This window comes from Triticum urartu, chromosome 5 (genome assembly GCF_003073215.2).
Source record: "Triticum urartu cultivar G1812 chromosome 5, Tu2.1, whole genome shotgun sequence".
Taxonomy (NCBI): Eukaryota; Viridiplantae; Streptophyta; class Magnoliopsida; order Poales; family Poaceae; genus Triticum; species Triticum urartu.
Genome location: NC_053026.1, coordinates 461,880,150 through 461,952,238, shown reverse-complemented (window position 1 = coordinate 461,952,238; position 72,089 = coordinate 461,880,150). Strand labels below are relative to the sequence as shown.

The window sequence follows — 72,089 nt, the reverse complement described above, 5'->3', positions numbered from 1 at the left end:
CATCCATTTGCCAAATTTCATAATCATAAAATGCGGCAATTGCTAACATGATTCGGACAGACTTAAGCATCGCTACAGGTGAGAAGGTCTCATCGTAGTCAATCCCTTGAACTTGTCGAAAACCTTTCGCAACAAGTCAAGCTTTGTAGACAGTAACATTACCGTCAGCGTCAGTCTTGTTCTTGAAGATCCATTTATTCTCAATTGCTTGCCGATCAACGGGAAAGTCAACCAAAGTCCACACTTTGTTCTCATACATGGATCCCATCTCAGATTTCATGGCTTCTAGCCATTTTGCAAAATCTGGGCTCACCATCGCTTCTTCATAGTTCGTAGGTTCATCATGATCTAGTAGCATGACTTTCAGAACAGGATTACCATACCACTCTGGTGCGGATCTTACTCTGGTTGATCTACGAGGTTCGGTAGTAACTTGATATGAAGTTTCATGATCATTATCATTAGCTTCCTCACTAATTGGTGTAGGTGTCACAGAAACCGGTTTCTGTGATGTACTAGTTTCCAAATAGGGAGCAGGTACAGTTACCTCATCAAGTTCTACTTTTCTCCCACTCACTTCTTTCGAGAGAAACTCCTTCTCTAGAAAAACTCCGAATTTAGCAACAAAAGTCTTGCCTTCGGATCTGTGATAGAAGGTGTACCCAACAGTCTCCTTTGGGTATTCTATGAAGACACATTTCTCCGATTTGGGTTCGATCTTATCATGTTGAAGCTTTTTCACATAAGCATCACAGCCCCAAACTTTCAGAAATGACAACTTTGGTTTCTTGCCAAACCACAGTTCATAAGGCGTCGTCTCAACGGATTTCGATGGTGTCCTATTTAACGTGAATGCAGCCATCTCTAAAGCATAACCCAAAACGATAGCAGTAAATCAGTATGAGACAACATAGATCGCACCATATCTAATAAAGTACGATTACGACGTTCGGACACACCATTACGCTGTGGTGTTCTGGGTGGCGTGAGTTGCGAAACTATTCCGCATTGTTTCAAATGTAGATCAAACTCGTAACTCAAATATTCTCTTCCACGATCAGATCGTAGAAACTTTATTTTCTTGTTACGATGATTTTCAACTTCACTCTGAAATTCTTTGAACTTTTCAAATGTTTCAGACTTATGTTTCATTAAGTAGATATACCCATATCTGCTAAAATCATCTGTGAAGGTGAGAAAATAACGATATCCGCCACGAGCCTCAACATTCATTGGACCACATACATCTGTATGTATGATTCACAACAAATCCGTTGCTCTCTCCATAGTACCAGAGAATGGTGTTTTAGTCATCTTACCCATGAGGCACGGTTCGCGAGTACCAAGTGATTCATAATCAAGTGGTTCCAAAAGTCCATCAGTATGGAGTTTCTTCATGCGCTTTACACCGATATGTCCTAAACGGCAGTGCCACAAATAAGTTGCACTATCACTATCAACTCTGCATCTTTTGATTTCAACATTATGAATATGTATATCGCTACTATCGAGATTCATTAAAAATAGACCACTCTTCAAGGGTGCATGACCATAAAAGATATTACTCATATAAATAGAACAACCATTATTCTCTTATTTAAATGAATAACCGTCTCGCATCAAACAAGATCCAGATATAATGTTCATGCTCAACACTGGCACCAAATAACAATTATTTAGGTATAATACTAATCCCGAAGTTAGATGTAGAGGTAGCGTGCCGACCGCGATCACATCGACTTTGGAACCATTTCCCACGTGCATCGCCACCTCGTCCTTAGCCAATCTTTGCTTAATCCGTAGCCCCTGTTTCGAGTTGCAAATGTTAGCAACAGAACCAGTATCAAATACCCAGGTGCTACTGCGAGCATCAGTAAGGTACACATCAATAACATGTATATCACATATACCTTTGTTCACTTTGCCATCCTTCTTATCTGCCAAATACTTGGGGCAGTTCCGCTTCCAGTGACCAGCCTGCTTGTAGTAGAAGCACTCAGTCTCAGGCTTAGGTCCAGACTTGGGTTTCTTCTCCTAAGCAGCAACTTGTTTGCTGTTCTTCTTGAAGTTCCCTTTCTTCTTCCCTTTGCCCTTTTTCTTGAAACTGGTGGTCTTATTAACCATCAACACTTGATGCTCCTTCTTGATTTCTACCTCCGCGGCTTTTAGCATCGCGAAGAGCTCAGGAATAGTCTTATTCATCCCTTGCATATTATAGTTCATCACGAAGCTTTTGTAGCTTGGTGGCAGTGATTGAAGAACTTTGTCAGTGACACTATGAACAGGAAGATTAACCCCCAGTTGAGTCAAGTGATTATGATACCCAGACATTTTGAGTATATGTTCACTGACAGAACTATTCTCCTCCATCTTGCAACTATATAACTTATTGGAGAATTCATATCTCTCAATCCGGGAATTTGCTTGAAATATTAACTTCAACTCCTGGAACATCTCATATGCTCCATGACGTTCAAAACGTCGTTGAAGACCCGGTTCTAAGCCGTAAAGCATGGCGCACTGAACTATCGAGTAGTCATCAGCTTTGCTCTGCCAGACGTTCATAACATCTGGTGTTGCTCCTGCAGCAGGCTTGGCACTTAGCGGTGCTTCCGGGATGTAATTCTTCTGTGCAGCAATCAGGATAATCCTCAAGTTACGGACCCAGTCCGTGTAATTGCTACCATCATCTTTCAACTTTGCTTTCTCAAGGAACGCATTAAAATTCAACGGAACAACAGCACGAGCCATCTATCTACAATCAAACATAGACAAGCAAGATACTATCAGGTACTAAGTTCATGATAAATTTAAGTTCAATTAATCATATTACTTAAGAACTCCCACTTAGAAGGATATCCCTCTAATCCTCTAAGTGATCACGTGATCCAAATCAACTAAACCATGTCCGATCATCACGTGAGATGGAGTAGTATCAATGGTGAACATCAATATGTTGATCATATCTACTATATGATTCACGCTCGACCTTTCGGTCTCCGTGTTCCGAGGCCATATCTGTTATATGCTAGGCTCGTCAAGTTTAACCTGAGTATTCCGCGTGTGCAACTGTTTTGCACCCGTTGTATTTGAACGTAGAGCCTATCACACCCGATCATCACGTGGTGTCTCAGCACGAAGAACTTTCACAACGGTGCATACTCAGGGAGAACACTTATACTTTGATAATTTAGTGAGGGATCATCTTATAATGCTACCGTCAATCAAAGCAAGATAAGATGCATAAAAGATAAACATCACATGCAATCAATATAAGTGATATGATATGGCCATCATCATCTTGTACTTGTGATCTCCATCTCCGAAGTACCGTCATGATCACCATCGTCACTGGCGCGACACCTTGATCTCCATCGTAGCATCGTTGTCATCTCGCCAATCTTATGCTTCCACGACTATCGCTACCGCTTAGTGATAAAGTAAAGCATTACAGCGCGATTGTATTGCATACAATAAAGCGACAACCATATGGCTCCTGCCAGTTGCCGATAACTCGGTTACAAAACATGATCATCTCATACAATAAAATTTAGCATCATGTCTTGACCATATCACATCACAACATGCCCTGCAAAAACAATTCAGACGTCCTCTACTTTGTTGTTGCAAGTTTTACGTGGCTGCTACGGGCTTAGCAAGAACCGTTCTTACCTACGCATCAAAACCACAACGATAGTTTGTCAAGTTGGTGTTGTTTTAACCTTTGCAAGGACCGGGCGTTGCCACACTTGGTTCAACTAAAGTTGGAGAAACTGACACCCGCCAGCCACCTCTGTGCAAAGCACGTTGGTAGAACCAGTCTCGCGTAAGCGTACGCGTAATGTCGGTCCGGGCCGCTTCATCCAACAATACCGCCGAACCAAAGTATGACATGCTGGTAAGCAGTATGACTTATATCGCCCAAAACTCACTTGTGTTCTACTCGTGCACAACATCAATGCATAAAACCTAGGCTCGGATGCCACTGTTGGGGAACGTAGTAATTTCAAAATTTTCCTACGCACACGCAAGATCATGGTGATGCATTGCAACGAGAGAGGAGAGTGTTGTCTACGTACCCTCGTAGACCGGCAATGGAAGCATTGACACAACGTAGAGGAAGTAGTCGTACGTCTACCCGATCCGACCGATCCAAGTACCGAACGTACGGCACCTCCGAGTTCTGCACACGTTCAACTCGGTGACGTCCCTCGAGATCCGATCCAGCAAAGTGTTGATGGAGAGTTTCATCAGCACGACGGCGTGATGACGGTGATGATGTTCTACCGACGCAGGGCTTCGCCTAAGCACCGCTACGATATGACCGAGGTGGAATATGGTGGAAGGGGGCACCGCACACGGCTAAGGAACGATCACGAAGATCAACTTGTGTGTCATGGGGTGCCCCCTTGCCCCCGTATATAAAGAAGGGAGTGGGGGAGGTGCGGCCGGCCCAAGGGGTGCGCCTGGAGGAGTCCTACTCCCACCAGGAGTAGGACTCCCCCCTCTTGCCTTGTTGGAAAAGGAAGGGGGAAGGGAGAAAGAGGGAAGGGGGCGCCCCCCCCCTTCATTGTCCTATTCGTACTAGGGGGAGGGGGCACGCGGCCTGCCCTGGCCGGCCCTCCTCTTCTCCCTTAGGGCCCATGTAGGCCCAATAACCCCCGGGGGGTTCCGGTAACCCCCCGGTACTCCGGTAAAATCCCGATTTCACCCGGAACGTTTCCGATATCCAAATATAGGCTTCCAATATATCAATATTTATGTCTCGACCATTTTGAGACTCCTCGTCATGTCCATGATCACATTCGGGACAACGAACAACCTTCGGTACATCAAAACACAAAAACCCTAATTACGATCGTCACCGAACTTTAAGCGTGCGCACCCTACGGGTTCGAGAACTATGTAGACATGACCGAGACACGTCTCCGGTCAATAACCAATAGCGGAACCTGGATGCTCATATTGGCTCCTACATATTCTACGAAGATCTTTATCGGTCAGACCGCATAACAATATACGTTGTTCCCTTTGTCATCGGTATGTTACTTGCCCGAGATTCGATCGTCGGTATCTCAATACCTAGTTCAATCTCGTTACCGACAAGTCTCTTTACTCATTCCGTAATACATAATCCCGCAACTAACTTATTAGTTGCAATGCTTGCAAGGCTTGAGTGATGTGCATTACCGAGAGGGCCCAGAGGTACCTCTCCGACAATCGGAGTGACAAATCCTAATCTCGAAATACGCCAACCCAACAAATACCTTCGGAGACACCTGTAGGGCACCTTTATAATCACCCACTTACGTTGTGACGTTTGGTAGCACACAAAGTGTTCCTCCGGTAAACGGGAGTTGCATAATATCATAGTCATAGGAACATATATAAGTTATGAAGAAAGCAATAGCAACAAACTAAACGATCAAGTGCTAAGCTAATGGAATGGGTCAAGTCAATCACATCATTCTCCTAATGATGTGATCCCGTTAACCAAATAACAACTCATGTCTATGGTTAGGAAACATAACCATCTTTGATCAACGAGCTAGTCAAGTAGAGGCATACTAGTGACACTCTGTTTGTCTATGTATTCACACATGTATTATGTTTCCGGTTAATACAATTCTAGCATGAATAATAAACATTTATCATGATACAAGGAAATAAATAATAACTTTATTATTGCCTCTAGTGCATATTTCCTTCAGATATATCTATGCATGGAAAGTACTGGGAACTCTAAGTCGTTTTCGTTGGTGGGCTGGATACACCTCTCAAAATGTTTTTATCTCTAAGTTTTTCGCTTTGAGCTCTGGCACCTTTACAAATCCCTACTTCCCTCTGCGAAGGGCCTTTCTTTTACTTTATGCAATTTTTATTTTTGAATTTGAGTCTCCATCTTCTCTTATAAAAGCACCAACTAGGAGGCAATATGATCGTACTTAAGTATTGGGTGTAGCTAATATTCAAGTGTGTTTCATGAATGGATCAATGTTTGAGCATGATGGGCTAGGGATAGCTTATTTTAGCGTTGATATTTTGAAAGACATGGTTGCTTGTTGATATGCTTGAGTATCTAAATTGTCATGTCAAAACTAGACTATTGCTTTGAACAACTAAAATTCCAATTGTCCATGTTATAAAGAAAGAAATATGATATGACATGATAGGCAGCATTCCACATAAAAAATTCTGTTTTTATCACTTACCTACTCGAGGACGAGTAGGAGTTAAGCTTGGGGATGCTAATACGTCTCCAACGTATCTATAATTTTAGATTGTTCCATGTTGTTATATTATCAATCTTGGATGTTTTATAATCATTTTATAGTCATTTTATATCATTTTTTGGTACTAACCTATAGACATAGTGCCAAGTGCCGGTTCCTGTTTTTTTCGTGTTTTTACATCGTAGAAAATCAATATCAAATGGAGTCCAAATGCCACAAAACTTTACGGAGATTTTTTATGGACCAGAAGGAACATGTTGGGCCCTGGTTGCACCTGAGGGGAGTCCCGAGGAGGGGACAACCCACCAGGGCGTGCCAGGAGGCCCAGGCGCGCCCTGGTGGGTTGTGCCCACCTCGGGTGCCCCCCGGACCGCCTCTTTGCTCTATAAATACCCCAATATTTCCAGAACCCTAGGGGAGTCGACGAAATATTCATCCAGCCGCCGCAGAGTCCAGAACCACCAGATCCAATCTAGACACCATCTCGGATGGGGTTCACCACCTCCATTGGTGCCTCTCCGATGATGTGTGAGTAGTACTTTGTAGACCTTTGGGTCCATAGTTAGTAGCTAAATGGCTTCATCTCTCTCTCTCTTTATTCTCAATATAATGGTCTCTTGGATATCCATATGATGTAACTCTTTTGCGGTGTGTTTGTTGGGATCCGATGAACTTCGAGTTTATGATCAAATCTATCTTTTTATATCCATGAAAGTATTTGAGTTTCTTTGATCTCTTTTATGCATGATTGCTTATAGCTTCATATTTCTTCTCCAATATTTGGGTTTTGTTTGCTCATCTTGATCTATTTATCTTGCAATGGGAAGAGGTGCTTTGTAATGGGTTCGATCTTACGGTGCTTGATCCCAGTGACAGAAGGGGAACCGACACGTATGTATCATTGCTACTAAGGATAAAATGATGGGGTCTATCTCTACATAGATAGATCTTGTCTACATCATGTCATCGTTCTTATTGCATTATTCCGTTTCTCCATGAACTTAATACACTAGATGCATGCTGGATAGCGGTCGATGTGTGGTGTAATAGTAGTAGATGCAGGCAGGAGTAGGTCTACTAATCTTGGACGTGATGCCTATATAATGATCATTGCCTGGATATCATAATTATTTGAAGTTATATCAATTGCCCAACAGTAATTTGTTCACCCACCGCTTTGCTATTTTTCTCAAGAGAAGCCACTAGTGAAACCTACGACCCCCAGGTCTCTTTCTCATATTATTTGCCTTCGCGATATATTTTATTTGCTTTTATTTTCAGATCTATTAAACCAAAATTCCAAAAATACCTTGCTGCAATTTATTTTATTTGGCCTTCGATCTATCAATATTTACAACTCTCTCACATTCATTTACCAATTTCTGGCACCGTTACCCGAAAGGGATTGACAACCCCTTTAACACGTCGTGTTGCGAGGATTTGTTATCTGTGTGCAGGGGCTGTTTACTTTGTGTTGCTTGGTTCTCCTACTGGTTCGATAACCTTGGTTTCATATTTGAGGGAAATACCCACTGCCGCTGTGATGCATCATCCCTTCCTCTTTGGGGAAATACCGACGTAGCTTCAAGCGACATCAGCAGAGCGTCGTGGTGTGATCTACGTGTGAAGCGGAGTACATAGCTGCTTCAGAAGCAGCAAATGAAGGAGTCTGGATGAAGGAGTTCATATCCGATCTAGGTGTAATACCTAGTGCATCGGGTCCAATGAAAATCTTTTGTGACAATACTAGAGCAATTGCCTTGGCGAAGGAATCCAGATTTCACAAGAGAACCAAACACATCAAGAGACGCTTCAATTCCATCCGCGATAAAGTCAAGGAGGGAGACATAGAGATTTGCAAGATACATACGGATCTGAATGTTGCAGACCCGTTGACTAAGCCTCTTCCACGAGCAAAACATGATCAACACCAAGACTCCATGGGTGTTAGAATCATTACTATGTAATCTAGATTATTGACTCTAGTGCAAGTGGGAGACTGAAGGAAATATGCCCTAGAGGCAATAATAAAGTTGTTATTTATATTTCCTTATATCATGATAAATGTTTATTATTCATGCTAGAATTGTAAGTGCATCTAGTGCCACCCCTAGTTGGTTTTGGAGTATTGACGACAAACCTAGTTGAGGGACTAATGTGTTTGTGAGAATTTGTAGGAAAACACAGGTAGAAGTCCCTCATTGATTTGGTTTTACTACCAGAGATGACCCCTAAAAATGTATGAAGACATTGAAGACAAAGGTGGTATATGAAGATATTCACATTGAAGACTATGACAAAAGAAGACACGTTATGAAGCCTATGGAGCTCGAAGACTTAGATCTTTCGTAGTTCTTTCTATTTTGTGTTGAGTCATAGGAACCACCGTACTGTTAAGTGGGGTCCAGGAGAACCAGTCAGAATGACTGAAGTGATGCCTAAATCAAAAACCTATGTCTTCGAGTGAAGACAATGAGAGCGAATCTTGTCCAGAGCCGGACAAGTCAGCTTTGCTTGTAGCCCAAGTAAAGTTGCCATGAGAGTTCGAAATCTGACCGTTGAGACACCTGTCAGTTCCTTAGTGACCCAGGGTCATTTCGGACAAATCAGGTCGGGTTGCCAAGTGGCTATAAATAGCCTACCCCCACAACCATAAACGGTTGGCTGCTCGGAATTCAGTGCACGGCTTTTGTCGTTTGAGAGCAACCCACCTCGAAGCCTTTGAGAGAAAATTCCTAGTGAGGAGAAAAGCCCTAACCACCCAGAGCCAGAGTAAATTGGGCATCACTTTAGTCTTCTTGTCTGTGTGATCTGAAGACTTATTACACTTGAGGACTGTGAATCCTCCAGACGGTTAGGCGTCGCGTTCAGAGCATCCAAGAGACATTGTGGATTGCCAGTGAACGAAGTCTGTGAAGGTTTGGGAGTCTACCTTGAAGACTTACCAGAGTGATTGGGCGAGGACTAAGTGACCTTAGCTCAAGGAGAATACAGTGAGGACTTGGTGTCCTGAACTGTGTGTTCAGGACTGGGTGTCCGGGACTGTGTGTCCTAAGGTTTAAATACCTAGCCGCTCCAACCAGACGTACAGTTGTCACAGCAACTGGAACTGGTCCAACATATCATTGTCTTCAACGAGTCACTGGTTTCATCTTCACTTACTCTTCTTATTGTCACACATTGTGAAGCCATTGCATGCTTGCTTTATCTTTAGTCTTCAGAACGTGAATGTATGAACTGTTTGGCTTCATAACTTCTTCCTACCTGATCCTTATTACACTGTAGTTGTTTGTCATTGTTCTTTCACTCTATTGAATATATGACCATGGCTGGCCTAGTGTAATCTAACTTCCGCTGCATAGTAATAGGCATAATCTTCGCTGTTTGTCTTCATAACTCTCATGTATTGAAGACTTTCGTAAAAATCGCCTATTCACCCCCCCTCTAGTCGATATAACGCACTTTCAATTGGTATCAGAGCAAGGTGCTCCCTTGTTCTGTGTGATTCGGTTTAACCACCTGGAGTTTTAGCTATGTCGACTGCAGGGATAATCAAAGTCTCCGCTGCGTGCCCCGTCTTCGATGGAACTGAATATCCCTACTGGAAGAATAAGATGCGAATGCATCTTGAAGCCATTGACGTCGACCTATGGTATGTCGTCGAGAACGGCGTTCCCAAGGCTGGAGAAGGTGTCACTGCTGCTGATGTCAAGAAGTTCACTCAACTGGACTCTACTGCCAAAAATATCATCTGTGGTCATCTGACAAAAGGATAGTATGGCCGTGTGAGTGCCTTGAAGACATCCAAGCTGGTCTGGGACTGGCTCTCCAAGGTCAATGAAGGCGTCTCAACCCAGAGAGATCAAAGAATCAGTGTTCTTCGCAACCTCTTCAACCGCTTCAAGCGAAATGACAATGAGAATGTCCAGCACACATTTGACCGACTCACTGACATCACAAATGAGCTTCAAGCCCTCGGCGCCACTGAAATCACCAAACATGAAATCGTCAAGACGCTGCTGAGATCACTTGATAGTTCGTTTGACATCCTGGCCCTGATGATTCAAGAACGTCCTGATTTCAAGACACTCGATCCGTCTGACATACTTGAGAGGCTCAACACACATGAGTTTTAGCTTTCTGAGAAAAGAGATATCTACGGTCCAAACTATGGGCGAACTCGCGCCTTGAAGGCAAAAGCTGTCTCCTCATCTGAAGAAGAATCTGACTGCAGTTCTGATGATCCTGAAGACATTGGAAGAGAACTTGCAATGCTAGTGAAGAAGTTCCAAAAATTCACCAAGAATAAAGGCTTCAGAAAATCTTCACGATCAAGCTCAAGGAATTATGAAGCTTCTGCTCATGACTACAAGAAGAAAACATGTCACAAGTGCAAGAAAACTGGACACTTCATCTCTGAGTGTCCACAATGGGACAATGAGAACAGAAGGAAGAAGAAGAGCAAGGAATATGATTCTGACGACAAGAAGAAGAAGAAATACTCAAAGTCTTCTTCCAAGTCTTCATCTAAGTCTTCATCACACAAGAAGAGCTCATTTGGCAAGGCACGTGCGTTTGTTGGAAAGGAGATGGATTCAGAGGAGGAGTCCGCATCTGAGGAGGCAGAGGTGGAGTCTGAGGAGGAGTCTGATTCTGGCATTGCGAGTCTGGCTACAGCATACGTCGCCAAGTCTATCTTCAACACTGAAGACAATGACTGCATCACCGACACCGACGCAAATGACAAGAATGACTCCACTCCTACCTACTGCTTCATGGCACGCGGTGCCAAGGTAAACACACGCACTACTCGCTATCAAACATCTAGTGACGATGACTCTGAATGTGATTCAAAACCTAGCTACAAAACACTTGCTAAAATTGCAACTGAACAACAGAAAGCTATGGAACATATTCAAAAACTGTTAGACAGAAGCGATGATCTGTTGGGTGCTGAAATGACTCGATCTGAATCCTTGATTGAAGACATAAAAAACCTTCACATTAAGTATCAAGAACTTGAAGATCGTCATGATACTCTCTCAACAACTCATGAAAAGCTTTCCTATGATTATCTTCAAAGGAAGCAAGAACTTGAGAAATTGAGGGTGGCTCATGAAGATCTTCAAAAGGAAAACGAGTCACTTCGCTCCGAACAGATCAGTCCCGCTCAGGAAGGATTTGAACCGCCATGTCTTAAATGCATTGAGCGTGATAATGCTAATTCTGTTGCTGAATGTTCCACTGCTACTGCTGTTGCAATATCTTCAACCGTTGACGTGGTAACTAACCCCTCTGCTGAGGATACCACTGCTATTGCTGATGAGAATGCTATGTTGAAGACATTGCTTGAAACAGGGATGTACAAAAGTCTTAAAGGACATCAGACATTATGTGATGTCCTCAAGAAGAAGATCCTAAACCGAAACCCTAGGAAAGAGGGTGTTGGATTTGTGAGGAAAATCATTGCAGATGGCACTTACTGGAAACCTGAGCAGTACCCCAAAACCACATGGGTTGCTGCAAAGGAACTTTCAGCAGATCCATCCAACTTATCTGGCTTCACTTGTGCTAACCCCATTATCATTGATGAATCCTTTGATGCAAAGTATAAACTGTTTAAAAATCAGAATGGTGAAGTGTTTGACAGGTACATTGGTACTAACTGCAGGAATGGACCGCCTATGAAGAAGATCTGGGTTTCCAAAAAGTGTCTGGAAAATCTTCCTGTGAATGTCTTCATGACACCTCACTTGAAGAAGACAAACCTCAGACCAAAGGCTTCATACGGTCCAATGGCTTCATACAAACAGAGGACTCACCTGAGTCACACTAACGCAAATGTTTTGCAGGGAAACTATACTCAGGCATATGAATATGAGAGCGGTTCATCGAACCGTGTTCATGTGACCAAAAATTATTCTGCTTATTACTATGAGTATTATTGTCCACCTGCTAGACTGTTTGCTAAGGCTTCAAAGCCAAAATTCTCAGATGTTGCACTTAGACTTATTGCTTCTAAGCCACCCTTGAAGATGTGGGTGGTTAAGAAAGCTTAACTCTCTTTTGCAGGGAAAGGTCTCCAGCAGAAAAACAAAATTTTCTGATGCTATTGCTGGGGACCTTAAAAATCTTGTAGGGCGCAAGATAAAATGCCCGAATGGCATCATTATGTACTTCGTTCCTGAATCGCATGCTACTCTCCCTATTAGTCCTAAACTGGATCTAAGTTTTCATAACCCACTGGTTCGTCAAATGTTTATGCTTCACAATTCTCTTCGTGAAGCCTATCCCCCTAACTGTACTGTAGGGTACGACACCAGCGACTTCAAAGTCTTCAGAATGGATTATTGGCAGTGGGTGTACAAATCACATGACTGGCAGAAGAAGCCTTCTTATGGACTCAACATTACGTCTATCCGACAAGAGCCACATCACATTTGCTGACACTGGTAAAAGTAAGGTATTGGGTCTAGGTAGAGTTGCAATCTCAAAGGATCAACACATGGATAAAGTCATGCTTGTTGAATCCCTTGGCTTCAACTTAATGTCTGTCTCAATGCTTTGCGATTTGAATATGATTGTAATGTTTGGAAAATATCGTTGCCTGGTGCTAATGGAATCTGACAAATCTCTAGTGTTTGAAGGGTATCAGAAAGGTGATTTGTATGTGGTAGATTTCTCAGCAAGACCACAACTTGCAGTATGTCTTCTTGCAAAAGCTTCAGAATGCTGGCTTTGGCATCGGAGGCTTGGGCATGCTGGCATGAGGAACCTCCACACCCTTGCAAAGAAGAAGCATGTCATATGCATCGAGGGCATCAAGTTCAAGAAAGATCATTTATGCGGTGCCTGTGAAGCAGGGAAGATGACAAGGGCAAAACATCCTTCGAAGACAATCATGACTACTACACAACCCTTCAAACTGCTCCACATGGATCTTTTCGGTCCCACTCACTACTCAACTTTTACTACTTCTGCTTGCCTCTATGGCTTCGTCATTGTTGATGATTACTCTAGATATACTTGGGTACACATAATCCTTTACAAGACTGAAGTGCAGGATGTATTCAGACGCTTCGCCAATCGAGCTATGAACAATTTTGGCGCCAAGATAAAGCACATCAGAAGTGACAATGGCACTGAATTCAAGAACACTGGCCTTGATACATATCTTGATACCTTGGGCATCACACATGAATTCTCAGCTCCGTACACGCCACAGCAGAATGGCGTCGTCGAACGCAAGAACAGAACACTCATTGAAATGGCCAGAACAATGCTAGATGAATACAAGACTCCAAGAAAATTCTAGACTGAAGCCATTGATACTGCATGCCATACAATCAATCGTGTTTATCTTCACAAGCTTCTGAACAAGACATCTTATGAACTCCTAACTGGCAAGAAGCCAAATGTCAGTTACTTCAAAGTATTTGGCGCAAAGTGCTGGATCAAGGACCCACACCACACCTCAAAGTTTGCACCAAAAGCACATGAGGGCTTCATGCTTGGATATGGAAAGGATTCACACTCCTACAGAGTCTTCAATCTCTTCCATTACAAAGTGGTCGAAACGGTGGATGTGCGGTTTGATGAAACAAATGGTTCACAAAGAGAGCAACTGCCAAATGTGCTAGATGAAGTTCCAGCTAGTGAATCAATCAAGCTTATGGGAACTGGAGAGATTATGCCTTCTGAAGCTCATCCTGAAGAAGAACTCATCATCTCAGCACCTGATCAACATGAAGACAATGCTCAGCATGAAGAGATTCCTCCAAACAACAACGCAGATCAGCAAGAGCAAAGTCTTCGCCCTGTACATCCTCGTGTTGCAAATGAAGTGCAGATTGACAGAATACTTGACAGCATCAATGCACCTGGTCCACTCACTCGTTCAAGGGCAACTCAGCTAGCAAACTTCTGTGGGCATTTCGCATTCGTCTCGATATCAGAACCCAAGAAAGTTGAAGAAGCCTTCATGGAACCTGAATGGATTCAAGCTATGCAAGAAGAGCTTCAACAGTTTGAGCTGAATAATGTATGGGAACTGGTTAAGCGTACTGATCCACGGAAGCACAACATAATAGGCACCAAATGGATATACCGCAACAAGCAAGATGAGCATGGTCAAGTTGTCAGAAACAAAGCTCGTCTCGTTGCTCAAGGATATACTCAAGTGGAGGGCATTGACTTCGATGAAACATTTGCTCCTGTGGCTAGGCTTGAAGCCATACGCATACTGCTGGCCTATGCAAATCATCATAACATACTTCTATATCAAATGGATGTGAAAAGTGCCTTTCTCAATGGCAAGATTGAAGAAGAAGTGTATGTTGCACAACCGCCTGGCTTTGAAAATCCAAAACATCCTGATATGGTATACAAGCTCAACAAGGCACTGTATGGCCTCAAACAAGCCCCTAGGGCCTGGTATGACACACTCAAGTACTTTCTGAAGAGCAAAGGCTTCATACCTGGTTCCCTGGATCCCACTCTTTTCACAAAGACATATGATGGTGAACTGTTTGTGTGCCAAATATATGTGGATGACATTATCTTCGGCTGCACCAATCAGAAGTACAGTGAAGAGTTTGGATATATGATGCAAGAGCAATATCAGATGTCCATGATGGGGGAGCTGAAGTTCTTCCTTGGTCTTCAAATACGACAACAGCGCAATGGCATCTTCATATCTCAAGAGAAGTATCTCAAAGATTGCCTGAAGAAGTTCGGTATGCAAGACTGCAAAGGCTTCACAACACCAATGCCAGCCAAACATCATCTAGGTCCTGACGACAATGGTAAAGAGTTCGATCAAAAGGTATACCGCTCCATGATTGGGTCTTTGCTTTATTTATGTGCATCTAGGCCAGATATCATGCTTAGTGTCTGCATGTGTGCTCGATTTCAAGCGGCACCAAAGGAGTCGCATCACTTAGCTGTGAAGCGAATTCTTCGATATTTGGCTCACACCCCAACTCTAGGATTATGGTATCCAAAGGGCTCAGAGTTTGATTTGGTTGGATTTTCGGATGTTGATTATTCTGGTGACAAAGTTGATCGCAAGTCTACATCACGCACATGTCACTTTCTGGGACGATCACTTGTGTGTTGGTCTTCAAAGAAGCAGAACTGTGTATCTCTCTCCACTGCTGAATCTGAATACATTGCTGCTGGATCTTGCTGCGCTCAGCTTCTGTGGATGAAGCAAACACTCAAGGATTATGGCATTCATCTGAAGCAAGTGCCACTTTACTGCGACAATGAAAGCGCCATCAAGATTGCCAACAACCCAGTTCAGCACTCGAAGACAAAGCACATTGAAATTCGTCATCACTTTCTCAGAGATCATGTTGTGAAGGAAGACATTGATATCATACACGTCAACACTGAAGAGCAATTGGCAGATATCTTCACCAAGCCCTTGGATGAGAAGAGGTTTTGCAAGTTACGGTGTGAGCTAAATATCCTGGAATCCTCAAATGTCCTGTGATCAGGCACACATCCTAACACTTATGCATATTGACGACTTAGATGTGCAACACACAAAGTAAAGTATATCTTCAATCAATGAAGACATACATTCTAAGTGTGAATACATTAATGTGGAATTTGACTTCGGAGCGCCACGATAATTGTGCGTCGTGTCTGGGTCTAATACTTCCTATACGGTGGGTAACGCCACCACCAAACGTTCCATTTTGAAGTGTTTAACTCTTGGCGTTACCTTGCAATATCTTCACATTTAGCTTGGCTTCGAACTCAATATGTCTTCATGATTATCTTCATTACGTTGATTAAATAGATATATATGCTCTAGTGTTCTGTCCTCTACAGCATTCACTTATAGTTATGTCTTCTTGGTTGAATCTTTTGAACTAAGTGAATGTGATCGGACCCTAATCTCTCTATGCTTTCTATCTCAAACTCTATCTCTCCAAGTCATATGCATTCTGTTGAAACTGTCGAATGTCTTCACTGTGTCCTTGTCAGCTGAAGACATAGAGACAACCATAAAAGTCCGTTTTTAATGCTCATTCCTCCTCATAAGATCCGGAGAAGCAGGAATGACCGCCCGACAATTTAGGCGTGCGTGGGACGTGGAACAAACCCCAAACTTCCGCTAACTGGCCACGCGTGCCTCAAATGCGAATCGCCAGGGGCACCTGCGTAATAGCACAGTGCCGCCTCTGAGTCTATAAATTCACACTTACCGCGGTCATTATCTCCTTCTTCCATCCTCGCACGAACCCTAGCGCCACCGCTAGCACTCGACGACGCCGGAGACGAAGCGCTTCGCTGCCGCAACCTCTCCAACGCCGTCCTCACGCCGACCGCGGACATCGTCCTCTCCGCCGTCGCCGTAGGTGTTTTCCGTCGCCAAGTTAGGGCACGGAGGACTGAACTGCTCGGCATCAACTTCCTTCCATCTAGCAGTTCCAGTGTGGTAAATAAAACTTCTTTTTACAGCCTCTTTTGATCTCATGGTTCTGTCACTTTCTACCATAAGAAGTTTCTCTTTACACCAGTTAGATCTCTCGCTGCATCTCATAACATGCCTAGTATATTCACTTGTGCTTCATAAAGTAGTTAGATTCCTCACTTGTACTGATCTATGGGTTCGTACAAATCTGGAACCAACTTCTTATCTATAAGTGAATGTCTTCGCACAATGAGGTCAATGTCTTCTAAACTGATTAATCTTCAAAACCTTCTGAGAATGCATATGACCTCTTCCCCTTCCCTCGCACCTTAATGCTGTCACAGGTACATGTCCGTGGGAGAATCCTTCGGTTCTCATAGTCTGCATTCATTTGCAGAATTCCTACAGCATCACATAAACTCTCCTGAAGCCAGTTCCTGTTGGTCCAGAAAAAGAAAGCCTTTGAAGCCTTTGAAAGTTTTGAAGCCTTTCAAGTTAAAGTTTATGACTTCAGTTGTAGCAGCAAGAAAGGGGGGCAGACAGAGACGTGAGGGAACTTCCAAGGATCTGCCTGAAGACTTGGCAGAAATATACAAAACAGATCCAGAAGAGAGCTATGGGCAGCGCAAGACTCGAATCCAATGGATTCGACGCTATTGGGCAGAACAGTGGTTCAAATACTGCTTCGTCACCCAGGAGTATGCCGAAAAGAATGCTATCAAGAGTCCATGGGGGCATATCTTATACAAGAACCTTGTACCCAGGACCAGAGATGAAGCCATTGCTCAAGGCTTCTACCCATGCATGGTCCGAGGACCACAGCCTGATGATGCACATCCGTCGTCACTTCTCTGGTGTCGTGACGACAATCTCTTCAAACGCAACTTTCAGTTTGCTCAACAGTCAGCAAAGCTAAACAAGAAGAAATTTGGGCTTGACTTCAACCCTGGTCCCTCCTCACCAAGGGCAGATGGCACACGCGACGCGGAACCCAATATCATTGGTCCGTTTACCAATCTTGAGGGCCTGATCACCCACATCTTAGTCCAAGGGACTGCTGTGAATGACCCTCCAGCTGATTCTGAGTCTGATGAAGCTCCTGCTGTGCCGAAGCCAAAGCAAACAAAGAAACCAAAAGCTTCGAAGCCGGCCCCTGCCTCAAAAATCTCAAGGGCGAAGCCATTGAAAACTGCACCTCCTGAAGTCAGTGTGCAGTCTGAAGACGTATCCCGCGTCTCCAAGCCCCTGAAGGAAAAGGAGCCCCAGCAACAAACAGGTAAAGAGCTCACTGCTGCTGCCATTCTGCGCAGTGAAGCCATTGATCTATCAAGCGATGAAGATCTGGGCGATGACGCACTAGAACAGCTCATCAAAAGCAAGGAGGAAGCGGAAATCTTCAACAATCTGCCTCTCTTTGATGTTGCCATCATCCACAGCTTCATCGATGAATGGTTTGACACACCAGATATAAGCTTCAATGATCTGCAGCTGCCTGTTGGACTCAGCGTCGCCTTCCAAGGTGCAATTGCTTCAGAACTGGCCATTGCTCAGCGCATTGTTGAGCTGAAGCAGAAAATTGATCACGAAAAAGCTCAGTTCAAGAAGCACATGGCCAGCCTCAGCGTGCAGGAAGTGAGGAGCTTCAAAATCATGCTGCATGATCTCAAAGAAAACTTTCTGAAGAAGTGTGCTGAAGCTCAAGGCTCGCGTGAAAGGATGAAGTCTTTGGCAGACAAATGTGTTCAAGCCTACAACGAGGCTGAAAAGCGCAAGGCACTTGGGCGTCCTGGCATCGACCCCAAGATGGCCGCAAAGAAGAAGAAGCAGCCTGTTGTGAGTGAATCAGAGGCATCAAAACAAGCAGCTATTCCGATTGTCTTCCCAACCGCCACGACCGGCTCGAAGCCAAAGAGCCGGTCAACAGCTTCAGAGCTAAAGAAGACAAGAGCTGCAGAAGCTGAAGCCAGAAAAAGGAAGAGCTCTGAAGCCTCTCCTACTGCCCCCAGCAAAAAGAAGCGCAAGACCAAGAAATCTAGGGCTGCTCCCACAGAGCCCTTGATGGTTGAACCCCTTTCTGTCATTCACCCCAATGCAGAAAGAAGACTGACAGTTCATGAGCCTGCTCCCACAGAGGCACCTGACGCTGAAGATATTCCAGCAGGCGATCCAATAGCTGCTGAAGACATTGGTCATCAGGACAATGTGCAAGGTGATGCAGCCCTTCCTCAGCTTGAAACAAGCGAACTCATCAGCATTGGACGTCCTCTGACGCCAATGGCACAAGATGAGTCATGGGCGGATCGCCCTCAGGAGGAAGAAGACATTGAGGCCCAGCCCACTCCGACACCACAAGCGTCGTCTGCGTTCCGTAGGCTTCGCAAAGGTCCACGGCCTCAAGACCAGTCTGCAGAAATTCCGGCTGCATCAGCCGAAGACAATGAAGAAGCACCTCCAGAACCCACTCCCTCGCTCCATCAAGATGCAGTTCCCCAGGAGAACGTGCCTGAAGTTGTCCCTCAAACTACAAACACTGAAGCCAATGTGGAGCCCGCCCCACCAAATGCTTCAGCGGACAGCGAAGCCACTGAGCCAGACACTTCAGTTCCTGAGTCTGCTGCAGGTCCACAATTTGATTATCACATAGAGCACAGGCCTCATGTCCAGAAGCCAGTCCCAAGGCTTCCAAGGTTCCCAGGTCCTGCATCAGCACCTGGCTCCTTTGATATAAACAGCTTCAAGGCAGACAACACATTTTTCAATAGCTCCAAGAACCCCTATTCAAGGGAAAGGATTGTATCAGACAGGTTCTGGAGCTATTCACAGCGCAGCTATTACTCATGCATCTTATACAACCAAGGTCGCATCTTCCCTCACAAGCGCCTTGAGGTTGAAGCCATTGCTGGTCTGCCATGTCTTGAGGAAGCTTTGGACTGCTTCAGGCAAGTGGGTCTGCTGCCGTTCGTGACTGATGAAGAGCACTGGAACGAAGAGCTTCTGCTTTGCCACTCTTCATATCAAAGGATACAACAGAGATCCGAAGACTTGGATCCTGGAGTGGATGACCGGAAATGTCCATCATGAAGCCAATGCATTTGATATCATTGAGCTCACCGGCCTGCCCACTCCAGGCGAATTCTTCGAGGAAGGCTGCCAACCACATTCTGAAGCTATTGAGAGTATTTTCCAGAGACCTGAACCAAATATGAGTCAGATGCTCTCAATGATGAAGCCATTGCCTCAGGATGCACCCTATCCAACTGAGTTCTTTGTTGAAGACCTAGAGTACCTGCCCAGGACCATATATCACATTATCTGGCGGACTCTCTGGCCCATTAAGGGACACTCTCCACATGCCAAGATTGAGGGTGCAATGAAGACTCTCATATTCTATATCATGCATGGCAAATGCTTCAACGCACAGGATCTTTTCATATGACAACTTGCAGCGTCAGGCTCGGACTTATTTGGTCTAAAACTCTATGCCCCTTGGGTGATGAGGCTGATCAAACTGCACTCTACAATTTCGTATCAGCCCTCAGCCCGAAACCATCGCATCTTCCTGCCAGATGTGGATATCTCTGCTGAAGCAATATACCCTGAGCCTGCCAAGCAACCGATAAGTCTTCAGAATGCCGAACACCAGAGCTTCACACAGAATGTTGAAGGTGTTGAAGCCATGTCCAGGGTCTATCTGATGGCTGGCACTACACGTGCACCAGCATCAACTGAAGCCACAGATAGCACAAACGCTCCAAGACCCAAGAAGCGTGCTCGTGTCCTCACTGACGGAGAGCTTCTTGTGGCCCTTCACCAAAAGCAAGATAGGCATCACGACTGGCTGAAACGTCAGATGAAGAGCCTCTTGGTGGATGTCAATCGTCTTCGAAACCTGGCCACCAAGAATGCCTTCGTTACACATGAGACTTGCCGTCGTACGTGGAAAGGGCTCTCAATGATCTACACTGAAGCTGAACTTGAAGAGGATGGCTTCACAGAGCGCTTCAAATTTGACACCACACCTCCTAGGAGGGCTGTGATGCGCAACACACAGTCACTTGAAGACTCTGAGTTTTCCTCATCTGCTGCCACCGTCACTGCAAGGATCATTGATGAATATGATGATGCTACTTCACCACCACCTGCTTCAGCACCTCAAAGCTCAGCACCGCCAAACAACTCCACCGACCCTGCTACGCCTGAGAACGCGTAGAAAACTCTATGTCTTCAAACCTTTTTGGTCATTCCTGACAAAAGGGGGAGAAGCATATGATGTTTATAGTCTTCAAGCGGGTCAACATGGGCGGGTGCCTTGTTTTGTTATACTTTGCTTCGTGTTTACAACTCTTGTTTTTGCTTCATTTGGTTCTTTTGAGTTGTAAAGACTAAAACTCGATGGTCGTCTGCTACTTGTTTACCACTCTGTTTGCGAAGATAAATTCCGCATGTGCGACGATAAATTCCGCACTCATCTCATTCTGCAGACGTCCATTTTCCATTATGCATGTCATTATCTTCATATACTTTCACATGCATAGTGGATTGTCATCATAAGCTGAAGCTGATCTCCACAAGTACAACCTGCCATGTGCATTTGCATTCCAAAAGCAAATTAACTTATATGCACATCTTCAGGGGGAGCTCTTGCAACTTATGAAGACAATTCCTTTACAAACTTCACACTTTATATTCCCCGTTGAAAACTTCAACTAGTTTGTCATCAATCACCAAAAAGGGGGAGATTGTAAGTGCATCTAGTGCCACCCCTAGTTGGTTTTGGAGTATTGACGACAAACCTAGTTGAGGGACTAATGTGTTTGTGAGAATTGCAGGAAAACACAGGTAGAAGTCCCTCATTGATTTGGTTTTACTACCAGAGATGACCCCTAAAAATGTATGAAGACACTGAAGACAAAGGTGGTATATGAAGATATTCACATTGAAGACTATGACAAAAAGAGAAGACACGTTATGAAGCCTATGGAGCTCGAAGACTTAGATCTTTCGTAGTTTTTTCTTTTGTGTTGAGTCATAGGAACCACCGTACTGTTAAGTGGGGTCAGGAGAACCAGTCAGAATGACTGAAGTGATGCCTAAAAAAAACCTATGTCTTCGAGTGAAGACAATGAGAGCGAATCTTGTCCAGAGCCGGACAAGTCAGCTTTGCTTGTAGCCCAAGTAAAGTTGCCATGAGAGTTGAAATCTGACCGTTGAGACACGTGTCAGTTCCTTAGTGACCCAGGGTCATTTCGGACATATCAGGTCGGGTTGCCAAGTGGCTATAAATAGCCCACCCACAACCATAAACGGTTGGCTGCTCAGATTTCAGTGCACGGCTTTTGTCGTTTGAGAGCAACCCACCTCGAAGCCTTTGAGAGAAAATTCCTAGTGAGGAGAAAAGCCCTAACCACCCAGAGCCAGAGTAAATTGGGCATCACTTAGAGTCTTCTTGTCTGTGTGGATCTGAAGACTTATTACACTTGAGGACTGTGAATCCTCCAGACGGTTAGGCGTCGCGTTCAGAGCATCCAAGAGACATTGTGGATTGCCAGTGAACGAAGTCTGTGAAGGTTTGGGAGTCTACCTTGAAGACTTACCAGAGTGATTGGGCGAGGACTAAGTGACCTTAGCTCAAGGAGAATACAGTGAGGACTTGGTGTCCTGAACTGTGTGTTCAGGACTGGGTGTCCGGGACTGTGTGTCCTAAGGTTTAAATACCTAGCCGCTCCAACCAGACGTACAGTTGTCACAGCAACTAGAACTGGTCCAACATATCATTGTCTTCAACGAGTCACTGGTTTCATCTTCACTTACTCTTCTTATTGTCACACATTGTGAAGCCATTGCATGCTTGCTTTATCTTTAGTCTTCAGAACGTGAATGTATGAACTGTTTGGCTTCATAACTTCTTCCTACCTGATCCTTATTACACTGTAGTTGTTTGTCATTGTTCTTTCACTCTATTGAATATATGACCATGGCTGGCCTAGTGTAATCTAACTTCCGCTGCATAGTAATAGGCATAATCTTCACTGTTTGTCTTCATAACTCTCATGTATTGAAGACTTTCGTAAAAATCGCCTATTCACCCCCCCTCTAGTCGATATAACGCACTTTCAAGAATTATATTAACCGGAGACCTAGTACATGTGTGAATACATAGACAAAACAAAGTGTCCCTAGTATGCCTCTACTTGACTAGCTCGTTAATTAGAGATGGTTAAGTTTCCTGACCATAGACATGTGTTGTCATTTGATGAATGGGATCACATCATTAGAGAATGATGTGATGGACAAGACCCATCTGTTAGCTTAGCATAATGATTGTTAAGTTTTATTACTATTGCTTTCTTCATGACTTATACATATTCCTCTGACTATGAGATTATGCAACTCCCGAATACCGGAGGAACACCTTGTGTGCTATCAAACGTCACAATGTAACTGGGTGATTATAAAGATGCTCTGCAGGTGTCTCCGAAGGTGTTTGTTGGGTTGGCATAGATCAATATTAGGATTTGTCACTCCGAGTATCAGAGAGGTATCTTTGGGCCCTCTCGGTAATGCACATCACTATAAGCCTTGCAAGCAATGTGACTAACGAGTTAGTTGTAGGATGATGTATTATGGAATGAGTAAAGAGACTTGTCGGTAACGAGATTGAACTAGGTATGATGATACCGATGATCGAATCTCGGGCAAGTAACATACCGATGACAAAGGGAATAACGTATGATGTTATTGCGGTTTGACCGATAAAGATCTTCGTAGAATATGTAGGAACCAATATGAGCATATAGGTTCCGCTATTGGTTATTGACCTGAGATGTGTCTAGGTCAGGTCTACATAGTTCTCGAACCCGTAGGGTCCGCACGGTTAACGTTCGATGACGATTTGTATTATGAGTTATGTGTTTTGGTGACCGAAGTTTGTTCGGAGTCCCGGATGAAATCACGGACATGACGAGGAGTCTCGAAATGGTCGAGAGGTAAAGATTCATATATTGGAAGGTGGTATTCAGACATCGTAATGGTTTCGAGTGGTTCGGCTATTTTACCAGAGTACCGAGGGGTTACCGAAACCCCCCCAGGGAAGTATTGGGCCTACTGCTGGGGAACGCAGTATTTCAAAATTTTCCTACAACCACGCAAGATCTATCTAGGAGATGCATAGAAACGAGCGGGGAGAGTGTGTCTACGTACCCTTGTAGACTGAAAGCGGAAGCGTTTAGTAACGCGGTTGATGTAGTCGAATGTCTTCACGATCCAACCGATCAAGTACCGAATGCACGACACCTCCGCGATCTGCACACGTTCAGCTCGGTAACGTCCCTCGAACTCTAGATCCAGCTGAGGCCGAGTGAGAGTTTCGTTAGCACGACGGCGTGGTGACGGTGATGATGAAGTTACCGACGCAGGGTTTCGCCTAAGCACTACGACAATATGACCGAGGTGGAAATCTGTGGAGGGGGCACCGCACACGGCTAAGAAATCAACTTGTGTGTCTATGGGGTGCCCCCTTCCCCCGTATATAAAGGAGGAGAGGAGGAGGAGGGCTGGCCTCAAGGGGCACGCCCAAAGGGGGGATTCCTACTCCTAGTAGGAGTAGGATTCCCCCTTTCCTAGTCCATGTAGGAGAAGAAGGAAGGAGAGGAGAGGGAGAAGGAAAGAGGGGGGCGCCGCCCCCTCCCCAGTCTAATTCGGACCAGCCCATGGGGGGGGCGCGGCCACCCCTTGAGGCCCTTCTCCCCTTTACCGTATGGCCCATTAAGGCCCACTACTTCCTCCGGCGAATTCCCGTAACTCTCCGGTACTCCAGAAAATACCCGAATCACTCGAAACCTTTCCGATGTCAGAATATAGCCTTCCAATATATCGATCTTTACGTCTCGACCATTTCGAGACTCCTCGGCATGTCCATGATCTCATCCGTGACTCCGAACAACCTTCGATACATCAAATCACATAACTCATAATACAAATCGTCATCGAATGTTAACCGTGCGGACCCTACGGGTTCGAGAACTATGTAGACATGACCGAGACACATCTCCGGTCAATAACCAATAGTGAAACCTGGATGCTCATATTGGCTCCTACATATTCTACGAAGATCGTTATCAGCCAAACCGCATAACAACATACGTTGTTCCCTTTGTCATCGGTATGTTACTTGCCCAAGATTCGATCGTCGGTGTCCTCATACCTAGTTCAATCTCGTTACCGGCAAGTCTCTTTACTCGTCTGTAATGCATCATCCTGCAACTAACTCGTTAGTCACGTTGCTTGCAAGGCTTATAGTGATGTGCATTACCGAGAAGGCCCAGAGATACCTCTCCGACAATCGGAGTGACAAATCCTAATCTCGATCTATGCCAACTCAACAAACACCATCAGAGACACTTGTAGAGCATCTTTATAATCACTCAGTTACGTTGTGACGTTTGATAGCACACTAAGTGTTCCTTCGGTATTCGGGAGTTGCATAATCTCATAGTCATAGGAACATGTATAAGTCAGGAAGAAAGCAATAGCAATAAACTAAATGATCATAGTGCTAAGCTAACGGATGGGTCTAGTCCATCACATCATTCTCTAATGATGCGATCCCATTCATCAAATGACAACACATGTCCATGGCTAGGAAACTTAACCATCTTTGATTAACGAGCTAGTCAAGTTAAGGCATACTAGGGACACTCTGTTTGTCTATGTATTCACACATGTACTAAGTTTTCGGTTAATACAATTCTAGCATGAATAATAAACATTTATCATGATATAAGGAAATAAATAATAACTTTATTATTTCCTCTAGGTCATATTTCCTTCACCTACATGGGCCTAAGGGAGAGAGAGGGAAGCCCGCGGGGGGGGGGGGGGTGGCGTCCTCCCCCATCCTAGGGAGTCCAAATAGGACAAGCAGGAGGGGGTGCGGCCCCCCTTTCCTCTCCCCCTCCTTCCTTTTCCCTCTGGTGGAAGAAAGGAAAAAGGGGGGCCGAATCCTACTAGGAGTGGAGTCCTAGTAGGACTCCCCCATGGCTCGCCCCCTCCTAGCCGGCCGCCTCCTCCTCCCCTCCTTTATATACGGGGGCGGGGGGCACCCCAAAGGCACGCCAATAGTTCTCTTAGCCGTGTGCGGTGCCCCCCTACACATTTTACTCCTCCGGTCATAGCGTCGTAGTGCTTAGGCGAAGCCCTGCGCGGATCACATCACCATCACCATCACCATGCCGTCGTGCTGACGGAACTCTCCCTCGACCCTCTGCTGGATCAAGAGTTCGAGGGACGTCATTGAGCTGAACGTGTGCTGAACTCGAAGGTGTCGTACGTTCAGTACTAAGATCGGTTGGATCGTGAAGACGTTCAACTATATCAACCGCGTTAACCTAACGCTTCCGCTTTCGGTCTACGAGGGTACGTGGACACACTCTCCCCCTCTCGTTGCTATGCATCTCCTAGATAGATTTTGCGTGATCGTAGGGATTTTTTTTGAAATTGCATGTTGCGTTCCCCAACAGCGAGATGGTAGCACATGAGACAATTGGTTTACCCAGATTTCGTCCATCCCTAGAGAGTTAACACCCTACTACTGTCCTAAAATGGTTGCATTGCTCGAGTGCCCACCAACGATCGGGAAGACTGCCAGAAAGATATGTTGCTTGGATTATGAGTTCCTATCTGTGGCAGCGGCCAAGGAGTCAGAAGAGGGGTAGGTGAAACCCTAAGTTGGACGATTCTAGAATGTGTTGGAACTCGAATCACTCTTAGAAGGGCCCTAGTCCGCCTTATATACTTGGCTGAGTTAGGATTACATGGCTCGAACTGGACTACAGATGAGCTCGCTCCATTGGATTGAATCAGACCATGTCAAGCGCCAGTTGGTCGCCTGCTTCCTTGTCTCCCTAGTCGGTGGAATGCGTGACTGGCGCCTAGGCACAAGTGGCTGACTTGACACGCTAAGGGACGATATGGCCGGCTCCTCGCATAGCTAGCACATCCGGCTGTCATATCCTCATCAAAACCACACCTCTTAAATCTGGTCTAGTGCTGTAAACTATCAGATGATATTAAATGTTGCCAAAATAAACTCATACATCGAACTAATTTCTGAGTTGCGCAAAAATATCACAAAACGTGCTACTGCATTAATATAAGTCATCTAACATCCTAAGAGAAAACCGCTTGTTATTTTTTAATACTTAGCAAATGATCATCCTGCGTACCAAAATTTGCATTGTCCATTCTTTATGTGTATAGATATTCATAAATATTTTGGCATATTTTTCTAATAAAACTTAAAAGGTTTGAGTTTTGCTAAATTCTGATAACGGAATCACGTAGGCCAATGCTTTAGTTAGCATTTCCCTCTGGACTCCTCTCGCCCCACTACACCATTGCACGAGGACAAAAAATTGCACCGCTTGCCGGCGAAACCAGGCAGACATTCACACTGCCGGATGGTGGCAATGCCACCAGTACCACTTGATAATCTGAAACAGTTTCTTTTTCAATCTTATGGGTGAGATCACCTATGAAGGGATTCCAAATGTGGTATGAAGTATTTGCAAACAATGCCATCGCTTGAAGCAAAAGTACATCGCAAGTCACTGATCACAGCACATGACAGCTCAAGAGATGAATCTATATTATAATATTGACACATAAGATATATCATCTGTAAACTTGTGGAATTAGCAAGACCTCAAGACCGAGAAAAAATTAACCCGGAACAAGAAGACAGCCAAGTCTTGTCAATCAGACCTCAACCACCCTCATAACCCCCCACAAGGCACTACATATGTACGCCACCCTTTTCAACTATCATCTCCTCAACTTAGCTTTCACATATCAAATCCAAATTAACCTTACCCTGCAAACAATCAATCCTTGTGCAAGGCACCAATAAACGACACCTCTCAGCTCACCTCATAATTTCTTGATCTCTTAACATTGTTTGAACTATCAAATGAAAGCTCAAATGTTTGTTCAAACAAACTCATAAAAAAGCCTCAGGCACACCTCTATCTACCCCTCTCATTTGGGTAACACTAACTTTGTGTGGCATCGACACCAACATTAAGTCCTCGGTCGCGTGCACCATCCTTTGATAAATTTGGGATTCTGAAAATGTGGCGGCTTTCAGGGGGGAGCCCCCCCCCCCCCCAACTATTATTAGCGATTTTTTTACTGCTCATTAGCAACATTATTTCAAAACTAAACAAAGATTATTTTAATATTTTCTTTGTGAACATTTAGGTTTAAGCAACCTAGTCAGAAGGTTGCCATCATGTCTTCGTATGCCTTTCCTCGCTCTCTGGCGAAACTATGTGCCTTTGGCCAATTTCTTGGCGTCTTTGAGTAATATATTCTAGTCGGAATCCTCTCCCCTCGATGAATGTTAAAAAAAACTACAGACGCACGCAATGAGCTCTTAGTTAACCTTTTCTCAAAAAAAAAAAACTCTTTGATTAACCTAGGCCGGATCGGTTGGCAGATACCCATCTCTACATAAACTACAAGTGTCTCTCACTCTCGTCAAATAGAAAAGAGTACTCAGTATAAAAATACGGAGAAAGAAGGCTTCAAGTATGGCAAGAATGAGCAGTACAGGCATGCAAAGCGACAGCTAACATGACAATTTGAATGGTCAACATAAGCAAGAGCCCTAGATTTGGGTAAGAATAGTAAAGAAGAACAGTTTTTTAGGGAATATAATTTTGGGTTGCTCTGACCTGTGAGTGACGCACAAGAATCAGATTTGTGTTTTTGGCCACAGCCGCATAAATTGCTGTCCTCCTGTCCCTTTGGTCAAGATTGTGTCCTACTGTCATTGTCGACATTCACAAGACATGGCGCAGTGTTGAGTACAGTGCAAGTCACAGTCCCTGTGAATTGACAAGGCTAAATTAGATCACTGTCCTCTGATTCCAACAATCCCACCAGTTGCTCCACTTGTATCTTTGTGCATTATGAACTTGGTTTATTTCTGGGAGTAAGTAACAAATGGACAATAAACAAATATGTTCATTTAGCACTATTTTCCTACCCTCAACTCTTCACAAGGTTCCCTTTTAGTCCATCATCATTTTTTCTGCATATCTTTTTTTCTCTAAGAGGACTCGGATCTATTATGAAGTTTCATAAGAAGTACAAAGCATCCCAAGCATAATCAAAATTACATTAAGGTCCCTGAACCACTGACCATTGTCGCTGCTAGAACGAGCCGCCAACACGCCGTTGCTGCCGCTCCCATACTGGAGCCGGCCAGACCTGACAACCGGGAAGTCTTCGTGCGTAATCGTCGTTTATTGACCCATGAATCAATTCGAAGACCAGCCGCCAAATGACATCATTGCGTAAGCATGACGAGAAACCCTAACCTCGCCGCCTCGAGGAGCTGGCAGGAATTTTTGTTCTTCCATCTTCCCAAACCGGACAAGCTTGGTCCATTCTAACCAGGAAGCGATACTTTTGCTCACCAGGCATGGGTTTTGACCTAACTTTTCATACTACTCCCCACTTTGGCTTTCCCCTTCGCATCGTCGTGTGCTTCTTTAGTCATATGTCAAGCTCATGTGCGCCATCATGGACGAACATGTGCTAGGTTGTGTGAAAAACAATGCGATGTAAGTAAGGACACCACTTCGAATCCGGTAAGGGGCCAAGTTTGTCTGGTTTAGAAAGACCCCGAACTAAAGGTGAAAACCCAAAAGTAAACTTTCCAAACAATTGAGGGACCAAAGACACACTTGTCTACTTTTATAAACAAACACGTTACTTATTTGCCAAATAAAAAAGAATGCTCATTGATGTTCTTGAAGAAAACTGTAAAGTAATTATTTTGCAATTTAGGCATTTGCTTGGAGGTTATCTCTACTCGATCTTACCTCTAAGTAGTGTAGTTTTGTGAACTGAGTGTAGCTTAGATGATTAGGTTTGTTGTGGTGACCCATCAGGGTTTAAGTCCTAGACTTTCATTGGTGATTGCATTTTTCTGAATTTATTTTAGAAGCGACGTTCGGTAGGTGGGAGAAGACATTCCCGTCAAGTACGAGGACGTCTGTGGTCACTTCGATAATCTCTCATAGATGTAGGGTATGTGCGCGCCCGTGTTCGTAAAGACAAGTGTATATGCATGTATGTGAGCATCTATGTATGTATCGTATTTGCAAGAAAAAAATTGTACTGTTTTGCCTCTAAACACAAGTGATACCAGTACTGTTTTCCTCAAAACAAGAACTTATGTTTTGCCCCCAATTATTTCTGCGAGTTGGTTGGGATTAGAGGAGACCCATGCCCGGCGCCCCGGCCTCGGTAGCTACTGCAGATTCTTTCCTCCATGGCCCGGGTCAATGGGGGACGGTGGGCCCTCCCGACGTGGCCGTATCCAATCGCCTCGGCCCCTCACCCCCCGCACGTGCTCTGTTTGCAGAGTCGTTCCTATTGTTTTTCCTTTTAGAAACAGGGTCATTGCCTATTTGAACGCAGGAGGAAAAGCTTCTTTCCCTCTCATCAAAAGAAAAAGAAAAAGAAAAAAAGACAGAGGAGGAAAAGCTTCTGTTCTTTTCGATGATCACGAACGTACGAACGTTCTTTCGGTGTCTGCCGGGTCGGTCGGCGTTCACCACCTGCTGAGGCTCAGCGGCGTCCCATGTTTTCTTTTCGTTTCCAGTTTCTTTTGCGCGTGCGACTTCCCGTGGAAACATCTGCTTCTTTATCCGTTCAGTATCCATCGATGCATTCTTCTTACGTCTGACTTAATAATAATTACAGTATTAAGGAAGAAATTAGGGACCGACTATGTACAGGTTGCCTGGAAAAACAATGTAATTAATTTTTTTCCTTAACTTCTTCTTCCTCTCGTCACCGCCACCCGCGGTGTTACCAGGCGCGCCTCGCCACCCTACCCACCCGGAGCCGTCACCTCAACTGAATTGTTCTCGTCCCTACCAGTGACACTACCCCCAGCCACCCAAACACACATCCACACGTACACGCTCTTCTTCTCCTACCTCTCGGCAACCTAAGCGGGGCGCCGAACCGTCACCACCACCCCCCCCCCCTTCCCCTGCGCCTCCACAAACGCGTTTTAGTTTGGCCAATTTCTTGTACACATGAAATTGATCGGCGCGAGTTGCATTTTCAAGCAACTTGGAAAAAGTACTCCCTCCGTCCCGAATTACTTGCCGTAAAAAGAATGTATTTAGAACTAAAGTATATCTAGATACATCATTTTCTTCAACAAGTATTTTCGGATGGAGGAAGTACTATATCTTAACTTTGCAGGAAGGCCCCGCAGAACATGCATCCAGCATTTGAGCTAAAAAAAATCCTGAACTGAGCTAGGAAGCTAATTGAGCACAGTTAAGCAGTGCATGGCGCCGCACTAGCAGTACGCGCGCATGCGTGAGATATACATGACTAGGACAAGTAAGCTATAGTAGCACTCCAGGCAGAGGTAGGGGCCGGGGGGCAGCAGAATAGTTAGCACACGTACACTGGCATGCATATGCATGCAGCAGCGATGGAGATATACACATTTGCACCACTACAGCACCAGTACCATATCCATATATGATAGTATATCCCTTTTTTTTTGCAGGAAACCACCTATGATATGATATGATATGTCCATGCCACTATATACCGCGGTGAAAGATACAGCTGCTGCATTCAGGAAATTATATAGCCAGCGCGTGGGAACAGAGCAGGCTTGATGCAGCATGCTGAAAACACATCGATCGATCGTTCGTTCGTCGTCGACCTAGCCAGCCGGCTTCTCCCTCACGACCCCGGGTTGGTACGCGCTCAGCGTCACCGGCACATTTTCTATCTCCTCCCCCTTATATCCTTGCCCTCTTCCCGGGGTAACTCCCGGCCGGTATTTCACACCCACCACTTTGACGTACGCATACTCTTCGGCCCGAGCCAGCGAGCGGGCAACCTCTAGCGTGTGTGCGTGTTCATCTTCCCCGGCCGGCGCGCCGGCTCCTCTCCTCTTGTGGTGCACCGCGGGCTAGGGTTATCTAGGGTTTTATACCTCGTGCGTGTTGGTTGATCGGCCGCTTGGTGATTAGATGGAAGGATCGGGGGCAGGAGGAGGAGGAGGGGGAGGGGAAGGGGCGGTGTCGAAGAAGAAGAGCTCCAAGGAGGGGGAGGAGGAGAGCCTGCCGCCGGGGTTCCGGTTCCACCCCACGGACGAGGAGCTCATCACCTACTACCTCCGCGGCAAGATCGCCGACGCTGGCTTCACCGCTAGGGCCATCACCGAGGTTGACCTCAACAAGTGCGAGCCATGGGATCTCCCAGGTAACTATACCCAGTCAGAAATGTTCTTGAGCGCACGTCAGTGCATGCGTCCGTCTATGCATGTATGCACGACCAGTTCCGTTAGTTCCTTCGACGGGTGTTTCCATGGTTTTGTTTTTCTCCCCTGCCCAAGCAGCATGTATAAGCTGTGCCCTTTTAAAAGACAAATTGACTAGACTTCATACGCGCGTCGATCATGTTTTTCAAAAGCTATATAAAAGCCATAAACAACCTAGCGGTTTTCCTCGAGAGCATATGTGCAGGAGGACTTCATGCATAGATAAATTAATCAAGAATGGCGGATTCTTACAAGTTTAGACAATATATTGTAGAAATTTTGGTTGAGCACAATATACTTAAATATTTAAAACCTTCGTGTTTTGCGCTGTCGTCTCAAGATTATATGTGTCCCTCTCTCGTGGTTTCTTTTTTGGATAATGGAAACAGACAAATCCCCCAACTTCCGCACTTGAAAATGATGGAAACTATTACCATCGAACAACTAATTGGATGTTTGCATGGCTAAACAAATAAATTAAGAAAGGCGGATTCTTACAAAGTTCTACACAATATATTGAACGTACTGATTTCAAGCTTCAATTGTTACTTAACATGCACTCTTCAATTTCTTGTCGTTTGATACAATTTGTTTGGTTAGCTTCTAGCACAATTATACCTTCAACTGTATGATAGTACATGCATGAATATGCTCTTCTCATTTATTTTATTTTGCGTTATCGACTCGAGATTATATGTCTCCCTCTCAGACAACTCCCCCAACTTCTGCACTTAAAATGAGCAGAACTCTACTAATAGTTGTATAGTTAGAAACTATTACTAGCAAACAATTAATGAACTGGATGTTCTATTCTCTCCATGTATGCATGCACCTAGAATTACGATAGAATACTCTTAACCTGTACACATTAACTAACAATTATATGTGTATCATCGTCAATTGATTGAAATCCAGAGAAGGCGAAAATGGGCGAAAAGGAGTGGTACTTCTTCAGCCTAAGGGACCGCAAGTATCCGACCGGCGTGCGAACAAACCGTGCAACTAATGCTGGCTACTGGAAGACTACGGGGAAAGACAAGGAGATATTCACCGGGCAACCGCCATCGGCACAAGAGCTAGTCGGGATGAAGAAAACCCTAGTCTTCTACAAGGGGAGGGCTCCAAGAGGCGAGAAGAGTAACTGGGTCATGCACGAGTACCGCCTCCACCTGAAGCCGGCCTCCAAATCAAACAAGGTATATATGACATCTCTTCAATTTTTCTTCCAGAATATGCAATTTGTTTGTAATTTGCGCTAAGCGATTGCCATGCTAATACGATCATTCTATGTTTTTAAATTTGACTTGATTTATGTATTCTAGGATGAATGGGTGGTGTGCCGCATCTTCGCCAAGAGCCCGGGGGTGAAGAAGTACCCGTCGAGCACCAACGCGCACTCCCGGTCCCACCACCACCCGTACACGCTGGACATGGTCCCGCAGTTCCTCCCGACGCTGCTGGGGCACGACCTGTTCGGCGGCGGCCGCGGGCACCACCACCCCTACATGACCCCCGCCGACCTGGCGGAGCTCTCGCGCTTCGCCAGGGGCACGCCGGGGCTGCACCCGCACATCCAGCCGCACCCCGCCGCCGCCGGCTACCTCAACCCGCCGGGCCCGTTCACGCTCTCCAACCTCAACCTCAACCTCGGGGGCCCGTCGCCGCAGCATGCCCTCCACCACGCCATGTCGATGCCGATGGGCCAGCAGCAGCAGCAGCAGCAGGCGGGCGGCGCCAACGGCCAGGCGATGACGATGGAGCAGCACATGGCCGCGGGGCTCGGCGGCGTCCCGGCCGCCGGAGGGGACGGCGGGTTCGGCGGGGAGGGGCATGCTGCAGGGGGTGCTGGCATGAGGTACCAGAACCTGGACGTAGATCAGATGGTGGAGAGGTACTGGCCTGGTAGCTACTGATGAGTGTACGTAGGTTGTGTACGTGAGACGCCTGGGGTGTCAGGCGATTGTTGACTACAGTACGTAGGAGCAGGGCGATTTGAGTGATGTTTAATCTAGTCTCTTCGTTGTATCATCCATCATCTTCTCTGTTGGTTGTTCTTTGAGCATTTCAGGTTAGCTTTGGTCGTCCGCGCGCCTTGTACACAGACTGTTTGCCTTGCCTAACTGCGCGCTTGTATACATTCAGGATCAGCAGTGAGTTTATAAATAGTACTGGTATACTGTACTTGTTATGCGCGTCTGTGCCAGAGTTAAACGTGCATGCTGCGGATTTCTGAAATCAATTTGTTATTTCGGAGTTCACCACGAATTCAGGACTCACTGGAGAAAACCTAGTGACAGAGCCCTCCTGATCCCCTCCCTCCTCGACCCCTCTCCTCGAGCCGCTGCCGCCCCTCTCCTTGATCCCCTCCCTCCCGATCCGATCTAGAGTTTCGAGCCGCCGTTGCCACTCTCCTCGCTATTGCCGGAGCTCCGCGGGGCAAAGCCGAGGTGGGGGATGATGGCGGCGGCGGGACCTTCCTCTGTCGTGGCTCCGGGATGCGGTTGCGGTGGAGATCCACATGGGTGTCCTAGACGTGTGTGTCGTCCGGCGTCGACGACGCAACGTTAAGGGCCCCTCCGCCGTCGATGGCTCACCCATGCGGGGCGGTGGTTCCGGGCGGGGGTGTGGCTCCAGTCATGCGGTTTCCCTAAGGCAGACCTCACCCACGAGCGTGCTGGATGACGGAGGAGGTTGATTCGGTGGTCCAGACAGGGAAGGGCGTGAATTTGCCAAGGAAAGGTTGGTTCAGCCTCGAACAGAACCGTCACCGGCGGCGCCCACGAGCGTCCTTACCTCCTTCAAGACGTTGTGGGGCGATTCGCGTTCCCTGCGTGCTCCCATGGAAACCCCAAATTCAGCTTTTCCGTTCGTGCGTCGTCGCCCCATGGGCCATCATCTTTGGGGTTGTACATCGGCCGGAAGGACAAGTGTTTGGCTTGGTGGCTGGGCTCAGGTATCCGTATCGACGACAACGAGTCTTGATGGCAACGTGCAGCAGAGCCCCGATGCTGGATAATGGGTGCGAGCAGGAGGTTGGCATTGTCCGCCATCGTCGACGGCATAAAGGTCTAGCAAGATCAGTGTATTGATTGCTCCTGAAGATGGGATTGTGAAAAAAAAGGTGACGACGAGTTGTAGACGTGTGCATGCGGTGCACGCTGAAGGTTTGCTAAATCGGTTGATGCTCCTAACTAGCCATCGGGTGGCTTGATGAGGCCACCAGATTTCTTGATGTGCATGCACATCATCAATCTTGTAGGTAGGGAAAGATATCAATCTTGTAGGTAAGGGAAGATGGCTTTGGGTAGATCTACGTATTTATTTTATAACGTCATGTTGAATAATCCAATAAAGAGGAACATCATCAATTTTGTAGGTAGGGCAACAATTTTCACCAGGAAGATGGCTTTAGGTTGATCTATGTATTTATTTTATAAGGTTATGTTGAATAATGCAATAAAGATGGTTGTGTGCATCGCAAAGGCCAAGGGTAATCCTCCTTTTCCGGAAAAAAATGGAGACAACCTAGTACACTACTCCAGCGTAAAGCGACGTTGAATAGTTTTAATCTGAACTTTCAGTGACAAGCGATGGTACGTACGTTAGGAAGTTGTGAGCACGGATTGCCCCAAGTACACTCAAAACGCGCTAACAGCTGCAACATAATAAAGTGTCCACTAAAACGAATATCTGCATATTTAACCTCGTAAACCCTACTTAGCAACGTGATCACGCAGAAACGGCCGATACAATACATGGGGGACAAAATGGAGACACGGTTTGCGTGCAGCATAACTCAGGGTATATATTACACATGATTTAACCAGGACCAGGCGTCTCCTAATTTGTATCCAGCAGACTCGTCGTGAATGAATAATGCCTCATCGTACTTGATCTGCACAGTGCAAAGAGAGTTCAAAGGCCCGGTACAAAACTGACATGTGAATGATTTAGCACTTGCTTCACAGTTGTATGGAACAATTCAATATTCGAAGTATTAATCAAGGCTCAAGAAAAACATGTTCTGTTGTATCAAATATGAATTAAAAACTTATATATACTTCAATGTTCTTGTGAAAATAAGAGGACTGTTCCTTTGACCCAAACCTTTTGATGCCAACAAAGAAGGCCTAGATAGTGTGGGATTTGGATCAGATGTTACTGGTAACAAAGGAAGAATGTGGTACCTTCAACTACAGTGCTGCAGAACATAGGCAAACAGTCTACGGTCTACTTGTCTGCATGTCGGCGCTTGTGTCTCCGATGGCCATTGACCAAAACTTTGCCCTTATCACTCCGTGGGATTTTCTTCTTCTTGGTGATGCTGCATGAGAAATGGAAGGTTTCAGATCGAACAAGTACAGTCACAATTCACCTAAAGCCATGCCAAGCAACTATTAGCTGAAGCGTTTTAAATACACTACTGACCAGCAGACTTCTGTTAGGAGTATGTACAGAACATATACGGGCATAAGCAGCCAAGCAGCAGCCTACCAAGAGAGATAAGATATTTTAGACCATTTTATTTTAATCAGTAGAAACACATGTTATAAATTGACAGTTCAGTTTGTGCTTACCAGAAACCACACCAACTCCCCATTCACAAATTGTTTTAATAATTCATGTTGGTGCATGTAATCCAAGATAGTTACCTGAGCCTGAAAAGGAAAATTGCTTAGATTATTAGATACATGACTTGGATCTTCAGGCCATTTTATTGCAGTTGCTAATAGCAGAGAGATGTAGTATCGTTCAAGGTAAGTACGAAGGTTAGTTAACCACGATGCTGTTTCATGCAGCCTATTTCACCCACTAGCGTATACACAGTTCAACACAGGTTAGAGCAATTCAGCAGTAGTAGTAGCATACAAAAAGTAGTGTCAAAAAATGTCTTATATTTTGATATGGACGGAGTACATAATAAGTTTCTGGATCAAGACAGTATTTGAACCAACCAATTACCTAAGGTGCACAAAGTTTATATTTATTTTTTGAAAAAATGTAAAAAAAATCCCAGCATTGATAGAAAAGGAGTTTAATTACAAGCCTCCCGCAGCAGTCACATGCGACTACAGCAGGGCAAGTGGCAGCCCACAGCTGCTTAAGCCAAAACCCAGGCACTAGCTTCAGTTTTGATGGCATCCAAGAACTGTGCAAGGTTGGGGTGCACGCCCTTGGGGGAGGAACAAGAGGGAGGGTGTATCTCCAAGAAATTCTGGTAGGTCAGTACTCCCTCTGTATCAAAATATAAGACGTTTTTTGACACTGCCATAGTGTCAAAACAGAGGGAGTAGTATTTACCAAATAACCATACAGAAGGCCAAAGTGACATTATTAAACTATAACTAACTGTGAAGTTATATATATAGGTCTAAAAAATCTCATTAGATTGATTGATGAAATAATTCTATTAGAGGGCTGCAAAATTTACCAATGATACAGTGCAATATGCAGCAGAGAAAAATGCAGATACAGTGCTCAAGGATTATATAAGAATATATGAAAACAATAAAATTCAGCCAAGTGTTCAATAACTCAAAACAATAAAATTAACAATAACAGAAGCATAAAATGTCTAAAACAACAAAGCATTAATATTTAACTGGAAATGAGAAGCTGGAATACTTGAGATAACAAGAAAATTTAAGAGAAGAAATACCTGCTGATGGTATAAAGTAGCTGTGTCGCGAAGCTTTTCATACTCCTGGCCTGCCTTTTCAGTGTAAGGCTTCAGGGTGGTTTTAAGTTTGTCAACATGTGGTTTACTGGCCTTAGCAACTTGATCAATATAAGGTTTGGATAACTTCTTGGCTTCCTGAAAAAATATAATCAAGCGACATCAATTTACTACAATGACAACACTATGGCCTAAGTGCAATTGCTAAACAAAGAGGATCTAGTGTACCTGGAAATAGGGATCAGCAAGCTCATGTGCTTTCACAACATGAGGTGAGATAGCATCCTTTGATGCTTGATAAAGCTCTACTGATTTTGCTGAGACCATTTGCACATAAGGTTCTGCAATTTCCTTTGCAGTAGCCCAATTTTCTTTAATGACAGGAATCCATTTCTTCAATGATAAAAAAAGCATTGTTAGTGAAAATGAATAAAGATGCAAAAACTCAGAAACATCATGTGATACTTGCCTCACATGACATCCATATACAATAAGAATTGGCCATAAACACATGCATATATGACGTTTTTTAACATTTCAAATAAACTCTATGCTATTTTCTGACCCACAATCCCAGGAACAAGAATATTACCGCCTTAGCAGTTTCTATATGGGGTTCGGCCCATTCCTTCGCCTGCACTGTTTTCTCTGATGCCTGCAGTGATTTAATTGACAGGTTATAAACAAATACATGATGTGTTCAGCTTGGCATATTTCATAATCAAAATAAAAGCATAAATAAGCTAGGAGGCACCTTTTGCAATAAATTGTTGACAGCAGGTTTTCCATGTTCACTCCAGTGACTTGACATCAACTCCTACATGATAACATGATGAGTGTGTTGCGAAAAAGCAAAGTAAGAAGAGGCATAGTGCTTAGGTTAACTACTCCACTTATACCATATAGTGAGCTGCATGTGCTGCTAACCAAGGTGGCAACCATGCTCCATGAACCTGCCAAAAAGTAACAATCAGTAAACTACTCGCCACAATAATCACTTGTTAGATGAGGTTCAAATCATGTAAAGTGGAAGGATGGATTACACCCATGACAGGCATCGTCGTCATTATCATCCTTATCAGGAAGTTCTCAATGTACAAGTCACAACATGTGCCAGACAACAAAGATGCACAGATACACATCACACTCAGGTTCAGTGATTAGAAGATACTATGTTATCATTATGTAAAACTTCATATAGTTTACACCAGGCTGAGCTGGCAACTAAGTTGCATTTGAAATGTATTTTTGAAAACAACACTGACATACTGCACTAAGAGTGTGGAGCAAATAGGAAAAGGCTAATACAGTCTAGAATCTGTCATGTTACCTTACTGACATATTCACATGACAGCAGCTACAACAATAGAATGAAAATTACCTCTCCGAGCTGCTCTGATTTTGCTGTTGCTTCTAACTGCACCTTCATCAGCTCCTCCTACAAACACCAAAACAAAGGATTGAGGAGAATGCATCATGAAACTGCATAACAAAAATGTACCACTGTAGTCACATATATCACAAACCTCTGCAGCTTTAAGAGCATTTTTAGTCTTCTGAATCCTAACCTTTTGCTCGCCGCTTGTCTTTTGAAGCTATTAAAAAAAACATTATCAACTTGAGGACAGTATTCACCTAACAAAAAAGGTGGATTCAAGGGATATACCCTTGATTTCCCCGAAAGTCATGCAGGACAGCAGGATATGAGCCTTATCCCATTTTTGGTTTCACAACTATAACGTTTTAATAGGGAATGAGGCTCAGCTCTCCCTAAAATTAAGGAGATGATAATATATCATGCAGCCTGTTATATAATACTACGGAAATTCTCACTGTTTTCCAAAACATTTTCTTCCCTGAAACAGTATCATCATCAAATACGCTAAAACATTCCAGATTCTTCTTTAGAATTTACCCTTACTTTTGAGAAGTGTGCTGTAGCAAAGTTTTATATAGCATTGGAATCACATACAAAAAAGAAAATAGCAGCATGAACCATCGTTAACCCACTATGAGTCTGTAACAATGTATCGATCTCCTTTTTAACCATACCAAATTTATCATGTAATAAATGCAGAAACGGCAACAATGACGACTTAATCGGTGACAGCACCACAAGAGTTTATCAAAGGATTGGGCAATTACAAGCTTGTCCAAGAATTGTTACCTAAGTGTAGAAAAATAAAGATGCACATTAGCACAACAGACGACCACAGTCGAATACTTACTCTATCCAGCTTAGCATTCAGCTCTTGCACCTTCTTCTCTGCATCGGTGGCTCTAGCCTCCATGGTCGCCTTTTTGTTATTCTGTGCTTCTATGTCCTTCTTGAGCTTCTCAATCTGGAATAAGAAAGATAAGAAACCACATAATCCTAATTGTTGCACTCAAGTTTTAGACGTTTCATACACCCAATACCTGCTTCTCAAGCTCAATAGCCCGGGCATTGACCTTGCCTGCCTGCTCCTTTGCAGCTATAGATCCCTTTGACTGCATATGTAGCAACAGATGAGCATAATCGCTTTATCAGGGAGCAGGAATATAGTACAATATATTGTCCTTCACGAGATGGGTCACCTGGAGGGAAGTTATCTCATTCTGCAGAGTAGCAATGTTCTGTGACATCTCCCCAGTTACCTTTTCCAGTGTTTCGATGCCGCCGTCCTTGCTATTCAGCTCCAGTGTCTGTGCTGCAATGCTCGACTCTGCAAGGTGACAATAGCTGCACTGTTTCAGAAAGGATCAAGTGGCACAAACATGTTGCAATGACTAGAAAATGATTTTACTCAAACAAAAATTCTCGGGAGAATTGATTATAACCCCCCCCCCCCCCCCAGCTCGTGTGCCTTGGATCTTAAGCCCCTTTCTTCGTCTCCCTTCCTTCTAACCCCCTCAGTTCTGTTTCGTTGTTGCTAATTTCCCCCTTTGGCATAGTTATCTCTTCATTAAGCTAATAATCCAATATATTAGTCTAATTATATTCTGAAATGACCACTGCGCCCTCGTATGTTTTCTTCAAGTCGCAAGACAGAGAAGTCGCTCGTTCGTTTATGTTTCTGCTCGTCCCGTCAGTCGCGAGACAGAGATGGCTTGCTCGGCCATGTTCGGCGTCACACTGGACTAGGTGCCAGGGAAAACGGAGGAGGAAGGGAGATAGTAGAGTTGGGTGCGCGCGTGCTCACTCCGGTTCGTTCGGTAGCGGCGGACGACCAGGAGACGCGGGGTCGACCCGGAGGCGGGCGGGGCCATGGATTGGGGCCAGGAGCGCGCCCGGCAGCCGGTTGGAGTAGAGATTGGTGGTGACCGGCGGAGCTGAGGCTTGGCGGCGGCCGGCTGAGCTGAGGTCTGCGTCGATCTGGGGCTGGGTAGAAACTGAAGAGCAGTTCTGTCTAATCAGATGCCCTTTGGTTGGTTATATATTGACAAATATGTTAAGGATGCCAAAGGGGGGAGTTAGCAACAACAAGACCGAACTGGGGGGCTTAGAAGGAAGGGAGACGAAGGAAGGGGCTTAAGATCCAAGGCACACGAGCTGGGGGGGTTATAATCAATTCTCCCAAAATTCTCAAGTGACTTGACACCGTCTGTTTCACATTGTAACAAAAACTGTTTCAACCAAAGACATGCCCATGGAGAACCTCCAACTGAACCAAACCGGAGTAATTGTGTTCTTAACGCTACAAGCTCCTTCATGCATTTCAATGGTAGTTCAAGCAAGGGGCACTGGTTCCATGGCGAATTCCAGTTAGACTAAATGGCAGAACTGGCTCTCTATTCAGCGACAAACGAAAAACATAGGACTGGAGGAGCAACAACGAAGCTATTGCCCAACATTGCCACCAATTAGCCTGAAGAATTTCCTCTAGCCTGCATCTATGGATCCCTATTCAGCGGCCTTAACACAATCTCTCTAAGCCACCGACCAATATGTCCACTAATTACCAAATCCTTCCCCTATCTCGTCAAATCGCAGAAGCGCCTAGTTCGCCAGACCAAATTGCCCCCAAAACCCTAGCAAACCCCAGCGAAGCCGCTCGAAGCAGCATCAGAAATCCCAACCAACCACACCCACCCTCCCCAGAACCGAATCGAGCGGAGCAAGACGCACGCACCTAGCGCGGCGACCTTCGCCCTGAGCTGCCCCAGCTCGGCCGCGAGCACCGCCTCCTCCTGGGCCCTCGCCTTCGCCGCGATCTCCTCCGGCCGCACGTCCCCCGCTGCCGCCGCCTCCTGCGCCGCCGCACCGGCGACCGCGAGAAGCAGCACCAGCAGCGCCGCCGCCGCCGCGAGCAGCCCCGGGATCCGCATCTCGCAGATGGTGAAGTGCTAGGGGCCGAGGAAGGAAGGAGGAGAGTAATAGGAGTGCTCGCCTCGTAGCCTCGCTCCTCGGAGGCAGCAAGCCCAGATCGTTTTTCAACCGAGTTCAAGAGGGCGCACGTGGGTGCGGCGCTGGCTGCCGTGCCGAGGGAGGGGAGGGACAAGGGTGCGCGGCACGCGCCGCGTGCATCTGGGTTGTATCACTGCCCGGTGGGCCTGAGGATCCCGCTCCTTTAGGGCTTGTAAAATGCAAGATGTGTTTAGGAAGGTGCTTACAAAATTAGAGCATCTTCTCCCTTTAAAGTTTTTCTTATTGGCCTTCTGTTGAGGATTGAACAAAGGTGTAAAGAGGCATCGGATCTGGAGCTTTCTAAACTTATATTACATAAAGCTTGCTATATGATCTGGCGTGACAAACCAGCACTCTAACCAACTGAACTATTTCCCCCTTTCGTAACTAATGTCAATTCACATCTTGACTGCCCGACTCATTTTGAAAACACTGGAAGCTGTTGATCCCAGCATAGCATTCAAGACAATTGTTCCCTCTTCGGTCTCCCTCCATCCCCTTCGTTTGTTTTGGGTCTCACCGCACGCACTTACTTAATGAGTGAGTGAAGATCTTCCTTCCCCCTTGTGTTTTGCCAAGGACTGAGTCCTCACTTGTGACGGAAAAAAGTCTATCATCCCACCTGGCCTAACCGGGGGGACAGTCTACAAGAAGCCGGCGAAGCTTTAGCCATTGGACCACATCCATCCATCCTCCTACCTAAAGACATTTTTTTCTTGTTCGTTCTTCGAATTACGCTAGTGGAGACTAATCCTTCCGGCTAATGAAGATACTACCCCAGTCTTTCCATTCATTCCTAGTGGATCCTTCTTATCCCTTTTCATTGAACGGACCAAGTTCACCTATACGAGAGTGAGGAATAGAAATCCTACAATCAACTTCCCACATTTGATGTCCCGTTTAACGATTCTATTGCGTCTTTAGAAAAAAAATGGAGAAGGACAATGGTCGTTAGTCAGAAAAGCTATAACTATCAATTCAAATTTTGAATGAATAAAATCTCCCCAAGTAGGATTCAAACCTATGACCAGCCAGTTAACAACCGACCGCTCTACCACTGAGCTACTGAGGAATAACGGACTTAAGGAAGGTGACTCACGTTCTTTGGCTCAACCAACCACCGACCGAAAATCCAAAATGTGTGTCACTTTTTCTCTTTCACATAAACCGGGAGAAAGGGTGACGATAGCAATCCCCTTTGCCTCCCCGGCCGGGGCAGGACAAGGGTGAAAGATCGTGGATGTCGCCTAGAGGGGGGTGAATAGGCGCTTTAAAATAATTACGGTTTAGGCTTGAACAAATGCGGAATAAACCTAGCGGTTAATTTGCTAAGCACAAAACTTAAAACAACTAGGCTCACCTATGTGCACCAACAACTTATGCTAAGCAAGATAAACTACTAGGTGATAGCAAGATATATGACAAGAAACAATATGGCTATCACAAAGTAAAGTGCATAAGTAAAGAGCTCGGGTAAGAGATAACCGAGGCACGCGGAGACGACGGTGTATCCCGAAGTTCACACCCTTGCGGATGCTAATCTCCGTTTGGAGCGGTGTGGGGCACAATGCTCCCCAAGAAGCCACTAGGGCCACCGTAATCTCCTCACGCCCTTGCACAATGCAAGATGTCGTGATTCCACTAAGGGACCCTTGAGGGCGGTCACCGAACCCGTACAAATGGCAACCCTTGGGGGAGGTCACCGAATCCGTACACTTTGGCAACCCTTGGGGGCGGTCATCGGTACCCGTCAAATTGCTCGGGGCGATCTCCACAACCTAATTGGAGACCCCGACGCTTGCGCGGAGCTTTACACCACAATGATTGAGCTCCGAACACCACCAACCATCTAGGGCTCCCAAACACCCAAGAGGAACAAGCTCAAGGGTACCAAGCACCCAAGAGTAATAAGCTTCTCAACTTGTAACTTCCACGTATCATGTGGAGAACTCAAACCGATGCACCAAATGCAATGGCAAGGCCACACGGAGTGCCCAAGTCCTTCTCTCTCAAATCCCACCAAAGCAACTAATGCTAGGGAGGAAAATGAGAGGAAGAACAAGAAGGAGAACACCAAGAACTCCAAGATCTAGATCCAAGGGGTTCCCCTCACAAAGAGGAGGTGATCGGTGGAAATGTGGATCTAGATCTCCTCTCTCTTTTCCCTCAAAAACTATCAAGAATCCATGGAGGGATTGAGAGTTAGCAAGCTCAAAGAAGGTCAACAATGGGGGCAAAAATGAGCTCAAGAGATTGGGTTCATTGGGGAAGAAGACCCCCTTTTATAGGTGGGAAAAAATCCAACCGTTATGCTCACAGTCTGCACAGAGCGATACTACCGCTCCAAGGAGCGGTACTACCGCTAGGGCGGAAGTACCCCTTTGAAAAATAACAGCGAGGAGGCAAAAGGCCAGTAGAACCGCCAGAGCGGTACTACCGCTCGTCCTCACGGTACTACCGCAAATGGTAACGGTACAAAAAAATACTTCCATGCCTACTTCCGCTGAGCAAAACACGAGATTTTGGTCCGGAGCGGTACTACCGCTCAGGAGCCGCGGTAGTACTGCTCTGGAGCGGTAGTAAAAAATTACATCTGCTCTAGCCACGGTAGTACCGCTGCAGCCTTTACAAAAACAGCCATAACTTCTGCAAACGGACTCCGAATTCAACGAAACCAAGCTTGTTGGAAATCTAATAACACAATATTGATAGAAATATCAATAAGAAGAAAATGAGAAAAGGCCCATAAGAAAATGGTGAGAACCCTTCCTCGGAAAAGACCGGTAAAACCTCCAATACCGAAAACATCATAGAAGATGCATGCGAACTCCGTTTTCGATGAACTCAAGCTTGTCATCAAGATGACCATAAGCTCTAAGAATCACAAAGAGAACCAAACAAGAACCAAGAAAGATGATGCAAGGATGCAATGGTTTGATCTCTCTACGAATGATACGATCAAGCTACTCATCGAGAGCCCCCCTTGATAGTACGGCAATCGATCCTATGACCCGGTCTCCCAACTACCATCATGAGACCAGTAAAATAGAAAACCTATCAAGGGCAAACCTTTGCCTTGCACATGTTTCACTTGAGCTAGATGATGACGATCTTGACTCCCTCAAGTTGGACCACCTTTCTTGATTGTGTTGGCTCGATGAAGACTAGTTGATTGCTCCCCAATACTCCACTATGGGTGAGCCACTCTTCCGCACATCTTCACAAGTCCATTGTCACCATAATGGACGGCAAGCTTCAAGCATTTGATCTCTTCGTGATGCTTCACTTGAATTTGCACACCGCAACCTAACCCCACAAAGAACTCCCACGAAGACCATGGGTTAGTACACAAAGCGTAATGGACAATGCTTACCATACCATGGGATCACTTGATCCCTCTGTACATCGTGTACGCTTTATGTGTTGACCAACTTGATTCACTCTTGACTTAGTCTTGATCAACCTTGATTCTTTCCAACTCTCTTCATTTGGATGATGCCTTGAAGGTAAACATGAATGATCAAACAATCTTCTTCTTCAAGACATGCTTGCAATAAGCTCAACTCTCAAATGACCAATCTTTGGATAATTCCTTGAATAGCACCTTGGTCGACACAAACTCTCCTTGAAACCAACACATGTACTTCAAAAAAAGCCTATGGACAAAACCTTCAAATATAACTCAAGGCAACCATTAGTCCATAGAGATTGTCATCAATTACCAAAACCAAACATGGGGGCACCGCATGTTCTTTCAATCTCCCCCATTTTGGTAATTGATGACAATCACTTTCATGGGAGTTTATACAAGGAATTATGCATCACCAAGCAATGCAACAACCAATAATGCATGCGTACGAGATGCAAATGCTTAGGAACAAAACCAAAGCAAGGAGAAAACTCTGAAGACTTCTCCACAAAACTCTCTGAAACTTCTCCCCTTGAAGACATGCTTGCAATAAGCTCAACTCTCAAATGACCAATCTTTGGATAATTCCTTGAATAGCACCTTGGTCGACACAAACTCTTCTTGAAACCAACACATATACTCCAAGAAAAGCCTATGGACAAAACCTTCAAATATAACTCAAGGCAACCATTAGTCCATAGAGATTGTCATCAATTACCAAAACCAAACATGGGGGCACCGCATGTTCTTTCAATCTCCCCCATTTTGGTAATTGATGACAATCACTTTCACGAGAGTTTATACAAGGAATTATGCATCACCAAGCAATGCAACAACCAATAATGCATGCGTATTGTTGGGTAACATAGTAATTTCAAAAAAATTCCTACGCACACACAAGAACATGGTGATGCATAGCAACGAGAGGGGAGAGTGTTGTCTACGTACCCTCGTAGACCGGAAACGGAAGTGTTGACACAATGTAGAGGAAGTAGTCGTACGTCTTCCCGATCCGACCGATCCAAGTACCGAACGTACGGCACCTCTGAGTTCTGCACACGTTCAACTCGGTGACGTCCCTCGAGCTCCGATCCAGCCGAGTGTTGAGGGAGAGTTTCGTCAGCATGACGGCGTGATGATGGTGATGATGTTCTACCGACGCAGGGCTTCGCCTAAGCACTGCTACGATATGACCGAGGTGGGATATGGTGGAAGGGGGCACCGCACACGGCTAAGGAACGATCACGAAGATCAACTTGTGTGTCATGGGGTGCCCCCTTGCCCCCGTATATAAAGGAGGGAGAGGGGGAGGTGCGGCCGGCCCTAGGGGTGCGCCTGGAGGAGTCCTACTCCCACCGAGAGTAGGACTCCCCTCTCTTGCCTTGTTGGAGAAGGAAAGGGGAAGGGGAAAAGAGGAAAGGGGGGCGCCGCCCCCCCTTCCTTGTCCTATTCGGACTAGGGGGGAGGGGGCGCGCGGCCTGCCCTGGCCGGCCCTCCTCTTCTCCCTTAGGGCCCATGTAGGCCCATTAACCCCCGGGGGGGTTCCGGTAACCCCCCGGTACTCAGGTAAAATCCCGATTTCACCCGGAACGTTTCTGATATCCAAATATAGGCTTCCAATATATCAATCTTCATGTCTCGACCATTTCGAGACTCCTCGTCATGTCCGTGATCACATCCGGGACACCGAACAACCTTCGGTACATCAAAACACAAAAACCCTAATTACGATCGTCACCGAACTTTAAGCGTGAGGACCCTACGGGTTCGAGAACTATGTAGACATGACCGAGACACGTCTCCGGTCAATAACCAATAGCGGAACCTGGATGCTCATATTGGCTCCTACATATTCTACGAAGATCTTTATCAGTCAGACCGCATAACAACATACGTTGTTCCCTTTGTCATCGGTATGTTACTTGCCCGAGATTCGATCGTCGGTATCTTAATACCTAGTTCAATCTCGTTACCGGCAAGTCTCTTTACTCGTTCCATAATACATCATCTCGCAACTAACTTATTAGTTGCAATGCTTGCAAGGCTTGAGTGATGTGCATTATCGAGAGGGCCCAGAGATACCTCTCCGACAATCGGAGTGACAAATCCTAATCTCGAAATATGCCAACCCAACAAATACCTTCGGAGACACCTGTAGAGCACCTTTATAATCACCTAGTTATGTTGTGACGTTTGGTAGCACACAAAGTGTTCCTCCGGTAAACGGGAGTTGAATAATCTCATAGTCATAGGAACATGTATAAGTTATGAAGAAAGCAATAGCAACAAACTAAACGATCAAGTGCTAAGCTAACAGAATGGGTCAAGTTAATCACATCATTCTCCTAATGATGTGATCCCGTTAATCAAATGACAACTCATGTCTATGGTTAGGAAACATAACCATCTTTGATCAACGAGCTAGTCAAGTAGAGGCATACTAGTGACATTTTGTTTGTCTATGTATTCACACATGTATTATGTTTCCGGTTAATACAATTCTAGCATGAATAATAAACATTTATCATGATATAAGGAAATAAATAATAACTTTTATTATTGCCTCTAGGGCATATTTCCTTCAGTCTCCCACTTGCACTAGAGTCAATAATCTAGATTACACAGTAATGATTCTAACACCCATGGAGCCTTGGTGCTGATCATGTTTTGCTCGTGGAAGAGGCTTAGTCAGCGGGTCTGCAACATTCAGATCCGTATGTATCTTGCAAATTTCTATGTCTCCCACTTGGACTAAAATCCCGAATGGAATTGAAGCGTCTCTTGATGTGCTTGGTTCTCTTGTGAAATCTGGATTCCTTTGCCAAGGCAATTGCACCAGTATTGTCACAAAAGATTTTCATTGGACCCGATGCACTAGGTATGACACCTAGATCGGATATGAACTCCTTCATCCAGACTCCTTCATTTGCTGCTTCCGAAGCAGCTATGTACTCCGCTTCACATGTAGATCCCGCCACAACGCTTTGTTTAGAACTGCACCAACTAACAGCTCCACCCTTTAATGTAAACACGTATCCGGTTTGTGATTTGGAATCGTCCGGATCAGTGTCAAAGCTTGCATCAACGTAACCATTTTCGATGAGCTCTTTGTCACCTCCATATACGAGAAACATATCCTTAGTTCTTTTCAGGTACTTCAGGATGTTCTTGACCGCTGTCCAGTGATCCACTCCTGGATTACTTTGGTACCTTCCCTGCTAGACTTATAGCAAGGCACACATCAGGTCTGGTACACAGCATTGCATACATGATAGAGCCTATGGCTGAAGCATAGGGAACAACTTTCATTTTCTCTCTATCTTTTGCAGTGGTCGGACATTGAGTCTTACTCAATTTCACACCTTGTAACACAGGCAAGAACCCTTTCTTTGCTTGATCCATTTTGAACTTCTTCAAAATTTTGTCAAGGTATGTGCTTTGTGAAAGTCCAATTAAGCGTCTTGATCTATCTTTATAGATCTTAATGCCCAATATGTAAGCAGCTTCACCGAGGTCTTTCATTGAAAAACTCTTATTCAAGTATCCCTTTATGCTATCCAGAAATTCTATATCATTTCCAATCAATAATATGTCATCCAGATATAATATCAGAAATGCTACAGAGCTCCCACTCACTTTCTTGTAAATACAGGCTTCTCCAAAAGTCTGTACAAAACCAAATGCTTTGATCACATTATCAAAGCGCTTATTCCAACTCCGAGAGGCTTGCACCAGTCCATAAATGGATCGCTGGAGCTTGCACACTTTGTTAGCTCCCTTTGGATCGACAAAACCTTCTGGTTGCATCATATACAACTCTTCTTCCAGAAATCCATTCAGGAATGCAGTTTTGACATCCATCTGCCAAATTTCATAATCATAAAATGCGGCAATTGCTAACATGATTCGGACAGACTTAAGCATCGCTACGGGTGAGAAGGTCTCATCATAGTCAATCCCTTGAACTTGTCAAAAACCTTTCGCAACAAGTCGAGCTTTGTAGACAGTAACATTACCGTCAGCGTCAGTCTTCTTCTTGAAGATCCATTTATTCTCAATTGCTTGCCGATCAACGGGCAAGTCAACCAAAGTCCACACTTTGTTCTCATACATGGATCCCATCTCAGATTTCATGGCTTCTAGCCATTTTGCGGAATCTGGGCTCACCATCGCTTCTTCATAGTTCGTAGGTTCATCATGATCTAGTAGCATGACTTTCAGAACAGGATTACCATACCACTCTGGTGCGGATCTTACTCTGGTTGATCTATGAGGTTCAGTAGTAACTTGATCTGAAGTTTCATGATCATTATCATTAGCTTCCTCACTAATTGGTGTAGGTGTCACAGAAACTATTTTCTGTGATGAACTACTTTCCAATAAGGGAGCAGGTACAGATACCTCATCAAGTTCTACTTTCCTCCCACTTACTTATTTCGAGAGAAACTCATTCTCTAGAAAAACTCCAAATTTAGTAACAAAAGTCTTGCCTTCGGATCTGTGATAGAAGGTGTACCCAACAGTCTCCTTTGGGTATCCTATGAAGACACATTTCTCCTATTTGGGTATCCTATGAAGACACATTTCAAAATGATAGCGGTAAATCTGTAAGAGACATCATAGATCGCACCATATCTAGTAAAGTACGATTACGACTTTCGGACACACCATTACGCTGTGGTGTTTCGGGTGGCGTGAGTTGCGAAACTATTCCGCATTGTTTCAAATGTAGACCAAACTCGTAACTCAAATATTCTCCTCCACGATCAGATCGTAGAAACTTTATTTTCTTGTTACGATGATTTTCAACTTCACTCTGAAATTCTTTGAACTTTTCAAATGTTTCAGACTTATGCTTCATTAAGTAGATATACCCATATCTGCTTAAATCATCTGTGAAGGTGAGAAAATAACGATATCCGCCACGAGCCTCAACATTCATTGGACCACATACATCTGTATGTATGATTTCCAACAAATTCGTTGCTCTCTCCATAGTACCGGAGAAAAACATTTTGGTCATCTTACCTATGAGGCACGTTCGCAAGTACCAAGTGATTCATAATCAAGTGGTTCCAAAAGTCCATCAGTATGGAGTTTCTTCATGCGCTTTACACCGATATGACCTAAACGGCAGTGCCACAAATAAGTTGCACTATCATTATCAACTCTGCATCTTTTGATTTCCACATTATGAATATGTGTATCACTACTATTGAGATTCATCAAAAATAGACCACTCTTCAAGGGTGCATGACCATAAAAGATATTACTCATATAAATAGAACAACCATTATTCTCTGATTTAAATGAATAACTGTCTCGCATCAAACAAGATCCAGATATAATGTTCATGCTCAACGCTGGCACCAAATAACAATTATTTAGGTCTAATACTAATCCCGAAGGTAGATGTAGAGGTAGCGTGCCGACCGCGATCACATCGACTGGAACCATTTCCCACGCGCATCGTCACCTCATCCTTAGCCAATCTTCGCTTAATCCGTAGGCCCTGTTTCGAGTTGCAAATGTTAGCAACAAAACCAGTATCAAATACCCAGGTGCTACTGCGAGCATTAGTAAGGTACACATCAATAATATGTATATCACATATACCTTTGTTCACTTTGCCATCCTTCTTATCCGCCAAATACTTGGGGCAGTTCTGCTTCCAGTGACCAGTCTGCTTGCAGTAGAAGCACTCAGTCTCAGGCTTAGGTCCAGACTTGGGTTTCTTCTCTTGAGCAGCAACTTGTTTGCTGTTCTTCTTGAAGTTCCCCTTCTTCTTCCCTTTGCCCTTTTTCTTGAAACTGGTGGTCTTATTGACCATCAACACTTGATGCTCCTTCTTGATTTCTACCTCCGCGGCTTTTAGCATCGCGAAGAGATCGGGAACAGTCTTATTCATCCCTTGCATATTATAGTTCATCATGAAGCTTTTGTAGCTTGGTGGCAGTGATTGAAGAACTCTGTCAGTGACACTATGAACAGGAAGATTAACCCCCAGTTGAGTCAAGTGATTATGATACCCATACATTTTGAGCATATGTTCACTGACAGAACTATTCTCCTCCATCTTGCAGCTATAGAACTTATTGGAGACTTCATATCTCTCAATCCGGGCATTTGCTTGAAATATTAACTTCAACTCCTGGAACATCTCGTATGCTCCATGACGTTCAAAACGTCGTTGAAGACCCGGTTCTAAGCCGTAAAGCATGGCACACTGAACTATCGAGTAGTCATCAGCTTTGCTCTGCCAGACGTTCATAACATCTGTTGTTGCTCCTGCAGCAGGCTTGGCACTTAGTGGTGCTTCCAGGACGTAATTCTTCTGTGCAGCAATGAGGATAATCCTCAAGTTACGGACCCAGTCCGTGTAATTGCTACCATCATCTTTCAACTTTGCTTTCTCAAGGAACACATTAAAATTCAACGGAACAATAGCACGAGCCATCTATCTACAATCAAACATAGACAAGCAAGATACTATCAGGTACTAAGTTCATGATAAATTTAAGTTCAATTAATCATATTACTTAAGAACTCCCACTATGGGAGTCCTGGATTAGGGGGTGTTCGGATAGCCGGACTATACCTTCAGCCGGACTCCTGGACTATGAAGATACAAGATTGAAGACTCCGTCCCGCGTCCGGAAGGGACTTTCCTTGGTGTGGAAGGCAAGCTTGGCGATACGGATATGCAGATATCCTACCATTGTAACCGACTCTATGTAACCCTAACCCTACCCGGTGTCTATATAAACCGGAGGGTTTTAGTCCGTAGGACGACATACACATCAACAATCATACCATAGGCTAGCTTCTAGGGTTTAGCCTCCTCGATCTCGTGGTAGATCTACTCTTGTACTACCCATATCATCAATATTAATCAAGCAGGACGTAGGGTTTTACCTCCATCGAGAGGGCCCGAACCTGGGTAAAACTTCGTGTCCCTTGTCTCCTGTTACCATCCGGCCTAGACGCACAGTTCGGGACCCCCTACCCGAGATCCACCGGTTTTGACACCGACATTGGTGCTTCCATTGAGAGTTCCTCTGTGTCGTCGCCATCAGGAAGGATGCCGCGCCCCGTCTTTAAAGACGGCACCATTGCTAAGGGAGCTTTGGCTGTCGGTCAAACCCTCCGGCTAGGTGGCTTTCTTATGACCGCCTGTTCGGCTTCTGCGCCGACGATGTCCTCTCGAGCCATCGAAAACAATCTTCATGTCAACTCAGAACTCGCTGAGCAGTTAGATCCAATAGAGCTTTCCTCCATAAATGAGCTCTTGGATCGCTTCGCCGCCCTGGGAGTCGCTACGGATTACGACCAGATTGGGCCTAAAACCGATCTGAGAGAGATTAACTCTTCCCAAGTCACCCATCACGTTGCCGTGGTAGAGGGACAGTGCGGCGACCCTTCATCTATCTTAAGGACTCGCTACGTCCGGATCCCCGATCCCTCCAAGCCGGATACCTGCGGAGGGGAGGATATCACTCAAGACCTGAACTTAGAGTCAGGCGACGGGCTGGATTCATTAGACAACATCCAGGAATCCAAATTGTCGAGTTCAAAAATTTCTCGGTCTCTGAGCCTTAGATGGGGTGAGGCTTCAGATTTAATTCCACCCACCCACCCCAACATAAGCAATCTATCCAAAATCAGGCAAGAACCCGATGAAACAGTACATTATTACTGGGCCAGATTCCTCCTAGTTAAGAACAGGCTAAGGGACTGCCGCGAGGAAGACACAATCTCAATCTTCTGCAATAATTGCACGGACAAGGGAATACTCAACGCCATAAGTCGCCGTGATATTACATACTTCGCTGACTTGGCGTCCATTGTACGAAAGTACTGTGCGATGGAAAGCACCTGGATAACCAAAATAAAATTTTGGGACAATCCGGCCTTGAATACAAACCCAGTCCGAAATAAAAGGGTGCATCATCACCAGTCACCCGGGTCAAGCACTAAAAAGCAAAAACCCTCTACAGGGCATGGAACCGTACTGGAAGGGTGGCTTAATGGACCCTGTAAAATTCATAGTACAGAGGACTCCACACCAACTCACAGCCTCAGAGCATGTTGGATACTCCGGCAGGTGGCCAAAATTGGCGAAAATCTCCTAATTCCAGAGGCCACAGAAAGCCACCCCAGAGACACCAATACGGTATTAACAGTCTTCGAGACTTTCACATCAAATAATATGTGAAAAAGGACACTCCACAGCCTTGCCGAAGTCTACCAAGTAGCAACAATAAACCCATGGAGTGACACGGCTATTACCTTTAATGCCAGTGATGAACCTAAATTCCAAACAGCCCGAGCACCAGCCGCATTGGTCCTCAGTCCAATAGTGGACGACTTTCGTCTTACCAAGGTACTCATGGACGGCGGCAGCGGATTGAACCTCATTTACGAGGAGACTCTTCAAAAAATGGAAATAGACTGGAACCACATTGAGCAAAGCAGCACAACCTTTAGAGGAATAATCCCCAGTCGAGAAGCGCGCTGTACAGGAAAAATCACACTAGATGTGGTGTTCGGCATGCCGGATAATTACAGGTCCGAAGAGGTCACATTCCAGGTGGCTCCGTTCAGCAGCGGTTATCACGCTCTGCTAGGGCGGGAAGCGTTTACAATCTTCCAAGCAATACCCCATTACGGGTACATGAATCTCAAGATGCCCGGGCCTAACGGGATCATCACTCTCGCTAGTGATCCGGACATAGCACTCCGCGCCGAAAACAAGACAGCCGCACTGGCCCTTGAGGCACTATCCGAAGCCCTAGCGGCTGAGGAGCTGACTGCGCTGCGCTCTACAGTGAATAGGGACGATGTGGTACTCGACAAAAGATCCAAGTCCACCTCCTTTAAACCGGTGGACGAAATAGTCAAATTCCAAGTCCATCCAACGGACCCCAATAAAACAACTTCCATCGGGGCACAGTTAAACCCTGATGTCGATGCCGCATTGAGAGAGTTCCTACGAGAGAACTGGGACATTTTCGCCTGGCACCCTTCAGACATGCCAGGAATCCCACGCAGGCTGGCCGAGCATAGCTTAAATATCCAAACAAGATTCAAACCTTTCAAACAGGCTCTTCGGCATTTTTCCGAACCTAAGAGACAGGCCATGGGAGAGGAGCTAGCAAAGCTATTGGAGGCCGGATTCATCAGAGATATAAAACATCCGGACTGGTTAGCAAACCTGGTGATGGTACCAAAGAAGGAAAAATCCTGGCGCGTGTGTGTTGATTTCAAAGACCTTAACAAGGCTTGCCCAAAGGATCCCTTCCCCCTCCCCCGCATCGACCAAATTATCGACGCTACCGCAGGACACGATTCGTTGTGTTTCCTCGACGCATATTCTGGCTACCATCAAATCAAGATGGCAAAACCAGACCAAGCCGCAATGGTATTCATCACACCATACGGGCCATTCTGCTTCAACACGATGCCCTTCGGGCTCAAAAACGCCGGCGCAACATATCAGCGCATGATTCAGACATGTCTGGCAAGCCAGATCGGCAAAACAGTGAAGGCATATGTAGATGCTGTGGTCGTCAAAACAAGACATGTTGAATCTCTAGTAGACGACTTGAGGCTCACATTTTATAACCTCCGAACATACGACATCAAGCTCAACCCCGAAAAATGCGTTTTCGGCGTTCCAGCCGGAAAGCTCTTGGGCTTCATTGTATCCGGTAGAGGAATTGAAGCAAATCCAGCCAAGATCCGAGCTCTGTCGCAACTGGATATCCCAAAGGACCTCAAACAAATACAAAATTTAACCGGATGCGTGGCGGCTCTAAGCCGCTTTATCTCCCGCTTGGGAGAAAAGGCCCTACCCCTTTACCGCCTCCTTCGGCGCACCGAACACTTCAAATGGACGGACGCAGCCACGGCCGGACTCGACGAAATAAAAGCCATACTGGCAACAAACCCAGTCCTGGCCGCGCCAAACATTGGCGAACCAATGCTATTATACATTGCAGCAACACATCAGGTTGTAAGCGCAGTGCTCATCGTCGAACGAGAAGCGGACGGACACAAATTCCCCCTTCAAAAGCCGGTCTATTATGTGTCCACTGTCCTCACTCCCTGCAAATCACGGTACCCGCATTATCAAAAGATTGCGTACGCGGTATTCATGGCATCCCAGAAGCTACGACACTACTTTCAAGAGTGTTCAATAACAGTAGCCTCGGAAGTACCACTTAACGATATTATAAACAACCGTGACGCAACGGGCCGGATTGTGAAATGGGCCATCGAGCTCCTCCCGTTCGACATAACTTATAAGCCTCGACGATCCATCAAATCACAAGTCTTGGCCGACTTCGTCACAGAATGGACGGAGGCCGAACTCCCTAAAGAGTACGGCACATATTCAAATTGGATCATGCATTTTGACAGCTCCAAGATGTTGGCCGGACTGGGGGCTGGCGTCGTTTTGACGTCCCCCACAGGAGACACAGTTCAATACATACTACAAATTATGTAGACGGACTCCAACAATGCAGCCGAATATGAGGCCCTTTTACATGGTCTCCGGATGGCAGTATCCATGGGCATCCAACGCCTAGAGGTGCGCGGGGACTCGAACCTCGCAGTATCCCAAATAAATGGAGACTTCGATGCCAAGGATCCAAAAATGGCAGCTTACCGCAACGCCGTCCTAAAAATGTCATCTCGGTTCGAGGGGCTTGAATTTCACCATATAGCCCGGGAAAATAATTAGGCGGCAGATGTCCTGGCACGCATCGGCGCAAAACGCGATGTAGTCCCCCCCAACATCTTCTTGGAAAGGCTGTTCAAGCCATCCGTAGCATGGGAAGGGGAGCCGAACAATAACAGCCCGGACCCAACCGCACTGCCCGACACCGACCATTCTGACACAACCGGAGGCTCTGCCAATGAAATAACACCTTCAGCCCACGTAATAATGGCCGTCATCGCCCCGTGGACAGAACCATTCCTCGCCTACCTTACTAGGCAGGAACTCCCCGAGGACCAAAATGAGGCACGCTGCATAGTGCGGCGATCCAAAGCCTACAGAGTCCACGAGGGAGAGCTTTATAAGAAAAGCACTACCAGAGTCCTTCAAAGGTGCATCTCCGAAGAGGAGGGGCGGAATCTCCTTGGCTGAAATTCATGCCGGACTCGGCGGTCATCACGCTGCAGCCCAGTCCCTTGTAAGCAAGGCCTTCCATACAGGTTTCTATTGGCCGACGGCCCGGGCAGACGCTCAGGACTTAGTCCAACGATGCACCGGTTGCCAGCTCTTTGCAAACCAAAGCCATATGCCACCCACCGCCCTCCAAACCATCCCCATTACTTGGCCCTTCGCGGTCTGGGGGCTTGACATGGTTGGACCCCTTAAAGGCGGAACCCACAAGCAAAAATACTTACTGGTCATGGTGGATAAGTTCACCAAATGGATAGAAGCCAAGCCTGTTAAGACGGCCGAATCCGGACCGGCTATAGACTTTATATCTGGGGTTGTACACCGTTACGGCGTCCCCCATAGCATCATCACTGATAATGGCACGAACTTCACGGCCAACGAGGTAAAACTCTGGTGCAAAAACATGGGCATCAAGCTCGATTATGCTTCCGTCTATCACCCACAAACTAACGGCCAGGTCGAACGTGCAAATGGTCTTATCATGAGCGGCATCAAACCCAGATTAGTGCGGTCCCTCAAGGAATCTAACACGCACTGGGTAGAGGAGCTCGACTCCATACTCTGGGGACTGCGGATCACGCCGAATCGCACCACCGGATACACACCATTCTTTATGGTGTACGGTGTAGAGGCAGTTTTGCCTTGCGACATAATTCATGACTCACCTCGAGTGCGCATGTACGAAGAAAGAGAAGCCGAGATCGATCGGTAGGACAGCTTGGACGCATTGGAGGAGGAGCATGACATGGCAAAAGCCCGTTCCACATTTTATCAACAGCAGGCTCGAAGATACCAAAGCAGAGAAGTACGGGCCAAAAATTACAACGTTGGCGAATTAGTTCTACGACTACCGGACAAGAAAAAGGACAAACTCAAGCCCAAGTGGGAAGGTCCCTTCATAATTGACCAAGTCCTGACTGGTGGAGCATACCGCCTGCGGGATGCATCGGATAACCGACTCGAGCCAAACCCATGGAATGCAGCCCGTCTCCGAAGATTCTATGCCTAGCACCGGACTCTGTGTTCGTCTCCTTCCCCTGTCCATTTTTTATATTTTCTGTCTTACATTTCTCTTCTCTCTCTCATAGCCTCTAAAGGCTCATAAAGTGACGCGCTATCCGCGCTCATTAAACCTGGGGGCTTCTTTAAACAGAAGCTTATTCATACGGGCTTCATGCCCAACACATGTGTCACACTTCTGCATGTACCTTTTATTCACCATTATATGCATCGATATGACTTAAGTTTTGGCCAAGCTGGGTTGCCTGGCTCCTGTGCTTACCCCTACGTTCCCGATTGTTCGGCTAGGTGGTAAAGGGAGCACCTCTGCGATTGTTACTGCCGGGTCAGCCGGACATGTACCTCAGACTGGGTGAAGCCGAAAGCTAGCGTTCTTAAGGGAATATTCGGTCGGTGAACTAAAGACGATCTTTTTTTATTTTTATCTATACGCCCCCAGATGTTTTTCCTGTGTTTCTTTTCGCAGCATGGACATGCACCTTAGGGCATGCCTCCCAGGGAAAGGAACCCCTAACGGAACTATTCTCCCTGGAAGATGTTTCTTACTAACCATGTAATATAACATACCTAGTCGGGCACTTGTCTGTTCACGCCCTAATGACCCCTACGCCTGGTCTCCATGTATTCCCCGGTTCCTATATAACCGCATGGGAATTCGGACACACTCTGGACCGTCAGGTCCCGAGGCTGAAGCGAAAAGGTCGGCCATGACAAATGATCTACAATCCGGCTAGAAGGCATTATAAATGTCAATTAGATTACATAGTCATTTTGACTGGTTGTATTCCTCTTCAATACCATCTAACAGGCTGTCTAATTTACAGTCCTGCTGGGAATACTTTGCGGCCAACTCTACTTGGCCGTATACTAAGCTTACAGGGATCTCCTTTCCATCGGGCCCTACAGGACCGACCTCGGACATGTGGTTGGGGTTAGCCTTTGCGTACCGCGTCTTCACCATGGCCCAGGCCTCCCTAGCGCCTTGACGGCAGGCTGATATCTTCCACAATTGGAAGCGCCACCGTGCTCCCTTTAGCTTCTCCGCAAGCTCTCCAAGACCTTTGGGCGTGGAGACGGATGGCCACAGGGCCTGGGCGACGCCTCGCATCGCCTGCCGAACTCGATCGAGCAGTTGCGAGAGCTCGGGAAGAAGGTCACCCATAGAACCGGGCATCTCCTCTGCAGGACGACCTGTTAGCACACCTACAGACATTGCTCTATTAGTCGACTTCCCCGCCGAACTTTCTTTCAAAAGGTTCGTTCAAGAACTTACTAAATATGCCGCGTCGAAGCCGCTGATTCTCCTTCACGGAGTCTGACAGCTGGGCACGAACATCTTTCAGCTCGACGCCCAACTTGGTGTTGGCATCTTGGAGATTGTTCTTCTCCCCCATCACCTTTAGCAGCACCCTCTCACCAGCCTTTAGCTAGCGTAGGAGGTGTTGCCTTTCCGGATTCAATCCGGCGCCATCTGCAATTTCATTTGTCAGATTCGTGCCAAAGCCGTGCTTCGCAAAATACTTATCTTTCGAAGTGTATATTACCAGAGGGGGTCTCCTTAGGCTCCCCTGCCGTGGCTAGTGCGGCCTCCAGTTGGGCTTTGCACTCTTTCAGCTCCTTGGACAGTAGGGAATTCTTTTCTGTAAGAACCCGCATATCAAATGATCCTTAAATCAGTTATTCTAACTGTTTCAAGTCTTGGGGGCTACTGCTGTATATATAATTACCAAAATTTTCTTACCCGTATGTCTTTTACATATTGCTCCGTGGCTCTGGTTAGACCATTTCGAGCGGCACGGAGGTGCGCATCTCCCGAGTTGAAGGCATCTAATGCCCCTTGGGAGAAACAAGCGTTGTGAAGAATTGTCCGGCGACGCCTGTGGTTCATGGCACTCTCCACCTCAAAGTTGGTGGCAGACAACCCGTCCACATCCTCCGTTGGAGGAGCGTCTGGCACGCGCCTTGCGTTCGCCTCCGCCTCCGGACCAGGCTTTGGAGCCTGGCTGGTGGAGGCGCGATTGGCAGCCTCTCCGGGTATAGTCCGGTGAGGTCTCTTCATCCTGAAGCAAGCACGAGTGTCAATGTGCCTCGAAGGTATAACACCTGGGATAAGGGGGCGTGCCATACCTTTGCACTGACACCTCGGTCCGGACTGCACTTCTTTTCGGCCCACGAGGCCCTACGGCCCCTCGTTGGCTTGTCGCCGCAGGTTCGGCCTTCCGCCTTAAAAACCTCCCCTGCAAAGTTCGGTTGCAATCAGGAAACTGAACACGAGTGGGCGGACACCTATTCGGGGTACTGGGACTTCGATCTCAGGTACCTGGGGCGTCAGGATTAGCCCTGGGTAATCGGCCGTAATGGCCACCAAGGCATTGTCCTCGCTCAATTGATGGAACACTCCATCAATCAGCTCCACATATATGTCCGGATCCTCTTGGGAGGCCGGGTCGAGGGACCGTCCTGGGTCCTCGGGTTGTGGAGGAGGGCTGCTTATTTCCTTAACAGCCCGGCGCAGTTCCTGCGTTAAAGTCGCCAGACTGAATATTTAACAATGGGAATACAAAACGGATGGACAAGTAAATATGGCCGCTTACCCAGCTCGGGGGATTGTGCATGGAGAATCCACCCTGAGGGTTGACGCGGAGAAATTCCTCCTCTTCTCCCTTATACAAAGTGGACAAGATCTTTAGTAGAGCAGCAGCTGAGTCCAGCCCCTTACGACTGTAGCGGGTGGCGTCGTCCTTCCCGTTGAAGTCCCACATGGGGTGGCTTCTATACTGAAGCGGCTGCACCCCCCGCATAATGCATTCGGCCATAACCCCGATCATGGTTAGTCCGGAATGGGCTAACAATCTTATTCGGCCCATCAGGTAAATGATGTCCCTGTCACTTTCCCTCTGAGGGCTCCGTGGGCGCCAGCTTAGGTGCTTCTTTAAGGGAGCACTGTTGAATTCAGGGAGGCCGATCCGGACAGGATCCGACAGCGGGACGTCTTCTATATAGAACCATTCCGAGGGCCAGTCTTTGGACGCCTTCTTTGGGGTTCAGGACAGATATCCGGTCCCGGCGATGCGCCACACTTCGGCTCCGCCCACTTGATACATCGAACCCTTCTTGGAACGGGGCACGAGGCAAAATAGCTCCTTCCACAGTCCGAAATGAGCTTCAACACCCAAGAACAGCTCGCAGAGGGCTACAAAGCCCGCGATATGCAATATTGAGGCAGGCGTGAGATGATGTAGCTGAAGGCCGTAGAACTCCAGCAGCCCCCGGAGAAATGGGTGGATTGGAAATCCGAGCCCCCTTATTAAGTAAGGGACAAGGCACACCCGCTCTCCTTTGGAGGGATTAGGGGCATTCTTTGCTTGCTCTCCGCCATTGTAGACGACAAGACCGGCTCGAACCAGGACCATATAGGCCGGGGGGAGAAATCCCTTGGTCTGGAGCGTCACTAGCTCGCTATGCGGGGTGGAACATCTCTCCCAATATCCAGGCTTAGGGCTGGAAGGGCGAGGGGAGGAGTTGCGACAGCTGGCTATGGTGGAATGGACCTTTGTCGAATGTGCTCTGATGAACACTCGTGGAGGGGAGAAGGTGTGGATTGGATCTAAATCCTTGTCCCCTTAAATAGGGCAGCTCATTTACACGGCTAGGGGTGTGAATGTAAAAACACTCAGACTTTTCATATTCGTTTGACACGTGGGAAGCGGCCATTATTGGGCGTAGAAGCCAAGGAGCGCAACATCTACAAGAAACCGGACTTTATTCAAACAGGTACACGAAATTTGGTGGTGAACCCGCCTTGCAATGCCGAAGACAATCCGCGCGCGGGACTCATCGTCATTGAAGCCTGGTTCGGAGGCTACTGAGGGAGTCCTGGATTAGGGGGTGTTCGGATAGCCGGACTATACCTTCAGCCGGACTCCTGGACTATGAAGATACAAGATTGAAGACTCCGTCCTGCGTCCGGAAGGGACTTTCCTTGGCGTGGAAGGTAAGCTTGGCGATACGGATATGCAGATCTCCTACCATTGTAACCGACTCTATGTAACCCTAACCCTACCCGGTGTCTATATAAACCGGAGGGTTTTAGTCCGTAGGACGACATACACATCAACAATCATACCATAGGCTAGCTTCTAGGGTTTAGCCTCCTCGATCTCGTGGTAGATCTACTCTTGTACTACCCATATCATCAATATTAATCAAGCAGGACGTAGGGTTTTACCTCCATCAAGAGGGCCCGAACTTGGGTAAAACTTCGTGTCCCTTGTCTCCTGTTACCATCCGGCCTAGACGCACAGTTCGGGACCCCCTACCCCAGATCCGCCGGTTTTGACATGGACACCCACTTAGAAAGATATCCCTCTAATCCTCTAAGTGATCACGTGATCCAAATCAACTAAACCATGTCCGATCATCACGTGAGATGGAGTAGTATCAACGGTGAACATCACTATGTTGATCATATCTACTATATGATTCACGCTCGACCTTTCGGTCTCCGTGTTCCGAGGCCATATCTGTTATATGCTAGGCTCGTCAAGTTTAACCTGAGTATTCCGCGTGTGCAACTGTTTTGCACCCATTGTATTTGAACGTAGAGCCTATCACACCCGATCATCACGTGGTGTCTCAGCACGAAGAACTTTCACAACGGTGCATACTCAGGGAGAACACTTATACTTTGATAATTTAGTGAGGGATCATCTTATAATGCTAACGTCAATCAAAGCAAGATAAGATGCATAAAAGATAAACATCACATGCAATCAATATAAGTGATATGATATGGCCATCATCATCTTGTACTTGTGATCTCCATCTCTGAAGTACCGTCATGATCACCATCGTCACCGGCGCGACACCTTGATCTCCATCGTAGCATCGTTGTCGTCTCTCCAATCTTATGCTTCCACGACTATCGCTACCGCTTAGTGATAAAGTAAAGCATTACAGCGCGATTGCATTGCATACAATAAAGCGACAACCATATGGCTCCTGCCAGTTGCCGATAACTCGGTTACAAAACATGATCATCTCATACAATAAAATTTAGCATCATGTCTTGACCACATCACATCACAACATGCCCTGCAAAAACAAGTTAGACGTCCTCTACTTTGTTGTTGCAAGTTTTACGTGGCTGCTACGGGCTTAGCAAGAACCGTTCTTACCTACGCATCAAAACCACAACGATAGTTTGTCAAGTTGGTGCTGTTTTAACCTTCGCAAGGACCGGGCGTAGCCACACTTGGTTCAACTAAAGTTGGAGAAACTGACACCCGCCAGCCACCTGTGTGCAAAGCACGTCGGTAGAACCAGTCTCGCGTAAGCGTACGCGTAATGTCGGTCCGGGCCGCTTCATCCAACAATACCGCCGAACCAAAGTATGACATGCTGGTAAGTAGTATGACTTATATCGCCCACAACTCACTTGTGTTCTACTCGTGCATAACATCAACGCATAAAACCTGGCTCGGATGCCACTGTTGGGTAACGTAGTAATTTCAAAAATATTCCTACGCACATGCAAGAACATGGTGATGCATAGCAACGAGAGGGGAGAGTGTTGTCTACGTACCCTCGTAGACTGGCAACGGAAGTGTTGACACAACGTAGAGGAAGTAGTCGTACGTCTTCCCTATCCGACCGATCCAAGTACCGAACGTACGACACCTCGAGTTCTGCACACGTTCAACTTGGTGACGTCCCTCGAGCTCCGATCCAGCCGAGTGTTGAGGGAGAGTTTCTCAGCACGACGGCGTGATGACGGTGATGATGTTCTACCGACGCAGGGCTTCGCCTAAGCACCGCTACGATATGACCGAGGTGGAATATGGTGGAAGGGGGCACCGCACACGGCTAAGGAACGATCACGAAGATCAACTTGTGTGTCATGGGGTGCCCCCTTGCCCCTGTATATAAAGGAGGGAGAGGGGGAGGTGCGGCCGGCCCTAGGGGTGCGCCTGGAGGAGTCCTACTCCCACCGGGAGTAGGACTCCCCTCTCTTGCCTTGTTGGAGAAGGAAAGGAGAAGGGGAAAAGAGGAAATGGGCCCCCCTTCCTTGTCCTATTCGGACTAGGGGGGGAGGGGGCGCGCGGCCTGCCCTCCTCTTCTCCCTTAGGGCCCATGTAGGCCCATTAACCCCCGGGGGGGTTCCGGTAACCCCCCGGTACTCCGGTAAAATCCCGATTTCACCCGGAATATTTCCGATATCCAAATATAGGCTTCCAATATATCAATCTTTATGTCTCGACCATTTCGAGACTCCTCGTCATGTCTGTGATCACATCCGGGACACCGAACAACCTTCGGTACATCAAAACACAAAAACCCTAATTACGATCGTCACCGAACTTTAAGCATGAGGACCCTACGGGTTCGAGAACTATGTAGACATGACCGAGACACGTCTTCGGTCAATAACCAATAGCGGAACCTGGATGCTCATATTGGCTCCTACATATTCTACGAAGATCTTTATTGGTCAGACCGCATAACAACATACGTTGTTCCCTTTGTCATCGGTATGTTACTTGCCCGAGATTCGATCGTCGGTATCTTAATACCTAGTTCAATCTCGTTACCGGCAAGTCTCTTTACTCGTTCCGTAATACATCATCTCGCAACTAATTTATTAGTTGCAATGCTTGCAAGGCTTGAGTGATGTGCATTATCGAGAGGGCCCAAAGATACCTCTCCGACAATCGGAGTGACAAATCCTAATCTCGAAATACGCCAACCCAACAAATACCTTGGAGACACCTGTAGAGCACCTTTATAATCACCCAATTACGTTGTGACGTTTGGTAGCACACAAAGTGTTCCTCCGATAAACGGGAGTTGCATAATCTCATAGTCATAGGAACATGTATAAGTTATGAAGAAAGCAATAGCAACAAACTAAACGATCAAGTGCTAAGCTAACGGAATGGGTCAAGTCAATCACATCATTCTCCTAATGATGTGATCCCGTTAATCAAATGAAAACTCATGTCTATGGTTAGGAAACATAACCATCTTTGATCAACGAGCTAGTCAAGTAGAGGCATACTAGTGACACTTTGTTTGTCTATGTATTTACACATGTATTATGTTTCCGGTTAATACAATTCTAGCATGAATAATAAACATTTATCATGATATAAGGAAATAAATAATAACTTTTATTATTGCCTCTAGGGCATATTTCCTTCACGTATGAGATGCAAATGCTTAGGAACAAAACCAAAGCAAGGAGAAAACTCCGAAGACTTCTCCACAAAACTCTCTGAAACTTCTCCCCCATTGGCATCGATTGACAAAATGGGCGAAAATCATAAGGCCAATATAAATTGTGTTCCTCCATAAATTGTGTATTTCTCAACAAGAGAGTGGAATGCAATACACATATCCAACGGTAATACTTGGAGGAAGACCAACTATATTGAGGCACCAAGATTGCTAAAGGAATGATATGCCACAAGGACATAACAAAGAGAGACACAAGCAATCAAGCAATCGAAAGGTACCAATTGAAGCAAGCAATCAACGGATATCAATTGGATCAACTAGACCAAAGATCCTACGAGCTACATGAATAAAGGATATTATGATATGAGCAAAGGAGTGTTCTAAAGAAACTAGAGAAGCTCCCCATGATTTGTGCACACATAAGAATTTTTGTATTTGGATACAAAGTGCACAAAATAGGATCATAGCTCCCCCAAAATCAGTAGAAACTTACAACAAGTGCAAGTGAGCATATAGGAAACTAAGCCTAGTACATGTAACAAACACATGATTGAGCAATAAGTGAAAGAGGCAACTTAAGAATGGGCTCAACCAAAATGATGTGTGTGAGTCAAGGCAATGCACTTGAGAAGACTAATGTACGGATGAGCATTAAGCATCAATAAAGTCTTGAAAGAATGAGGCAACACAGTGCAAGGCCTATCATTCCCACACACAACAAGTAAATGGGTTCACAAGCTTACTAATAATCATACAAAGAACCTATGCTTGTGACAACCCGTGGTGAAGATAGAAGATGAAAGCCTCATCAAGACGAGGGATACCAATTAAGATGGCAAAAGCCTCATAAAGATAAGCATGACGAAAATAATCTTCACCACACAAGAGTGCATCAAGATGCAACGAGATAAGACACGCACTCAAGGCAAAAGCTTTCACGGAGCCACCAAAGAAATAACATAAGAAAGACAAGGTGGACGTGAAAGAAAGGATATCAACTAGATATGCAACTTCTCTCAAGTGTATAAGATTCTAGGTAGACGAAATCATGATGATATATATATATATATCTACAAAGAAAGATACACACACGAAATAGTTACAAAAGGAAAGAACAAGATATCCACAAGGAAATCATAAATATACCAATAAGATATTTGCTTGAAAGCATAGCACATGGCTAGATATGGTCTTATTGTATATAAATGAATTCCTACTACACAACCATCAAAGACATCACAACTAGTAATATGAGATCATCGTTGAGATGCTTTGAGAAAGGAACCAAGTATCACAACATGGAATGAATATCATGCTAAGATGCAACCTACACAAGGTTGAAAGCAAGGAACAATGCATGAAGAGATGCTTGTTACTGAGATATCATTGGAAGCATGTAGTAGATACCAATTAAGGGTAGATAGTAGTTCATTGATCATCCTAGCTTGAATCCAATAAGTACATGGTGACACCACCTTCCTTGTGAGTGAGCCGAGCGTCCAATGCATCTCCAATTGTTCCTAGAACAACAACACAAACAAAATGGTACCCAAACTCATTGGGACCAAAGAGTTAGAGAACCAACAATACATAGGACAAACTCCACATAAATATGTGCACATAGATATGAAAATGAATTACATGCACATCTCATCCAATTTGAGACTTGGTGGAGTTTCCCCTATATATTGGGTCAAAGAAGGAAAGCATGCCAAAGAAACTACATGAAGTTAATATGCATGCTCAAGACTTTCAAGAACCGATACCAGAAGAAAAAGAAATGCCAAGTGAATAAAGGATACCAAATGAATAAATCATCACTTGGAGGATATTATTAAACTATACATCAAGGAATGGGATATCCATTGATACACAAAAAGAAAGATGTCAAACTCCCAAAAGAGAGAATGGTTCCAAACAAACCAAGTGGTCTACAAAGTTTCATGATGTCACAAAGTACCAAAAGAAACGATTTGCATTCCACCAACACACACTTGAAAAGGATCACAAGGTGAGTGTTCTAAGAAAAATAGGATAGCTCCCCCAAGCATTATGCATTATGGAGAATTTGCATTTGAATACAAAAGGCATAAGATGGGATCACCACTTTCACTATATCTATACAAAAAATAGACAAGCTCAAGGAAATAACAAGATCCACAAGTGGTATGGAATACAATGGGAGTTGACACAATCCTAGGCAAGAGATAAGGCAAATAAAAGCAAAGGCTAATGTAAAGATGATCAATAATTTCTACCACACAAGTGAGTACCAATTGTCAAAAGAGAATAAGTTTTTGGAAATAATTCCCGGTGGTAGATTGCAAGGATATCCAACATCATCTTCACACCAAACACAAGCAAATAGCAACGTGTAGAGCTAATATGCCACCTAGGAACAAGATAATTTACAATATCAACACTAGGTGACAATATCTCAAATGTACACATTTTCTAGGCTAGTAATTCCATCAATTACCAAAACCAAACATGGGGCACCGCATGTTCTTTCAAAGGGGCTGACGGTCGACCATCAACTCTCGATATGCATACTGATCAATCGATCTCCGCGTCCTAACAGTTCGCTAAGTAGACTCACTCTACCGAGGGGCAACTAAGGTTGGTTCCTGCTAATTCCCTTGTTGGCCAGCCTTGGAATTGGCAAGTATGAGAGAGGATTCTCTCTGTCTCTCCAACTTTCAACTACTAAGTGAAGTTAAGTAACACTTCACTATTCTAAATGTGAATATATTCCGATCAAGCAAGCAGGAGAAGGTGGTCCTTTCATCTCTTTGTCTGCTCCAAGCTCTATAGGCTAAGTATCATGAGCAGGTTTAATGCTAGAAAAAACGAGATATGCCCAGTCATTTCGGTAGATGAAGTAGTGGAGGTCACGAAGGAAGTAAGGGGGCATGTTAAGTTGATAATTTCGAACATTGTAGCATCCTTTTGACGGTTGGGCTTTGAGTTGATAACTTTTAAGAACAATTAACATGAAGATACACATTCTAAAATGACGCATCGAGCGAGACCATTCTATTTCAATGTGAATGAAAGACGTTTTCGACCAACAACATCTACTCATATCCAGCTTTGTGTCATTTTTGAACACTGCGATCGGCAAGTAGCAAGCGGGGGAGAGTCAAGTCAAGTACAACACATGACTGACGGGGTGGGGCACGCCAAACTAACCCGGGACCCCAGAGGGGTCACTACAAAAGCATTGGCGCCTTCTTTTGAAAGGTGAAAAACTACGCTAGCTAAGAAAAAGAAAAGGGTTGCGCTAATGGCAAGGAGCAAGAAAAAGGGAAGCTAGCTCGAAATCCGATAAATCGTATACCTCATGGCTATAGTTATGAGAGAGAACTCAAAGGCAGGATAAAGACCGAGTTGGATTCAACCACGTGGGGAATGAAACAACATTCATGGAATGTGTTGAGGCAAAACACCGGCTCTTTTGAGAACCATGGGCTTTAAAAGCGCTTTAAAAAGAGTTGTCTGCATTATTGGACTTACTATATCAAATTGTAGTAAAAACAAGGGGCCACGTAGACTATTCTGAGGTGGTATGCTAAATCCATGATCAACTGATGTGGCCAGTGTGACTAAAGTGGCAGCTATTGGCTTAACTGGTTCTAAACTCTCCCACCCGATAAAGGAAGTGAAAGACTACCCCGGTCCACATAGACTATTCCATTCTGCAAACATTCTTTTATAGGAGGAAAGTAGCAAAGCCGAACGCAAATACACATGCAAATTGCGTCGACTACCTCATCACTATCCAAAATGGGGAATACCGCTATTCATACATTGATGGACGAGGGACTCCACTGACAACATCAGTAGATGACTTTTCTCGCGGAATGCTATTAATGTTGGGAAAAATACTGCTCTCAAACTCACCCTGAGGGTGATAGGTAGAAGCATTAGTACCTAACGGATCGGTATCTAACCAAAAAGGGAGGTGATGTTCTTTTTATAACCAGGATGGAGCATGGCTTCCTTTCTTCTTAGATACATTTCATTCATTCCATTTCTCTATAGTGTACACCAGAACATGTTGCTAATCCTGACAGATCTCGAAAAGGGTGGGGCAATAGAACCAAATCTACATACACATTGAAACTTCCTATCTCAGCTAAGCTAGCACCTGAAGGAAATATGCCCTAGAGGCAATAATAAAGTTGTTATTTATATTTCCTTATATCATGATAAATGTTTATTATTCATGCTAGAATTGTATTAACCGTAAACTTAGTACATGTGTGAATACATAGACAAACAGAGTGTCACTAGTATGCCTCTACTTGACTAGCTCGTTGAATCAATGATGGTTATGTTTCCTAACCATAGACATGAGGTGCCATTTGATTAATGGGATCACATCATTAGAGAATGATGTGATTGACTTGACCCATCCGTTAGCTTAGCACGATGATCATTTAGTTTACTGCTATTGCTTTCTCCATAACTTATACATGTTCCTATGACTATGAGATCATGCAACTCCTGAATACCGGAGGAACACTTAGTGTGCTATCAAACGTCACATCGTAACTGGGTGACTATAAAGATGCTCTACAGGTGTCTCCTATGGTGTTTGTTGATTTGGCTTAGGTCGAGATTAGGATTTGTCACTCCGAGTATCAGAGAGGTATCTCTGGGTCCTCTCAGTAATGCACATCACTATAAGCCTTGCAAGCAATGTGACTAATGAGTTAGTCGCGGGATGATGCATTACGGAACGAGTAAAGAGACTTGTCGGTAATGAGATTGAACTAGGCATTGAGATACCAACGATCGAATCTCGGGTAAGTAACATACCGATGACAAAGGGAACAACGTATGTTGTTATGCAGTTTGACCGATAAAGATCTTCATAGAATATGTAGAAACCAATATGAGCATCCAGCTTCCATTGTTGGTTATTGACCAGAGATGAGCCTCGGTCATGTCTACATAGTTCTCGAACCCGTAGGGTCCGCACGCTTAACGTTCGGTGACGATCGGTATTATGAGTTTATGTGTTTTGATGTACCGAAGGTAGTTCGGAGTCCCGGATATGATCACGAACATGACGAGGAGTCTCGAAATGGTCGATACATAAAGATTGATATATTGGATGGCTATATTCGGACACCGGAAGTGTTCCGAGTGATCTCGGAGAAAACCAGAGTGCCGGAGGGTTACCGGAACCCCCCAGGGAACTAATGGGCCACATGGGCCTTAGTGGAGAGAGAGGGCCGGCCAGGGCAGGCTGCGCACCCCTCCCCCTCTGGTCCAAATTGGACTAGGGAAGGGGGGCGGCGCCCCCTTTTCCTTCTCCCTCTCCTCCTTCCTTTCCCCCTCCTAGTAGGACTAGGAAAGGGGAGTCCTACTCGTACTAGGAGGAGGACTCCTCTCTTGGCGCGCCCCAAGGGCCGGCCGGCCTCCCCCCTTTACCCCTTTATATACGTGGGCAGGGGGCACCCTAGACCACACAAGTTGATCATTGATTTCTTAGCCGTGTGCGGTGTCCCCCTCCACCATAATCCACCTCGGCCATATCGTCGTAGTGTTTAGGCGAAGCCCTGCGTCGGTAGCTTCATCGTCACCGTCATCACGCCATCGTGCTGATGAAGCTCTCCCTTCACACTCAGCTGGATCGAGAGTTCGTGGGACGTCACCGAGCCGGACGTGTGCAGATCGCGGAGGTGCCGTACTTTCGGTACTAGGATCGGTCGGATCATGAAGACGTACGACTACATCAACCGTGTTGTCATAACGCTTCCGCTTACGGTCTACGAGGGTACGTGGACAACACTCTTCCCCTCTCATTGCTATGCATCACCATGATAGATCTTGCGTGTGCGTAGGATTTTTTTTTGAAATTACTGCGTTCCCCAACATCACCTTCATCCCACCAGTGCATTGTACGATTCTCCACCCCCTTTTCTCCCTCATGAAATCCTAATTTCCCGTAATGAAATTCAATTTTGTTCATGTCGGCGATTGGCAAAACGGCCCTGAGATCCGGGACTAGTAAAACATGGGTGGCCAATTTACTTTTCCGTGCTCCGCCTTAGTGCCCTTATGAAGGCGGCGGGGAGTCCTTTGTTGGGAAACATAGCATGCAATTTCAAAAATTTCCTACGCTCATGCAAGATCTATCTAGGAGATGCATATCAACGAGAGGGGGAGTGTGTGTGTACGTACCCTCCTAGACTGAAAGCGGAAGCGTTTGACAACGCGGTTGATGTAGTCGAACTTCTTCTAGCTTCGACCGATCAAGCACCAAACGTACGACACCTCCGAGTTCTGCACACGTTCAGCGTGAAGACACCCCTCGCCTTCTTGATCCAACAAGGTGTCGAGGAAGTAGATGAGTTCTGTCAACACGATGGCATGTGACGGTGATGGTGAAGTGATCCGCGCAAGGCTTCGCCTAAGCACCGCGAGAATATGACCAAGGTGTAAACTGTGGAGGGGGGCACCACACACGGGTAACAATTGATGTTGTGTGCTTGTGAGGCACCCCCTCCCCACATATATATAGGTGGGAGGAGAGGAGAGGCAGCCAGGGGCGCCCTAGGGTTTGCCATCGCCCCGTAGGGGCCCTGCCTTGCCCTGCGCCCCCCTTTCCATGTATGCATGAAGGGGAAGGAAAGAGGGGGGGGGGGGTGAGGGAAGGAAGTGGGAATCCTAATCCAAACTTTCCTTGCCCTTCCCCCCTTTCCTTCTCCTCCTCCTATAGCCTTATAGGGCGCACCAGCCCCTTGTGGGCTGGTGTGTTCCTTCACAAGGCCCATATGACCCATAGGATTACCAGGGGTATTCGAAACACCTTCTGGTGACCCGATAAGTACTCGATACCCTCTGGAACACTTTCTGTGTCCGAATACCATTGTCCTATATATAAATATTTACCTCTCGACCATTTCCGAGACTCCTCATCATGTTTGTGATCTCATCCGGGACTCCGAACAACATTCGGTCACCAAATCACATAGCTCATATAATACTAAATCACCATCGAACGCTAAGCGTGTGGACCCTATGGGTTCGAGAACTATGTAGACATGACCGAGACACCTCTCTGGTCAATAACCAATAGCGGAACCTGGATGCTCATGTTGGCTCCTACATATTCTACAAAGATCT

At 45.6% G+C, this 72,089-nt stretch overlaps 2 protein-coding genes across 2 annotated transcripts; one reads left to right on the top strand and one right to left on the bottom strand.

Moving 5' to 3' along the window:
- Window positions 1-31,521: 31,521 nt before the first annotated feature.
- On the top strand, window positions 31,522-34,214 carry LOC125509844 (NAC domain-containing protein 92-like). The gene is made up of 3 exons (XM_048674871.1): window positions 31,522-31,968; window positions 32,942-33,222; window positions 33,349-34,214. Exons 1-3 carry the CDS (start codon window positions 31,737-31,739, stop codon window positions 33,937-33,939), a joined length of 1,104 nt encoding a protein of 367 aa, XP_048530828.1. The 5' UTR covers window positions 31,522-31,736; the 3' UTR covers window positions 33,940-34,214.
- A 1,468-nt stretch (window positions 34,215-35,682) lies between these two features.
- On the bottom strand, window positions 35,683-42,143 carry LOC125509843. Its single transcript, XM_048674870.1, has 15 exons — window positions 41,816-42,143; window positions 40,281-40,408; window positions 40,122-40,193; window positions 39,932-40,045; window positions 39,230-39,298; window positions 39,085-39,141; window positions 38,603-38,656; window positions 38,458-38,520; window positions 38,296-38,358; window positions 37,932-38,096; window positions 37,686-37,841; window positions 36,604-36,684; window positions 36,455-36,516; window positions 36,214-36,350; window positions 35,683-35,921 (listed from the first exon to the last, which is right to left on the bottom strand). The coding sequence occupies exons 1-14, from the start codon at window positions 42,009-42,011 to the stop codon at window positions 36,257-36,259; spliced, it is 1,374 nt and encodes a 457-aa protein (XP_048530827.1). The 5' UTR covers window positions 42,012-42,143; the 3' UTR covers window positions 35,683-35,921; window positions 36,214-36,256.
- Window positions 42,144-72,089: the final 29,946 nt, after the last annotated feature.

Coding starts and splice junctions, on each gene's coding strand:
- LOC125509843 (XM_048674870.1), bottom strand. CDS start 42,011: ATGCGGATCCCGGGGCTGCTCGCGGCGGCGGCGGCGCTGCTGGTGCTG. Junction 37,842..37,931: donor TTGCTGATCCCTATTTCCAG/GTACACTAGATC, acceptor ATATTTTTTCAG/GAAGCCAAGAAGTTATCCAA. Junction 36,351..36,454: donor CTCCTAACAGAAGTCTGCTG/GTCAGTAGTGTA, acceptor TTTCTCATGCAG/CATCACCAAGAAGAAGAAAA.
- LOC125509844 (XM_048674871.1), top strand. CDS start 31,737: ATGGAAGGATCGGGGGCAGGAGGAGGAGGAGGGGGAGGGGAAGGGGCG. Junction 31,969..32,941: donor CGAGCCATGGGATCTCCCAG/GTAACTATACCC, acceptor ATTGAAATCCAG/AGAAGGCGAAAATGGGCGAA. Junction 33,223..33,348: donor CGGCCTCCAAATCAAACAAG/GTATATATGACA, acceptor TATGTATTCTAG/GATGAATGGGTGGTGTGCCG.